Raw genomic sequence first — 69987 nt, forward strand, 5'->3', positions numbered from 1 at the left:
TGTTTTTTAATTTTTTGAAATAGCTCGAAAAATAGGGGAGATACGACTTTTTAAATTATTTTTTTAGCCTGCATTTTTGGCTGGACTTCACCATAGCAAAATGTTAGAATTTAGGGTTCATTTGTAAAGATTTTGGTAAAGAAATACACATTAACTCTAAACCACTGGCCCAATTTTATTAAAATTTGGAATACTTGGGTTTTAAGGATCAACAAATCACAAGAGCATGTCAAAAACAATGGAAGGTATCTCCATCATACCATATTTGCCTTTTCATGGCAACCATGAAGTTGTCAATTTTCAGATTATCATCAATAAAATCCAAACCCCTGGCCCAACTGACATGCAACTTGGCCTGTCAAGGTTTTATGGGTCAATAAAACACTGAGCACGTCAATAACATTGCAGGACCTTCTTGTGATACACATTCTTAATAACACCCATCACGTTGCCATGGCAACTGTTGTCAATTTAGAAATAATCAATAAAATCCAAACCTCTGGCCCAACTGACATGCAACTTGGCATGTCAAGGTTTTATGGGTCAATAAAACACCTGAGCATGTCAATAACATTGCAGGACCTTCTTCTGATACACATTCTTACTAACACCTATCACGTTGCCATGGAAACTGTTGTCAATTTAGAAATAATAAAATCCAAACCCCTGGCCCTACTGACATGCAACTTGGCATGTCAAGGTTTTATGGGCCAATAAAACACCTGAGCATGTCAATAACATTGCAGGACCTTCTTCTGATACCATTCTTACAAACACCTATCATGTCACCATGGCAACTGTTGTCAAATTGGAAATAATAAATAACATCCAAACCACTGGCCCAATTGACATGCAACTTGGCATGTGAAGATTTTTGGGTCATTTCTTGACCAAGTGTATATTACCCAACGATCTTGAGCTGCTCATATACGGGAGAAAATAGGTTAAAAAACAGTTTTATTACATTACAATAGATTATTAATTATGTCTTACTTTAACATATTCACTCAGAAAACTAATTTGCCGAGGTTGATAACCAAATTTGCGTTGGAATCGGTGAATATTTGTTTCCTTTGAAAGATTTGGGCATACACTTGTACAATAACAAGATAATTTGAATGTCCTGTGCATGCGCTGAACGCTCAAAACATTCAAACTAAGCAAAACAAAATCAAACGGGTCGCAAAAAATGACGTAAACAGTACCAGCGCAATGGTGACGTCACACTTGTTTTCGCGCATACCTAAGTAATGCATGGGGTTATTCCAAACATAATATATAAACTGCAATTATACAGAAAATTAAACTTACACTACAATTCATATGACCCACATTCACTATATACATAATTAGGGAAAGCACAATAAAACACAAAGGTGGACTTATCAGTTCATGACAACATACCCTTAAAAAATATATATTTTATAATTCTATAGATGCACATTTCTGGCTAAAATCAAACAATCTACTTTGATCTACCCATAGAGTTAAACAAATTATGAAAGTTACTGCCCAGTCACAATTAGGAGATAATGTTACTGTATATTGTCAGACAGGTTATTCGCTCCAAATCATTCTCCAAACAGGTTATTCGCTCCAAATCATCCAAACTTTCACTCTCAATTCCCATCTCTTCAGTACTACATAAAAACCAAAATTACTCACAAATAACAAAACAAACTATAGTATAATATACCAGCTAATCTTCTAGTTTATGGAGCCAAAATCTAAAATCTACTAATTCTGTCAGCTAATGTAAAGCATGAAGTATTGGCAACAACTTAGGCCTGGTTACCTCCACTCTGTTGTTATGAATGACATATGGGGGTAAATGGCCCTATGTGCTGAGTTTACCACGTGAAATTGTGGACAATTCTAAAACCATCTAAAGTGAAAAACAACAAGTTACAATGTCCATATCTAAAACAATTCCCTGCACGAAGGTTACAAGGTTGAAGGTAGGTAATCGTTTTTATCTACTGGGGAAGTACTAATGTAATATTTGATGCCCTCAAATACATCACATATCTTCAAATGTAAAGGCCCACGCAATTTCAGGTACGAAAAACATATGACTAAATAACTCTACCGTTGTGTCACTGTTTTATGCCCTTTCCACTAATAGTCTAATAACTAATTGATTATTTTTACACTGGAAATTACATTATTATATACTCAATACTGGGCATTTCTTCAGTTTAATGTACCACTCAAATTAATTCTCATTCAAATTTCTGTTCTTCAAAGCGCACTTAATAAATCGAATGTAATGAAATATACTTCATCAGCAAAACAAACCTATCTTTCCACAATTATTTGTTTGTTAGCTGATCTATCAGAATACTGCACTTCATCTAGCTATTGCTGCAGCCGATATTACTAAGGGTTCATTAATGTATGTTGTTTACTGTTTCATATGAAATCAGTGTTTGATATCACTTATATTGTTGTTCTTAGATAATTTTTCTGATAAGAAATATAAATAAATTAATTATAATAAAAAATACGTATCAATTCGTTTTTTAATATTTTCTGTCCCTTATAGTAGATGTAAACGGTGTCACTACTTACCTAAAAACCGAACAAACCGACAAAAACGACAATACTGAAAAAAGGACAGTTTTTGCTCAAATGCACAATTCTATATATATATGGTTGCATTATTTGACATATTTTCTTATGTGACTGTCACAACTTTGGGTTGTGACACACGGCCTATTATTTCTTCTCATTTTCTTACGTCTGCTCTCAAACCCCAGTTACCAAATACTTTCGCTCAAGGGCCTAGCCGACGTACGCTCCACATTTTTTCATCACCTTTCAGCCCTTTTCGGCTATCAATTCCCTCTACTCTTTGGAATGGGACCTTTCGCAGTGAGAGATTTGATACCAGACACCGCCAGATTTTGTAATTCTTGCCGAAAAATAATTACTTTTTGGGGCAAGTATTATAGACTTACAGAGGTATATCGTTGCACATTATTGTGTCTAAAATTCAAGTCAATTAATTTCATGATTGCAAACGGCATATAGCATTGTTTGAGCCTCTATTTATAATTACAGATGATATTCGTAAAACAGCCTATAATTGTATCAAGCCAAGCAATTTGTCATTTTCTACCGACTTCAATGGACATATACTGATATATACTTTCAATTGAATGCACCAAGCAATACTCAAATCTATGTAATGTATAGAAAATATATTTTTGTATCGAAGACTTTTTTCCGGTACGATTACTAAAGCCCCGTCCACACGTACCATCACGCATCAGCGATTTGATGCAGTAGTCGTGTTGATACCTTTAACGCTAGAGACCGGACGAACTGCATCACTGCGAATACCTTACGCGAACAACCAGATCTCAGTCATCATTTGGCTTTCACGGGAAGAGGATGTCTGCCGACGCTCTACTCATTTAATCATTAAACCACCACAGCTTTGGAGTGTATACATTTTTCGTGCCAACACCAGACTTCTTTGATGCATTGAGGGCAGTCATTTTCCTGTGAAACTGTGTTTTCAGGGTATAAAGTTTTTTGGTAATGTCTTCATTCTGCACATTACATTTTGTTAAAGAAAAGAAGTCGGCTTTCGATGTTTGTACTTTTTATATTTCTCATCTTATATTCTTTGCACTTGATATTCCAAATGGCTGGGTACTGCTTTAGTAGCTTAATGTAATGTAAGATAATAGTCTTCGTCCACTCGAAAGGCTTTGCGGAAGTTGCTTGTGCCATTGTATGAAACTAGAAGAGCGAAGCAGAGCACGTGCTTCTTTTCCTTTCAACTGTTGACACACTGCGCAGCGCTGCGACGTTCTTCAAATCATCGCTTCAATACATCGCGCATCAAATACTCGTACGTCCGCCACCACTGTTGTTATATTTTATCTCACTGATTATCTTCATATACAGGACGTGACAGTGATATCCATTATTTTTCGACACTCTTAGATAAATTCCACAAACCGAAATCGACATCCTCTAATTTTTACTGCTTACACTTACTTCAGTAAAAATAATTACCTATTTTTAGTTTTATCTTATAATAAGATTAACAAAGCCTTATCACACACCAGTAAGTAAAAATTATAACATTAAGAGTCATGTTTTAAATTTTGAATACACTTATGCAGCAATTTATGTCGTATTTTTTTCTTAATATCGGTTTCCAAATTAGCTAAGTCACCCCTTTGCCCCGTGAATTCCCACACAATTGAAAATTCTAGCGCTAATAGGAAACTACGAGCCTGACTGCGAAAGGTCCCATTGCCGGAACTCTTAAGGCCTCAATCATCTACTTATTGATATTTTGCCTTCTTATCTTCATCAACTGTTGCGCCAATTTGGCTGTCAAGTCAAGGGTTGCTATATGTCTCAGCTATGGACAGAGAACAGCCTTGATTTTGTGTACTACTAGCTTAGTGAGGGATACCTGATTCCATGAGTAATACCATCCATATCTGAGTCACTCATAACTGTTTCTGACCTCCCCTCCCCCCTTTTTTCAGAAGTTTGGTTCAGCATAACAATGATTGATGTTTACAAATTTGTTTCCACCTTTGTTTTGCCAGTCATAATATGGCATATGTCTCAGGTAGGTTCCGAGAACAGTTATGATCTGACCATTTTCCTCATTCTCCTTGTTGTTTTACTCATTCGAGTACTGGTCCCCTGTACCCTACCTCTGGTGCTTCAGGCTATAATGTACTACTCATAGTAATTGCCCACTTCGTCCTGAGATTCAGGTAAAATGTTAGATTTAATTAATAGGTGACCCTAGCTACAGTGTAGGATTCGCTATAACTACATGTTGTTACAGATGTAGAATATTGTAGTATATCATTGATGGTCCTACTCTGATATAGTACTCACTCATACATGTTGATACAGATGTAGCAAAATACACAAACGCTAAACACAAAAACGCTACTCACGCAAACGCTAAACACACAAATACAAAATACAAATGCAAAACACACCAATGCAAAACACACAAATGCAAATACGCAATTACAAATACCCAAGTGCAAAATACGCACAATGCAACATACGCACAAATGCAAAACGCACATATGAAAAACGCACAAATGCAAAACGCACAAATTCTGAGCGCAAAAATGCAGAACGCACAAACGCAAAACGCAAAACACACAAACGCAAAACACACAAACGCATAACACACAACGCATAACACACAACACAAAACCCACAAACGGAAACCCCACAAACGCAAACCCCACAAACGCAGAACCCACAAACGCAGAACCCACAAACGCAGAACCCACAAACGCAGCACCCGCAAACGCAAAACCCACAAACGCAAAACCCAGAGAAGCAAAACCCACAAACGCAAAACCCACAAATGGAAACCCACAAACGCAAAACACACAAAGTGAAACCCACAATACGCAAAACCCACAATACGCAAAACCCACAGACGCAAAACCCACAGACGCAAAACCCACAAACGCAAAACCCATACAACGCAAAACCCACAAAACGCAAAACCCACAAACGCAAAACCCACAGAAGCAAAACCCAGAGACGCAAAACCCAAAAACGCAAAACCCAGAGACGCAAACCCCACAAACGCAAATCACACAAACGCAAATCACACAAACGCAAATCACACAAACGCAAAACACACAAACGCAAAATACACAAACGCAAAACAAACAAACGCAAAACACACAAACGCAAAACACACAAACGCAAAACACACAAACGCGAAACACACAAACGCAAGACAGACAAACTCAAAACACACAAACGCTAAACACACAAGGCAAAACACACAAGGCAAAACACACAAGGCAAAACACACAAGACAAAACACACAACACAAAACACACAACGCAAAACACAACGCAAAACACACAACGCAAAACACAACACAAAACGCACAAACGCAAAACACACAAACGCACAAATACAAAATCTATATTAAAAAGAAAAAAGAAAAATACGACATTAGACATCAATTTTTTTAACGACCTCCATCCTCGTGGAACTGTGTCGTGGGAATAATCAGGATCTGACTCCCACAGACACAGTCCATTGGCCCCTCTCCCGCCAATGACTGTGGTCGACGACCAACTACTACTACGATACACACAAACGCAAACCACACAGACGCTAAACCCTAAACGCAAAACACACAAACGTAAAACACACAAACGCAAAACACACAAACGCAAAACACACAAACGCAAAACACACAAACGCAAAACACACAAACGCATAACACACAACGCATAACACACAACGCATAACACACAACACAAAACCCACAAACGCAAACCCCACAAACGTAAACCCCACAAACGCAGAACCAACAACCGCAGCACCCACAAACGCAAAACCCACAAACGCAAAACCCAGAGAAGCAAAATCCACAAACGCAAAACCCACAAACGCAAAACCTACAAAACGCAAAACCCACAAAACACAAAACGTAGAACCCACAAAACGCAAAACCCACAAACGCAAAACCCAGAGACGCAAAACCCACATACGCAAAACCCACAAACGCAAAACCCAAAAAACGCAAAACCCACAAAACGCAAAACCCACAAACTCAAAACCCACAAACGCAAAACCCACAAACGCAAAACCCACAGAAACAAAACCCACAGACGCAAAACACACAAACGCAAAACCCACAAACGCAAATCACACAAACGCAAAACACACAAACGCAAAAAACACAAACGCAAAACAAACAAACGCAGAACACCCAAACGCAAAACACCCAAACGCAAAAGACAAACACAAGACAGACAAACTCAAAACACACAAACGCTAAACACACAATGCAAAACACAAAAGCGCAAATACGTAAGTGCAAAATACTTACAATGCAAAACTCACAAATTCAAAACGCACAAATGGAAAACTCAAATGCAAAACCGCACAAATGCAAAAACACAAAAATGCAAAAACACACAAATGTAGCACGCACAAACGCACAACGCAAAACACATAACACAAAACACACAACGCAAAAACCACAACGCAAAAACCACAACGCAAAACACAACGCATAACACACAATGCACAACACACAACGCAAAACACACAACGCAAAACAAACAACGCAAAACACACAACGCAAAACATACAACGCAAAACACACAACGCAAAACACACAACGCAGAACTCACAAATGCAAATACGCAAGCGCAAAATACGAAAGTGCAAAATACGGAAGTGCAAAATACGGAAGTGCAAAATACTCAAGTGCAAAATACGCACAAACGCAAAACGCACAAAAGCAAAACACCTAAACGCAGGACACACAATTGCAAAACACCCAACGCAAAACACACAATGTGGCATGAGTAGAACGCGTGACTATTTCTATGGTAAGCGTCTCGCGTTGGGTCGCATGCTCCCGCGTTAAGTTGGCGGGGGACGCGACCTAGCGTGACCATTGTTTTCTGCGGCGCGTCATCACGTGACCCAGATGCGCGTCATCACGTGACCCAGATGCTAGCAACTGATTGGATGACGCGCTAGGCTGACCCAGCAGGGCGACTAGACCGCGACCGGACAATACTCAGATTATCTCTGACTACGCTACCAGGCGGTCGTGGTCAAGCAAGTGCTGGTTACAGGACACAAAGAGTAAGTGTGATATTCTATTCACAGTGCCGATTAGTTCTCTCCCCCATCAGCCTCCGACACACATTTCATATTCTGTGCTACATAATAAAAGAGCCAACACATTCTACGTGTTTTAGTCATTAAGCCTAACCATTCGGACACTTTACCATAGTGGTGGCAAGCGGTGGTTAGAGTTTGACTAACTCGTGTACACGTACCCATTCCTATTACTCAGTGAACATACATACAAATTACAAAGTCCACACTCTCCAAATACTCAGTGCACATACAGGAGTGCTAGCTAGAGCTAGGCCGGTTATTTCATTGCCATGTCGAGGCGTACGGGCGTACCCGTCAGCAACCAGGCGAGGGCACTGCAGGCGGCTGCAGATGTCCCAATATTTATATCATCGGGGATCAACTATCATCCCACTACCAATCTGCCTGCTTGCACGGACGCGCAATCATGGCTCGCCCTGTTAGATGAAAGGTGGTCCTCCGAGATCCCGGAGGCAGACAAAATCGCCGTCACTCAGCAGAAAACTGCCGGTGATGCCGCGATTGCCGCTCGGTTAGCCAAAAGTGGGCATCCTGATGATTGGAACGCGTTCAAACTAGCGTTCCGCACTTTTTTCTACGCGCCCGCGTCGGCTGGCGCTTTAGCTGATCGTTTGGCGGAAGCAACTATGCATCCAGCCGAAACACTCACTTCATTCGCGCTTCGTCTGGCCGACATGGTCTCGGCCTACACGGTGTATCACCCAGAGCGCGATGAGTGGGCTAATTTTACTGCGGTAACCCGCATTAAACGGGCTATGCCCTCTCAATTCGGCACCACCCTCACCTCAGACCAGCAAGCGTCCATTGTTGCCATTCTCCATGCGGCCATTGACTATGCCCATCGGCATCCTTGTTCAGTTAAGACGGTCTACGCAGGCGGTGCCGATTCCCCTATGGCTTTGTACCCAGCCGCACCTGCCGTGACCCACCAATACCCGGCCACAGACGTCTTTTCCCACTCAACTTCACAATCACATAACATTTCCACTGTACACAGAGTCCCAGGCTCTTCCTCTCCTCGCAATCTGCGAGAGTCAGAGACACCCTTTCGCTATTCGCAAGAGGTGGAGGTGCGCCCTCGCCATGAGCGAGAGATCGCAACGCGCCCTCACGAGGAAGCCATGCACTCGACTCACAGACATGGGGGACAAAGGAACACGTGGAAGCGTCCCCGGGGCCGTGGTAATCGCAATAGGTGGCGTCCATACTGCACCCATTGCAAGAAAGCAGGACACGCGACTGATGTGTGTTATTATAGAACACGCGGTCGACCTACCACGTGTTGCAAGTCTTGCGGGGATGCAGGGCGAATTCGGGAGACTGAGTTTAGTGTCGGTCATGAGGCTCAGAGGGGTCTCGCAGCAAGTGGCTCGTCAAAAAAACGGCCAGCGCAGGAGTGTCCACAATCCAGGGTGACGGTTGAACAGCAGTCGGCAGTGACAATTGTTCACGTCGATTTAGCTAGCTCCCGTACGCCGAGTGGAAGCTTAGCCATGGTCGCAGTTACCTTGTTCGAGCCACACGCAAATCGGTCGATTTGTGCTCTCTTGGACACGGGAGCGGCGGTGTCTCTTATCCATAAGAGCATTTTGTCTACCGCCATGGAAGGCTCCCAGGTCGGTACCACTAGAATCATAGTGGCCGACGGATCGGAGATGCCAAATCTTGGCAAGGTAGATGTTCCTTTTGATCTAGCTGGTTTTTCGTTCCACCATCCTTTCTTTATCATCCCTGCTGAAGGTTTGCCGGCCAAAATGATCTTAGGGTTTGATTTCCTCGCGGCGCACAAAGTGACGTTGACGTTCAGTCCTTTAACATTCTAAGTTAAGGGCAAGGATATTCCCGTAATACTTGCGGGGACGGCTCAGCACTCACCGCCATTGATCGCCGTGTGCGAGGAGCGTCATAGTTTCCAGCGGGAAAGTGAAACTCCCACTTTCCCGGTTAAGTCAATCGAACATCAGTGGGTGCCTGGGTTCTCAGGGGGAACAGTAGGATTGATGCTCGAGAGGGCAAACGAGCTCGCTCCCGCAGGTCAGGTTTTCTCGGCGCTGTTTACAGCACGCCCATATGCCGAGGGCGCCAACCTGCTCGGCCAGGGAGTAGTAGAGCTGATCAGGATGGAAGATGGCAAGGCATGGTGTAAAGTTCCATTCCTGAACTTGGGCCCGGACACCCATGAGGTTCGTAAGGACCAGGTAGTCGGAGACATTTCCCTCTTAGGGGAGATTGCGCTAATAGACGGTGGAACTAACGTCTCGGTGGGAATGGTCCAGGCGTCTAACGTAGTGGATGGCTCTCGCGTACACAAGTTACGTTTGGAAGTAGGGAAAATTTTCCCTAATAGGCATGGCAGGGAAAGTATGGCTCTGACCTCTTTAGTGGTCAAATATGCCGACGTTTTTGCCTTACCGGGGGATCCACTTACCGTGACGCCTCACTTCCTACACAAGATTCGGACATTTGGACCGCCAGTCTACCGCAAATCTTATCCCTTCCCTGAGAAGTATAGAGGTGAGATTAGAGACCTCATTGGGGATATGCTCAGTAAGGGGATCATTCGCCCATCTCGTTCTCCTTACAATGCTCCTATTGTTCCGGTTGTGAAGAAGGACAAAACCCTTCGTCTTTGTCTTGATTTTCGTGCTCTAAATAGACACGTGGTTGATGATAGGTTCCCTCTTCCCCACATTGATTCGATGCTGCGCAGTCTCGGCTTCAGCGTCATTTTCTCTCTGCTTGACTTAAAGCAGGGTTATCTCCAGATCCCATTGATGGAGAGCAGCTGCGAGAAAACGGCATTCTCGACTCCCGAAGGGCATTACGAGTTCACGTCTCTGCCCTTCGGGTTAAAGGACGCTCCATCCTGTTTTCAAAGGGTGATGAAACAGGTACTAACGGGGCTGTTAGGGGTCAGTGCGATGGTGTACATGGACGATATAATTGTTCTGGGTACGTCCTGGGTCGACCACCTCAAGAATCTTGAGGATGTCCTTAGGAGGTTGCATGAAGCAAACCTCTCATTGAGGCTGGATAAATGTCATTTCTTCCAGAAGGAGGTCGGTTACCTAGGCCATGTAATATTCCAGGAAGGGATAAAGCCCCAGCCAGAGAAAGTCCAAGCCATCAAAGCTTTCCCCCGGCCAACGCGTCGGAAAGAGTTGCTTTCCTTTTTGGGATTGGCGGGATATTACCGCAAATTTATCCCGCACTTCGCGGCCATTTCGTTGCCCCTAATAGATATGACAAAGGGTGACGTCGCAGGGAAGCACAACAATCGTGTGCTTGGTGCGTGGACACCTCCTCAGTTGCATGCGTTTGAGTCCCTCAAGCATCATTTGTCATCAACGGTGGTCCTTCCATACCCCAACTTTTCCAAACCGTTCTTACTCACCACCGATGCTAGTGCCTCGGCTATCGGGGGCGTGCTTCAGCAAGAGGGCGAAGGAGGTGCGAGACGTCCACTCTCGTACTTCAGTCGCACGCTGAACACGCATGAGAGACGGTACAGCACCGTGGAGAGAGAAGCGTTAGCGGCAGTGTACGGTCTCACGGTTAACCGCCCACTAATCATGGGCTATCCTGTCCGGTTGATGAGTGATCACAGGCCATTGGTCTGGCTCTTCACTGTTAAGGGCACAAACACTCGGATCCTCCGGTGGCAGATGGCCATCGCCGACTTCGACATCCAGGTCGAGTACATACCTGGGAGACTCAACATTGTTGCGGACGCACTCTCTCGGATACGGGGGGCTGACCACCCTATAGATGACTTCATAGTTTCGGCCGTAACCACGGGTGGCCGAGGGAACTCATGCACAAATACTGATGAGGATACCATCACCTGGAACCAGGTTGAGATCCGAAAGGATCAGGATACACACCCTGATTGGGGTCGAGTAAAACAGTACCTCAAAGGAGTGACGTCAGAAGTGCCAAAGATCCCGCGCCTAAGAGTGCCAATCGGGGAGTTCCGACTCCTCCCCGACGGACTCCTATATCATGCGCGTAGGAATGCATACCAGTTGGAAGAGCTTCGCCTGGTATGCCCTGATGGAGCAAAGGCGGCAGCGTTACGTATCGCCCATTGCCTTCCGATGGCCGGCCATGGCGGAATCCAAGTTACTCTGGAACGCCTACAGAAGTTTGCATTCTGGCCTAAGATGTCGGAGGATGTGAAGGATTTTATAAAAAAAAAAAAAAAAAAAAAATGCAAAATCTGCATTACTTGCAAACCTTCCTATGACCTCCCAGCTCCACTTAGACAGTTTCCTGACGTGAAAGCTCCATTTGAGAGAGTGCACGTTGACCTCATTGGTCCACTAACCACCACGCTAACTGGTGCGAAGTACATCCTGACCGTAGTCGATGTACTAACCCGCTTCCTGATCGCTGTACCTATTAATTCAAAGGAAGCGAGGACAGTAGCCAGTGCCTTTCTACAACACGTCCTGGCCATACATGGCGCTCCAAGGCAAGTAATCTCAGATGGCGGTGGTGAATTCATTGAACGAGACGTTCAAAGAGGTGATGGCGATGGCAAACATCAGCCACCACAAAATCACCCCTATGCATCCCTCGAGTAATGGCATAGTGGAAAGGGTAAATGGTACAATTATAAAGATATTACGGTCCCTAGTACAGGATAATCAAACCGGCTGGGACCAGATGCTTCCTCTGGCGGTGTTGGCGTACAATTCCGCGTACCATAGAGTCCTCAGAGATTCCCCTCATTTCCTCCTTTTTCACAGACACCCCGTCCTACCTATAACTGAGTTCACCAGGCCAAGTGCCCCTTGGTACAACGCCGAAAACCTTGCAGCCGAAACAATGGCGTTAGCAAATGCATGTTTCGATAGGTGCCAAAAGTTCATAGAGGCTGCCACTATTGACAGGCACACGAAACGGCCCAGGGCTAGAGTAAAGCAGCTCGCCCTTGGTGATAGAGTGTACGTAACCACAAAACCTAGACAGGGGGTGTCAAAGAAACTGCAGCCATTATACCAAGGCCCCTATAGAGTAATCAGAAGGGTGAGCGATGTCATTTATGCCATCAAGCATATCAAGTCGGGACGTGAGTTCTGTGTCCACACGGACCGGATCAAACTCGAGGGCAATCTCTCTGTGTGTGAGAATAAAAACGTACGACGAGCTTTCCCCACACATGAGCAAGAGGTTACAGACCTACTCCAGAGTAGCGAGTCTGACCCCTCCGAGTGATCACTCGTGAGAAGGATTCCAACCTACCATCATGGTAGAGACTTTCTCTTCACACCTGCCGTCATTTGGCAGCGATCAGGTGCATATTTTCCCCCTCGTTCTGAAATATTTCATGTAAATAATGTTTGTTGTATATACATATTTCTTAGGAGTGTGATCCACTCCCCCCCCCTCTTCTGTGCAAAGTTTCTGCCGCTGCTCATTTTTACAGCTCTGCAAAGCATAAGTCTGTAGCAGGCAGCTCAATGCCTTGTGGCATGGAGCGGTTGGAGCTCCGCAGCGCGTCGACAGGATGAAGCAGCATCTTTCACGCACACGCACCAGGTTGACGGGAAGATACAGCCATGTGACCTCTCCGTGTACCACATCCACGTAAGTTGGAACCTGTCATGTCCATACTTTTTTCTTTCCCTTTTCAGTTGTGCACACATTCCCCATTTGTGAAAACATCAATATACTTCCTTCGCACCCTGCCTCGGTTGCATGACAGCTAACCCCCCCCCCCCTCTGGGACAAGATTCTGCTGTTGTTGTTTTTTACAGGTTACCAGTTTCTGCTGGTCATGGGACGTCGAACACCTCTTTATTTCCCTTTTTTTCCTTTTTGTTGGCATTTTGCCGCGGAGGTTTTTTTTTTTATCGTAGTGATTGACGTAACTAGGCGACCCATTTTTGGTGGGCCACCTCTTTACGTCGTACACATAGGTTTTTTCCCTCACGCTGAATTTGTATTGTGTTCGGCGGCTGTCGCTGCCTTTTGTTGGAATGGGGGAGGGATGTGGCATGAGTAGAACGCGTGACTATTTCTATGGTAAGCGTCTCGCGTTGGGTCGCGTGCTCCCGCGTTAAGTTGGCAGGGGACGCGACCTAGTGTGACCATTGTTTTCTGCGGCGCGTCATCACGTGACCCAGATGCGCGTCATCACGTGACCCAGATGCTAGCAACTGATTGGATGACGCGCTAGGCTGACCCAGCAGGGCGACTAGCCCGCGACCGGACAATACTCAGATTATCTCTGACTACGCTACCAGGCGGTCGTGGTCAAGCAAGTGCTGGTTACAGGACACAAAGAGTAAGTGTGATATTCTATTCACAGTGCCGATTAGTTCTCTCCCCCATCAGCCTCCGACACACATTTCATATTCTGTGCTACATAATAAAAGAGCCAACACATTCTACGTGTTTTAGTCATTGAGCCTAACCATTCGGACACTTTACCATAACAACGCAAAACACACAACGCAAAACACACACAACGCAAAACACACACAACGCAAAACACACACAACGCAAAACACACACAACGCAAAACACACACAACGCAAAACACACAACGCAAAACACACAACGCAGAACACACAACGCAAAACACAACGCAAAACACAACGCAAAACACACAACACAAAACACACAACGCAAAACACACAACGCAGAACACACAACGCAGAACACACAACGCAAAAAACACAACACAAAAAAACACAACACAAAAACACAACGCAAAACACACAACGCAAAACACACAACGCAAAACACACAACTCAAAACACACAACGCAAAACACACACAACGCAAAACACACACAACGCAAAACACACACAACGCAAAACACACACAACGCAAAACACACACAACGCAAAACACACACAACGCAAAACACACACAACGCAAAACACACACAACGCAAAACACACACAACGCAAAACACACACAACGCAAAACACACACAACGCAAAACACACAAAACGCAAAACACACAACGCAAAACACACAACGCAAAACACACAACGCAAAACACACAACGCAAAACACACAACGCAAAACACACAACGCAGAACACACAACGCAGAACACACAACGCAAAAAACACAACACAAAAAAACACAACACAAAAACACAACGCAAAACACACAACACAAAAAAACACAACACAAAAACACAACGCAAAACACACAACGCAAAACACACAACGCAAAACACTCAACGCAAAACACTCAACGCAAAACACTCAACGCAAAACACTCAACGCAAAACACTCAACGCAAAACACTCAACGCAAAACACTCAACGCAAAACACTCAACGCAAAAACACACAACCTAAAACACACAACGCAAAACATACAAACGCAAAACACACAAACGCAAAACACACAAACGCTAACCACACAAACGCTAACCACACAAACGCTAACCACACAAAAGGCAAAACACAAAGGACAAAACATAAAAGACAAAACAAAAAAGGCAAAATATAAAAGGCACAAGACAGAAGGCAAAAGACAAAAGGCAAAAGACAAAAGGTAAAAGACTAAAGGCAAAAGACTAAAAGCAAAAGACTAAAGGCAAAAGACAAAAGGCAAAAAACAAGACAAAATGACAAAAGACAAAAGGACAAAAGACAAAAGACAAGGCAAAACACACAAACGCAACACAACACAAAACCCACAACGCAAAACCTACAAACGCAGAACCCAAAAACGCAAAACCCACAAACGCAAAACCCAAAACCCATAAACGCAAAACCCACAAAACGCACACACAAAACTCAAAACCCACAAACGCAAAACCCACAAACGCAAAACCCACAAACGCAAAACCCACAAACGCAAAACTCACAAACGCAAAACTCACAAACGCAAAACTCACAAACGCAAAACTCACAAACGCAAAACTCACAAACGCAAAACTCACAAAACGCAAAACCTACACAACGCAAAACCCACATAACGCAAAACCCACACAAGCAAAACCCACAAACGCAAAACACACAGAAGCAAAACCCACAAACACAAATCAGACAAATGCAAAACACACAAACGCAAAACACACAAACACAAAACACACAAACGCAAGACACAGAAACGCAAAAAAACACAAACGCAAATTACACACACGCAAAACACAAACGCAAGACACACAAACGCAAAATTAACAAACGCAAAACACACAATAATCAGGATCGGACTCCCACAGACACATTTGGCCTCTCTCCCGCCAATGACTGTGGTCGACGGCCAACTACTACTACGATACACAGACGCAAAACACACAAATGCAAAACTCACAAACGCAAAACTCACAAACGCAAAACACACAAACGCAAAGCACACAAACTTAAAACACACAAAAAGTCAAATAGCCGCACAAAGTCAAATAACCGCACAAAGTCAAATAGCCGCACTAAATCAAACAGCCGAACAAATCAAATATACAAAAAAAAAAAAAAACTACTTTTAACGACCTTCATCCTCGTGGAAATGATCAGGATCTGCCTTCCACAGGCCACTATATATTTGACGTCTCGCATAGCAGTGCTTTATCAGAACTACAACAGTCGAGAAGCATTTTACTCCTTATATAGCCCAAGCTTGCGGGGGTAAACAAACATAAAAACAGTGTACACACAATTTGCGTGAATTGCTTCATACTTGGTTATTAAAATTGTCAGTGGTTTATCTAATGCAAAAGATCCACTGTTCTGATTTATATTATCAATGAGGGATATAAACGCAGATTCAAATCATTTACGTTTCATAGTATGGTTTTCATATTTAATAATCTTAGAATTTTTCCAGTCAGCATTGTGGCCTTTATCGAATCTATGTCTAACAATGGCATTATTCATATTGTAAATTTTCATATCATATTTATGTTCCAATATTCTTTTATCAATAGCACGGAAAGTTTCACCAATGTAGACCATTTTATAAGATTGCCAACTGTTACCGAGCTGGTTTTAACAACATACACCAGCCTTGTTTAATAATGAGGAAATATTGTCTGCAACTGAGGTATTAGGTAATATGATCCTCTTTGTACATTCTTCTTTTATTTTTCCTATTCTTTTATGAATAATTCCAGTTTTCTTCTTGTCTTTTAGGATAAAATAAGGAGGGTATTTTAGTTCAGTAAAAGGGTTAATTTTTTTTTATTATTAAATTCTTCATCCAAATGCTCCTCTGAACATATTCTGTTATTCTTAAGCCTCAAAGATAAAAACCTATGACAATGGGACCTTTCTCAGTGAGCAATTTGATACCAGACACCGCCAGATTTTGTAATTCTTGCCGGAAAATAAATACTTTTTTGGGCAAGTTTTATAAGCTTACAGAGGTGTATCGTTGTACATTATTGTGTCTGAAATTTAAGTCAATTAATTTCATGATTGCAAACGGCATATGGCATTGTTTGGGCCTCTATAATTACAGATGATATTCGTAAAACAGCCTATAAATGTATCAAGCCAAGCAATTTGTCATTTTCTACCGACTTCAATGGACGTATACTGATATATACTTTCATTTGAATGCACCAAGCAATAGACAAATCCATGTAATGTATCGAAAATATAATTTTGCATCGAAGATCTAATTTTTTCGGTACGATTAACATTTGTCTTTCTCTTACTTTTTCTTGAATCTGACGTGCAGTCTGCCACGGCACATGTAAAATTAGTCATGCTTGTTTGAAAATAGCTCCCAGCAGATCTAAGAGGCTATTCTTTACACAAAAGTCGTTCACTTCGTACGTCCTCTACCACTGTTGTTATTTTTTTTATCTCATTTATTATCTTCATATACAGGACGTGACAGTGATATCCATTATTTTTCAACACTCTCAGATAAAATGCACAAACCGAAATCAACATCCTCTTTTTTACTGCTCATACTTACTTCAGTAAAAATAATTACCCATTTTTAGTTTTACCTTATAATTAAATTAACATAGCCTTATCACACACCAGTAAGTAAAATTTATAACATTAAGAGTCATGTTTTTAATTTTAAATACATTTATGCAGCAATTTATTTCGTATCTTTTTTTAAATATCGGTTTCCAAATTAGCTAAGTCACCCCTTTGCCTCGTGAAATCCGAGACAATTGAAAATTCTAGCGCTAAGCCGCTAATAAGAATCTACGAGCCTGACTCAGCGTTGCCGTTTCGTGGAAATATCGCTCATGGTGACGGAATCTAGCGAGGGTTGGCAACTGGCGTGGATAATGTGGACGGATTTCTACACAGTGTGGAAAAATATTTCCACATTTTCTATCTGCTTTGGGGCCTCTAGCTTATTGTGTGCAAAGTTATGTTTAGTTAATGTTATACGTAAAATGGATTGCTGATAACCCAATTTTCCATTAAATACCTATATCTATAAACTAACAGTCGTAAAATTGCAATGATACAAGAGAAGGGTGTTATACGTAAAATGGATTGCTGATAACCCAACTTTCCATTAAATACCTATATCTATAAACTAAGTCGTAAAATTGCAATGATACAAGAGAAGGGTGTTATACGTAAAATGGATTGCTGATAACCAAATTTTCCATTAAATTCCTATTTACACTAACAGTCGTAAAATTGCAGTGATACAAGAGAAGGATGTTATACGTAAGATGGATTGCTGATAACCAAAATTTTCATTAAAAACCTATTTACACTAACAGTCGTAAAATTGTAATGATACAAGAGAAGGGTGCTTAGCAGAGGAATGTAACATGGTCAAGGTGTAAGTTTGTGAGGTCCGGTTATTCAGCTGAAAAGGAGCAGTGTAACAACACGATGTCCAGCAGGGGGATCCCCCCCGTCCTCGTCGAGGGGTGGTATTAGCGACCATTCTACTCGCATGCTTCATCGCCGAGCATAACCTTCCATTCAGTACAGCTGACCACTTAGTTGAATTAATGAAGATGAACTTTGCCGCCTATGTTCATTTCTATCACCAAAAAATGTTTTAGATATAAACACAAGAACAGCCCTACCTTCTCTCACAAATTTAGTTCAAGCAGTACCTCGCATTTACGATTTTGATGTCCAAATTCTAGACAATGAATGGAGGAACCTAGATTCCGTAACTTTGCCGCAAGACTTGGTACCCGACTGTAATATTTTAGAGTTCTATGAAAAACTAGGGAAAGTAACAGACGACGATGGTACACATCATTTTCAGTATCTGTGTTCCTTTATAATGCAGGTCTTGTCTCTACCAACTTCAAATGCTGATGCTGAGAGACTATTCTCAAAGTTGTCATTAATGAAAACAAAGACTAGGAACAGGATGCAGCTACCATACATTAACCATGTAATTGCATTCTCTCTCTCTCTCTCTCTATGAGAAAGTATATGTTCTTGTGTATTAGGTTGGACTAGTAATTGGTTGAAAGGTCGAAAACAGAGAGTTGTTTTAAATGGAAAAACTTCTGGATGGAAAAATGTTGCAAGTGGAGTTCCTCAGGGTTCCGTTCTTGGGCCACTTCTATTCATAGTATATATAAATGATATAGACACTGGACTAAAATCTACTGTTTCCAAATTTGCTGATGATACAAAACTGTGCGGAGTGGCAAATGATCACTCAAACCAATTAGATATTCAAGAAGATTTAGATCAATTACAGCAATGGTCTGAAAAGTGGCTAATGAAATTTAACACAAGTAAATGCAAGGTAATGCACATAGGTAAAAATAACAGCAAGTACGATTACAAGTTATTTGGAAATTCGTTAACAAAAGTGGATAGTGAAAAAGATCTCGGCGTAATTATCAGTAACGACCTCAAATCATCCAAGCAGTGTATTTCAGCCTCTGAGAAAGCAAATAAGATTCTGGGATTGATTGCGCGATCTTTTGATTTCAAAAGTCCATCACTCATTAACAAGCTATATAAATCGTTAGTTCGTCCACATTTGGAATATGCTGTTTCCGTATGGTCACCGAATCTCATTAAAGACATTGACAAACTGGAAAAAGTACAACGGTGAGCCACAAAACTGATTCCAAATATCAAAAATAAATCATACGAAAATCGACTTAAGCACATGAATCTGTTTTCCCTAAAAAGGCGTAGACTCAGAGGTGACTTGATACAGGTCTTTAAGATTTTAAAGGGAATTGACAACATCAAAAGTGACCAAATTTTCACATTGAATGAGAATCAGACAAGAAACAATGGTCTCAAACTGTCCGGAAATAGATTCAATTTGGAAGTAGGTAGAAACAACTTTGCCAACCGTGTAGTTAATGAATGGAATAAACTTCCTGCACAGGTAGTGCAATGTAGTTCAGTTCGATAAATACCTAAGTAAGATGCTGTAATGATTATAATTTATGTTATATTATTTGTTTTTGTTTTGTTATCATTTGTCTGTCTGATTTTCATTTATTATTAGTTATATGTCAATTTATAATCATTTACTATTTACCTTTTTGTTTGTTATTCAACTATACCTATGCATTTATTTATGTATTTTATTTGTTATTTTTACATTATTATAGTTTTAATTTATTATTAATATTATTATTATTATTATTATTATTATTTTTTTTTTTTTTTGCATCCGACCTAGATATGGATCAAAAGGTCTCCTGTCGGCATGCTCCGCCTTTGTAATCCTTTGTACTTTATAGTATAGATATATGCGTACATTTTCATCCCTCAAAAAGTATGTTCTAATACTTTGAGTATAGATATGTTGTGTGTATAATGTTTGTTGATTTGTGACTCGTGTATGTCCACTTGTGATTCCACCATCAGAAATTAAGTGTGTATTGTTTCATGTATTATTACGTCACCTGCTTATAATATAAAGTCTATATTTATAGCTTTCCCTGCGAATTTCTTTAAATCATTGGAGGCATAGTGTTGGAGCTACTTTGTGGTGATATTGCAGAAAACTTTCCTTTGTGTGTGTCACCGATCCCTCTATGTATTATCTATGTGTTTTCTTTCTCATCTAATGTTTACAGAACTCTGTTGGTGGCAATACTCCTATTCCACATTGTTGTGTGTGCCCGTTAAGCCGATAGAAATTCCGTCAATCACAAACATAGAATAGCTTAGTCATTGTTCAGTTTTCGATCAAAGAAAACGTGTGGAAAAGACAGGCGTGGTATTCCGGCAACGCTGGCCTGACTGCGAAAAGTCCCATTTCCATTTTGGTTTTCTTATCCGTAGCAGAGTAAAAATGTACATGATCATTATTATTTGTATTTTTCCTAAAACCTTTAAACTTTATATTGTTTCCGTCTCTTATTAAAAGGGTATCAAGACAAGGCAACATGTTGTTAGTTTCATATTCTGGTGTAGTAAACTGCCTACACCATATTCATTAGTCATCATCGTAGTCATTGTCATCGTATTCATCGTCACCGTATTCATCTTCATCTTATTAAGGGGGTGCCAACCGTCCGTCCACGTCCGCGCCACATACATTCACACTCACACCACACCAAGCCTCAGAGGAAAAGGAAAATTCGTTAACCAGTGTAAAATTCTGAAATAATAGCAAGTATCTGGGATTATACTGAGAGGCATAGTCAGACTCTGCCATTCTATTCTGCGCCAGGACAAACACACCGAAACTAAATTGGAGAAACCGACACACAAACGAAGACACAAAAAAGCAAAAAAAAAAAAAAAAAAAAAAAATAGAATATCGTGTCAATATAAAATTCTCACAAAGGAAGTAAAAAAAGTAAACTCGGAAAGGGACCTAGGAATAACTATCTCAAATGACAAACATGCCGATGTAAACAAAATGTTCCACGAAGGTGGGAAAGCTAAAGAAAAGGTACAAAAGCAGTTCGAAATAAAGTTAATTTTTCTTTATTAACGGGAGAGCGGTGAAATGTTTGGTCATCATCTTTTGGGAGGAAGGCTGTAAGATGAAGAAAGAAAAGGAAGGAAGGCAGAGATGTGCTGGAGTTAGTTGTTAATAGGTGAATCTTGGGGAAAATGGATTGGATAGAAGTTTCAGCTGAGATCCACCACACACACCAATGTCAGAAATCGACGTTTATATAGTGTGATTAATGCAAATCTGATATTTAATTATCCCGTATATCATTCATTTATGCTTTCTTGCCCTGCCTCCTGGATTTGACAATAAAGTGAGTGAAGTTCGGTAGAAATTACCGAAATGACACTTAATGAAGTTAGTAATTCATTTTGCCATGTTAAATAAATGTAAATTTTTTAGCAGGGTGAGTACTGAGGGACCAATTTTTGTTGCCATACCATGTAACTACTTTGTAAATGTAAATGGGGAACTAGATGAGGACCCAGGAAAAATTGCGAACATACTAGAAGTTAGGAAAAAGAATACAAAAGTGTACAAACTACAGTGAACAATTAGTAAAATCAATACTGAACATTGGAGAATTCTTCCAAGTACATGGTGATGGTATAAATTTGGATACTATCAGTGATGTTAGTTTCAGGCCTAGTGATTATAGTGTAAGCCATTGATGAAATAGAAATGAACTTATCAGGGGGGGCCAGGTGACATACCAGCAGTGTTTTAAAAACTAAAAAGTAAATGCATTAGTTGGTAAAACTGCACTTCCATTCAAGTAGCAGTATAACTCATGACCTCCAGGAATATTTTTTCCTTTTGAATTTGATAAAATGCAGTTAATCTAACCTATTTTTGTTAAATGCTATTTTGATAAACTGCTATTAACCTAACAATGAAAATCTGCTGTTGCATATTGTACAGAAATGCATTGAAACCCATTAGTCTTCCCAATCTACCTACTTCAGAGAAAATCACTAGATAAGGGGGCATCACTAAGAAAACTGAGTAAATCTTCAGAAGTGCATACCTACATGATATAGCAATAGAAAATTGAATATCAATTTTTTAAATTATAATACATCAGTGTGATGCACATTTTTCTTGGAAAATCAATAACGGAAAAAGTTGCTAAAAGCATTATGCTAATGAATGGAGTCATGATGACTACATGAGGTGCTATCTTTTTTGTGACAGATGTGGAGGTTGAAGAAATTAAAGTATGATAAATTTATGTAACCTAACCTAACCTGCATTTAGTAATGTGGTACCTATAATTCTAGAGGTCATCAGGGTCATCATAGTTAGCAAGCATGTTGACAGCCAGTTTTGGCATACAATCAGATTGTGGGGTGTAGAGGAGTTTCATAGCTTGAAGATTAGGCTAAATTATGTTGGGTCAAATTAGGTTAGGTTAAAAAAGGATAGGTTTGGTTAATTTTGTTAGGTTTTTAGGTTAAGGTTTTATTAAATTTGTGCAGTGGTTCCCTAGTCCATTATAAAAATTCTAGTTTAGAAATTATATACTATGTCATCAAGTAGGGTACATAACAAAGTCCATAAAACATTGGGTTAATCTTGTCTTTAACATCACCCAGTGATTGAAAACATTTGCATGGTAGCTTCTATGATAGACTACAGAAACTGAATGAATGTTGGAAGGCTTTGTGCCTTAAGTGTGTCTAGGATTTTGAGGGATTCTCTCATTAGGATCTGGTGATGGAGGCAGTGAAATTGATGGTGGCATTGGTGAGACTTGATGGTGGTGAGGGCTTTGACAACATTGAAGATGCAGAGGTGAGGGCAACATGGCATGCTCCTCAGCCCTTGTGAGGCTGCTAAGAAGTGCATTGCCATACAGTTGAAGGTGTTTTTGTATGACATGGTGAGTGTAATGAAAGTGATAGGTAAGGTCAACAAAGTCATAGATAGATAGACTTTATTTGGCTATGAATCAATGTACATGAAGTGCAAATAATGACAAGAACACATAGTTTGGAATAATAATTTCAAATTGCCAGGGATAACACAAAAAAGATGTACGCTTATTTCCATTGTGGTCCTCATCAGATTGTTATTCTACACTAAGTCACACATACAACATATGTAGGGGGTTAAGGGGACCAGAGACAATCATGAGTAATACCAGTCAGTACACATATGACACATAATCATTGTTATAGTTTTGTTAATATTACTAAAATGTTCATACACAGGATATTGAGACCAAGAATTGAGCACCATCACAAAAGGAACATTGCATTAAGCAAAGGAACAACAAAATAATGTTGAATTGTAACAAAACAGTATGAGTGAGTACTATATTAGAGTAGTACCATTAATGATATACTACATTATTCTACAGCTGTATCTACATGTTGTTATAGTGAATGCTACACTGCAGTTAGGGTCACCTATTAATTAATTCTAACATTTTACCTGAATCTCAGGACGGAGTGGGCAATTAGTATGAGCACTAGGGAGTAGTACATTATAACCTGAAGCACCAGAAGTAGGGTACAGGGGACCAGTACTCGTATGAGTAAAACAACAAGGAGAAGGAAGAAAAAGGTCAGATCATAACTGTTCTTGGACCCTACCTGAGACATATACCATACTATGACTAGCAAAACAAAGGTGGAAACCAATTTGTAACATCAAACATTGTTGTACTAAACTAAACTTCTGAAGGACAAAAAAGGGAGGGGGAGGTCAGAACAGTTATGAGTGAACGCAGATTTGGATGGTATTACTCATGGAGTCAGGTATCCCTCACTAAGCTAGTAGTACATAAAATCAAGGCTGTTCTCTGTCCATAGCTGAGACATATAGTAACCCTTGACTTTTTTCTTGAAGGTAACCTTGCTATTTGACTTCTTAATGGACACAGGTAGTGAGTTCCATAGTTGAGCACCTGTGAAGTGAAAGCTGTTTTTGGTGAAGGGACCTGCATGAGATACAATAAAAGACCCTTGACTGTTCTGGGTTCGGTTCTCAGCCGATAACGTAAAATTACAGCTCACATATGAGGGAGCAGAATTATGAACGACATTGTAAACCTGGTTTAGTTTCAGCTGCTGGACACGATATTTTACAGGTAACATTCCTACCTTGCTAAATTCTTCTATACCAATATGACTACGTTGAGGTAAATTTAGCATGAATCTAATGATCTTATTTTGTGCAACCTGTAGCCGAGACTGGTTTTTTCTCCTCAGACTACTGTACCAAGAGCTACAAGCATAATCAAAGTGATGTTGTAACAAGACTGAGACCAGAAGCTTCTTTGTTTCCAAATCAAATTTCTGGTTTTTCTGTACAAAAATTTGACTTTATGTGAACACTTGGATACAATCTCATCCGTTATGGCATTCCCTGAGAGGGACTGGTCTAAGGGTATTCCAAAATAGGTTACCTCTTGTTTTGACTCCAAGACATTAATTAACCCCACATCTGACCTGTACATTGCTGTGTTTCCTGAGGTTGGGTTTTGATGCGAAGACAATACTTTCCGTTTTACTGAGGTGTAAAGACAGCCTATTATCTATGAGTCAGTCCTGGACTGATGACAGTTCGACACCCAGTTTCTTCTCTACTTCAACTGGGTCCCTACCTGAGACAATTAGTGCGGAGTCGTCTGCAAATAGCAGTAATTTACAGTTCATCGCACCTGGCATGTCATTAATATAGACCAGGAACAGTAGCAGTCCTAGAATTGAACCTTGTGGTACACCACAAGTTATCTCTCTGTCATCTAAGCAGGCTCCATTTACCTGTACAAGTTGTTTGCGACCTGTAAGGTAGGACTTGAACCAGCCAATATTCGCCACTCCTAATGCCTGAAGTTTTTTTAATAAAATATCATGGTCCACTGTGTCAAATGCCTTTTGTAGATCCAACAAGACTAAACCCGTGTAGTTACCTCTGTCACATTCCTGTTTTATCAGATCGTAAAGGTATATAAGCTGGTGTCTGTTGAGTAATTCATTCTAAAACCAGATTGCATGCTGTATAGTAGATTACATTCCCTGAGGTAGGTATCTAACTGATTGTATATGATACGTTCGAAAAACCTTGGAAATAATACCTAGAATTGAAACAGGCCTGTAGTTACCTGCCTCAGTTTTTGCATTTTTCTTATAAAGAGGTGTTACCTGAGCCCTTTTCATGTCTCTTGGAATAAATCCTGAACTGATAGACAAATTTATTATGTGGGTTATTGGGTGAGTTATAATTGTGGCTCCATCCTTAACAAACCTCGCAGGAATGACATCTAACCCTGTATCTTTATTGGCACTTATGCTAGCCAGTAATTTAAACACTTCTTTTTGAGTGGTCTTATGTAGTTTGAAACACTTTGTGGACTTGTCTTTATTAGTACTCCTGAACGTACCCCAGCCCAAACTTCCCAGAACCCGTTGGGAGGAATTTTACTAGTTTAGTGGCTATGGTTGTGAAAAAGGTGTTGAAGTAGTTGGCTATGGTGTTCCTATCAGAGTTAAGCTCACCTTTTATCATGATTCCTATCCTGTCTACTTTCTTACTAGGCTTTGTGTGAACTTCTAGGGTCTTCAGTGTTTGCCAAAGCTTCCTTGGATCATGTTTGTTGTGGTGCACCATGTTAGTACAATAATCAGCTTTGGCTTTTTCCTTCCAATATTTCACCTGATTCCTATAGTACAGAAAGCCATTATAGTCCTCCTGATTTCCACTTTTCCTAAATCTAGCAATAAATCTGTCTCTATCTCTAATTAAACCCAGTACTTCGTTAGTCATCCATGGTTTTGTCCTCTGTTTTATTCGTATCTCTTTGAGAGGCGCTACTCTGTCTATAATAGTAAGAATTGTGTACTTAAAATTAGACCAAGCCTTATAAACATTGGTACAATTCAGTACTGGCGACCAGTCTGTCCTACCCAGTTCATCTACAAAATGTTCCCATGAGTAATGCTTCCTGGAATGAAGCTTCACTGTGTTGTGCTTGTTGAAAATCGTCTTCCTAGCTTTCCTAGTACAATATATGAGCTGTGGTCACTAAGTCCATAATCACAAGCACCAGCCTGCATTATCTTATTACAATCGGAGACCAGGATAAGATTGATGATGGACCTGGATGTGCCTGTTATTCTTGTAGGCTCGTCAATCAGTTGTGTCAGGCCATGAGATTTTAGCAAATCTCTCATTGCCTTAATAAGGTTATTATTTGTACTTGCCAGATTCATATTAAAATCACCTAGGATAATAATTTCTTGGTCATGCATATTGACCTGATTGAAACAGGTAGATTCTAATGTGCTATAGAAGGACATCTGTTTTGGTGGTCTGTAACAGACCCCACATAAGATGGGATTAGATTTAGGTAACAATATTTCTACCCACACAGCTTTGAGCCCATCGTTACTCATAGGGTCTGTACAGGGGTTGAATGCTAAATCATTGCAAATGACTGCTGCCCTGGTCCGCCGCGCTAGTAGACGGAACTCGTCTATCTTAGGTAGAAGGCTTCTGGCATTCAAGTTCACGAAGTGGAGGCCCCGCTTAATGAAGCAGTTGAAATCGTCCCTGGATGTTGACTGGGGCGAGGCACAGCGATCGGGGTTAATAGGTGAAGGGTCAACCTCACCATCGGACATGGGGGGTCCTGGTAGTTCTTTGAGTGTACACCCATTGCAAGTGAAGTGGAGAATGTCCTCATTCACCAAGGCAACATTGTAGGTTTTGAGAGAAATTCCACAACACCTCAATCTTTAGACAGCTTACACATGGGTGTTTTGGGACTCTCGTTGCATCCTACAGGATGTAAGTGAACAAGAAGAAGAGGAGGAGACAGCTTCCCATTGATATGTTTATTTCATAGAAATATGGTACAGTAAATTTGAAGAGTGCATATGTTGCATATAAACTCACAGATCTGGAGGTATGTAGGGGTGAACTGACAAGCATTAATTTGCTATTCACATAATTTTCATTTCTCATGAAAAGTGGAGTTCACCTGTACTTGGTAATTTCTTGCAGACACTTAAATACATCCATGATTACAGACAGCTCTTTATTACCTCACAGAAACACGATGCCAACTGTGATTCTTCTGGATGTGTCCCTGTCTATGTGTCGTCGAGTGTCAGAGGAAGCTAGCAATGGAGAGGAGGATGTACTCCGTAAACATTTGGCTGTACATGGGTGCAATGTACTCCTTGACCACTTTATGCAGCACTGTAAATTAGAGTTTACTGCATTAGTAAGTACATACTATAAAGTGTGAATTAATCCTAGGAATAACTTCCATGAATTTATACACTTAACTTGTGGCAACTGTTATATTTTGCAGTTTTGTTGTCACCTGCCACATTTTTGTGCTATTATATAATAATTTTTTTTTTTTTATCATAATATGATTTTGTTGTAATTCTGTATAACATTCAGTTGATTGTCTTATTTTTTGTATGAGATCAACAACATATACCTGTAGCTGTAAGTAGTGGTCGTATGAGATGGACACCAGAGAAAATAATTTCCTTGCCACTCATTTTCTAAACTCATCAACAGTCTTGTCTTCATTAGAAGGTGCAGCCCCAGAGGGCTTCACACACGGTCTCCAGACCAGACCCAGAATCTCTCAATATTGACTATATTTCTTTTTCACATAAGGAGTGGAGGCAACTGGTGATTGCTAATATTAAAAACTAGTGACAGAAGGAGTCCTACAGTAATACAACAGAGACAGTAGTCCATAGTTTCTCCCAAGGGAGATACATGGGACTCAGGGACTGTTACTAGTTGCTCTGTGGCATATATTTTATTATGAACTCTATTATCAAACAAAACTTTTACTAATATATTCGGTGTCAATAACCTAGTAGTTACGACACCAGATTGAACGCTTATAATCAATCAATTATACTAATACATATAATATAATCATTTAGGTGATCTTCTCTTCCCTGTATGAAGTTGTTGCTCCCTTCACCCGTGACTTTGAGCTAATAAAGAATGTGCTGACAACTCTTGATGAGTATGATATGACCAACCTGGAGACAGGTCTTCTTGGGGCTGCACAACATGTCTTGGACGAATGGGGCAATGGCACACCATGTCAGGTAAAATCTTTATCCATTGCTGTTAAAAGTGTTTCTCAAAGGCAATCATTATGATAATATGTGATATGAATTGAAAGGTTACTTTGCGTTGCAGAAATGTAGTTCACCAATCCCAACCACCAGAGGGTATCTGACCTCTGCAACAGGCCCAGATTCATTCACTCTTTCATTCTACTTTTCTTTCCTTTTTTTCTCCTTTGTACAATTCTACCTCTTCCTTAACTAATGTACCCACCTTCTCAAACCAACATGAATTCAAGGAGGGTCACTCCACCAATACACTTTTCACAGACATCACTCAAGTGTTGGAGGGATTTAACAAGAAAGCTCCATCACACAAAATGAAGCATCAAGATTTATAACAAGATGCACCAAAACCACTACAGCAGACTTTCAAGTGTCTAGAAGTGTGTGTATATAGATACACCAAAAGGCCTCTTTCCCCTTATAAGAGGGGTGACCCAACCAAGGCATACACCCACCTTATGTTTACTCTTATTTACTGTCAGCTTTTTCCTGTCACATGTCATCCCAAACTTTCACTATCTGGCTCACCTCCCATTTTCTTCCACTCTCCTTAACATCTCCAAACCCCCACCCATCACCCTCACATTTACCTCCTGTACCATCCCATTCATATACACTTTAAACAACCATGATGGCATTGCAAAAGCAAATCATATCCCCACCTCCATCTCAAAACATTTACCCTAACACAAGTTCTGTCACACATGTAAAAACTTTTATGACATTATAACCTCTTTCTTCTGTTTTGAATAAGATATTACTGTAAATGAGAGTATTTTAGAATTTTCAGTATTGTATCTGAGTGTCTGCAAATGTAACCCTGTTTTTCTCACAAGGCATGTTGATCATTATATGATTGGTTGCCATATGGTTGGTTTTCATGGCGTGGAACCTGATTATGTTGTGAGTCATACATATATTGTCCTATATTTTTAGTTTAGAGATTGTTTGGATGCACTGCATGTAGAATCATGTTTATATAAATCATCTGTAGAGAAAACTCTCTTATGCCTTCACTTTTTCGTTTAGGAATGTCCCTTGTGGGGCTATAAGGAGAAGGATGCCTAGTCCCACTACCCGTCACTTTCTTCTCGCCTCTTACGATCCAAGTGGAAATACTTGGTGGCAGTATTCTTTTCCCCCACCACAGGGGGGAATGTCTGTTGAGGAAGGACGGGAGAGGACAGAAGACAGGGGTGAATGGAGAATGGTTGTATATGGATGATGATGTGATGCATGAGGTGGAATGGGCGGGGGGGATGGGGGGTGAGGTAGTATGTGTGAGCAAAATTTGACGCAGCCCGAAAGGATTTCTCTCGTCTTCTCCTTTTATGCATGGGGGGATGGAGAGGAGGGTCGCCGATTTAATGAAGCGGCCCTGCTGTGGATGAGCTGTGTCTTGCGACACTGCTTCTGACCCAGGCCAGTGGACAAGGTGCAGGGATGACCCATCATCCAGGAGGTGCTAAGATAAGAGGGAGGGTGGAGGGGTGTGGAGTGTATTCAGGGATGGAATGGGTGGGAATGATTTTATGCCTTTTCCTTTTTGGCTACCTCCCTTGTAAGGGGGAAAAAGCCTCGGTATATGTATGTATGTATGTATCTGTAGAGAGAAGTGTATATATATTGGTGTTTGCAGACTTTTCCCTTTTCCCTGTGACAACTAGGGGAAGAGCCAGGTTCAAAAAACTCTGAGATCTAATTAAAGAAAAATTATTTCCTTCAAACAGAAACAAAAACAAAGAAGATAAAAAAATAGAGGTTGCCAGGCGAGCATATAATACAAGATCTGATACACAGTAGTGTTCACAATATCAAAAGAAACGTAAAAATATGTATGTACCAGACAATGGGTCCTTTAGGACATAAATAACTGAATTCACTAGGACATATGTAAATATATAAATAGTCGATCAAATATCGACATTCAATAGAAAATAGTCTTCACAAAGACAATACGTAGTAAGGTCGAGAAATATCGATGATGAAAGCAGGTAAGGCAACTGGTCTGGATGAATGCTATATAGAATGTCTAAAAAAAAGGAGGTACAGTGATGGTGGACTGGCTGCTGAGGTTATTTAATGTTTGCTGGAGAGAGGGTAGAGTGCCGGAGGACTGGAGGAGTGCCTGTATATTTCCACTTTACCAAGGGAAAAGGGGACAAGTGTGAATGTAGTAGTTTCAGAGGGATTAGCTTGTTAAGTGTAGTTGTTGTTGTTGTTGTTCCCTAGACTGTCTGTCCGAGCAGTCCCGTCTCCCCAAGGAATGCCATAGCCGAAACTGGGTTTTCCCACAAATCCTTTATAGAGCGTATGTTGTGTTGTTTGCGTGCATGATTGTGTATAATGCAGTCTTCCATTATGTGTTGTATGGTATGGGGTGAAGTGTTACATCCTGGGCAGCTGTTCACAACGCGGTCATCCAGCCTCTTCTGGTAGCTTAGAAGTGCTGGGTGGTGACCGCACCGCAGTCTGGCCAAGTGGACTCTGTCCTTTCGTGGGAGAGAAGATTCAGAAGGGTGGATATCAGGGGGTCTGGCATGCAGCAGTGTGTTGTCTTTCAGTGTGTTAATGGAGCGGTGAGTGATATGATTATGAATATGTTTCCGGAGGCTGGTATTTGGTGGTTGTGGAGGAAGAGAAGAGAGTATCTGTGTGTGATAAAGGTCTTTGGGTGTTGTTTTAATGTTTCTTGGTGTGTGTGGGTGTTCTGCTATGTAGTGTAGCGGGTGTAATGTGTTTGTGGTGGCTGCGGCAAGTGTTTGTGTGCCTCTCATGTCGAGGTGGTCCTTGACTTTGAGGACTTTTGTTTCATGGTGTAAATGGTCTGTAGGTGTTGTATTTGTGCAGCCTGTAATTGTTTTTAGGGCTTTGTTTTGTATGATTTGAAGGGTGTTGTGGTGTGTCTCACTGAGTGTAGTTGGGAAGGCTTATGGGAGGATCTTGATTGAGAGGATTAGGAGAGGAACAGAGGGAGTAATTGGTGAGGAACAGTGTGGATTTAGGATGGGTAGAGGTTGTGTAGATCAGATATTTGTGGTAAGACAGATATGTGAGAAAGCAATAGGAAAGGGGAAGGATATTTTTTGGGCTTTTATGGATCTGGAAAAGGCTTACGACAGGGTAGACAGAAAGGCACTGTGGGAGGTTATGCAGATATACGGGATAGGAGGAAAGCTTCTAGGAGCTGTCAAGGGTTTTCATGAGAGTAGTAGAGCATGTGTCAGGATTAGAAATGGAGAGAGTGAGTGGTTCGAGGTAAAGGTGGGACTTCATCAGGGATCCATTATGTCACCCTGGCTGTTCAACTTGTACATGGATAGGGTGGTGCGAGAGGTAAATGCAAGGGTAGTGGGTCAGGGATTGGAGATGGTTAAAGAAAATGGAGAAAAGTAGGAGGTGAGCCAGCTGTTGTTTGCTGACGACACTGCGCTTGTGGCAGGATCGGAGGAGGGATTGAGGAAGTTGGTGACAGAGTTTGGGAGAATGTGTGATAGAAGAAAGATAAATGTGGGTAAAAGTAAGGTGATGAGATGTACAAGGGATGAAAGTGGCAGCCAACTGGAAGTGAGCATTAAGGGAGAGCGACTGGAGGAAGTGGATAGTTCTAGATACTTGGGTGCATATGTGTCAGGAAAAGGTGGAGTGGAGGTGGAGGTAGAATGTAGATTGAGAGAAGTGAGTAAATGCCTTGGTGGATTAAAGAGTGTAATGAGGAATAGACATTTGGGAATGGATGCTAAGAGGAGACTGTATGAATGAGTGATTGTGCCAACAGCACTGTATGGGGCAAAAACATGGAACATAAGAGAGGAAGAGAGAAAGAGTTTGAATGTGTTTGAGATGAGGTGTCTGAGAAGTATGATGGGGGTTACTAGGCTAGATAGAATGATATATGAGGAGGTAAGGAGGAGAACAGGAGTGGAAAGGGAGTTGGGAGATAGGGTTGATGAAAGAGTATTAGGATGGTTTGGACACATGGAAAGAATGAGTGAAGAAGACTGGTAAAAGAGGTATGGAAGGCAAATTTGGAGGGAGTGAACATGAGGGGATGTCCTAGGATGAGGTGGATGGATGGGGTGAAGGGGGCTTTGGGGAAGAGGGGAATGTCTGTTGAGGAAGGACGGGAGAGGACAGAAGAAAGAGGTGAATGGAAAATGGTTGTATATGGGTGATGATGTGATGCATGATGTGGAATGGGTGGGGGGGATGGGGGGTGAGGTAATATGTGTGAGAAAAATTTGACGCAGCCCAAGGGGATTTCTCCCTGTCTTCTCCTTTTCTGCATGGGGGGACAGAAAGGGGGCGGTTGCCGATTTAATGAAGTGGCCTTGCTGTGGATGTGCTATGTCTTGCGACACTGCTTCTGACCCAGGGCAGTGGACAAGGTGCATGGATGACCCGTCATCCTGGAGGTGCTAAGATAAGAGGGAGGGTGGAGGGGAGTGGAGTGTATTCAGGGATGGAATGGGTTGGAATGATTTTATGCCTTTTTCTTTTTGGCTATCTCCCTTGTAAGAGGGAAAAAGCCTTGGTATATATATGTATGTATATATCTGTAGAGAGTATTGACTCAGTTTAATTTTGACTTTGAGGAATTATAATCTGTTACAGGTGGTGTTAATTACAGATGGAAGTGGTCGAAGTGGGCCTTTGTCACTCAAACATTCCTTAGCCAGTTCATCACAATCAAGAGAGTCACAGTCAGAACAGTTTCCACTCCCCTTCCCATTTCCCTCCAAGCTGAACATTGTTTGCATTGCTGGACCCAATGAGCCAGGTCTTCAGGTTTGTCTGTGAAATGCTGTATAACTTAGAAATGTTTCAAGATTAATAGGGGTGTGCAATGAATAATTCTCTTACCTGTATTTCTCGCTATGGTATAATGCCTTGAAATCCTTTGTGTGTTATTAATTGTTTCTCTGTTTCTGGTATTAATATATCCCTTGTATATTTCCTTCTCAGTTCTTTGCCTCTTTTGAATCTCCTTGTATATTTTCTTTACAATGCTTTGTCCTTTTTTAATCCAGTATGCTTTGTCAAGGGCATGGTTCATTAAAATCCATGCTACAAAGCCCTCTGTGAGGGGCACCATCCTAGCCTCCCAATAGGGGGGGGAGTGTGTGACGTTAAACCATATCATCATCATACTTTATCAAAACATCTCTTATCTATGAAATTTCTTTTCATCATCATGGTTAATCTGGAATTAAAGGACCAGTAATGAGTAGGTAGAAAGGGTGATCCTGCAAGATGGATAATAATTGTTATTTCTCTTTCCTTTCCCTCTTGATTGTTTCTTTAGTACCACTTCCTCATATTCTGTTATCATTCATGAGTGTATTTGTTGCGACCCTGGCTGGCATATAACATATTGGATTCACAAATGAGGAGAGCTGACTATATTTAAGAAAATATAAATGATTTAAATCAAGGGAAAAGCATTTAAAATTGATTGATTTTGATGTTATTATAAGTACAATATAACTTTTAAGCTATTGCTAGTAGAGTATATTTAACCCTTGTCATGTGAGTATGGAGGAGGATAGGGAATGGTGGTTGCAGTGGGAGGCACTAAAAAGTGAGTGATGGATGAGGAAAATGGGGGAGAAATAAGGAAAGGGTAGGGGCAAGCAATTGTTAAAATTATGACAGCAGGTAAGGCACCTGGGTTAGATGGGTGTCATGCAGTGTCTGAAGAAGAGAGGTACTGTGTTGGTGGATTGGCTGGTGAGGTTGTTTAATGTTTGTCTGTCACTAACTTCCTCAATCCCTCCTCCGATCCTGCCACAAGCGCAGTGTCGTCAGCAAACAACAGCTGGCTCACCTCCCACTTTTCTCCATTTTCTTTAACCATCTCCAATCCCTGACCCACTACCTTTGCATTTACCTCTCACACTACCCTATCCATGTACAAGTTGAACAGCCAGGGCGACATAACGTATCCTTGACGAAGTCCCACCTTTTCCTCGAACCACTCACTCTCTCCATTTCTAATCCTGACACAAGCTCTACTACTCTAATAAAAACTCTTGACAGCTCCTAGAAGCTTTCCTCCTATCCCGTATATCTGCATAACCTCCCACAGTGCCTTTCTGTCTACCCTATCGTAAGCCTTTTCCAGATCCATAAAAGCCCAAAAAACATCCTTCCCCTTTCCTTTAGCTTTCTCACATATCTGTCTTACCACAAAGATCTGATCTACACAACCTCTACCCATCCTAAATCCACACTGTTCCTCACCAATTACTCCCTCTGTTCCTCTCCTAATCCTCTCAATCAAGATCCTCCCATAAGCCTTCCCAACTACACTTAAGCTAATCCCTCTGAAACTACTACACTCACACTTTTCCCCTTTTCCCTTGTAAAGTGGAACTATACAGGCACTCCTCCAGTCCTCCGGTACTCTACCCTCTCTCCAGCAAACATTAAATAACCTCACCAGTGAGTCCACCATCACTGTACCTCCTTTTTTTTAGACATTTTATATAGCATCCATCCAGACCAGTTGCCTTACCTGCTTTCATCATCTTAACAACTGCCTTCACTTCATCCTTCCTTATTTCTCCTCCATTTTCCTCACTCATCACAGTCATTTTCTTAGCATTTCCCACTGCAACTATCTTTCCCTCCCTATCCTCCTTCACATTTAGCAACTCCCTAAAATATTCTACCCATCTTCCCCTTACTGCCTTCTCTTCCATTATCATCTATCCATCTGCATCTTTTACCTTTTCTTCTCTACTTGATTCGCCTCCTCTTCCTCTCTTAATTTCTTTCCAAAACATCTTGTTATTACTTTCAAAATTTTCTGTCATACTCTTACCCCATTTCACATCTACTCTCCTCTTTGCCTCCTTTACCTTGTGCTTTACTTCTCTTTTCTTTTCTTTGTACCTCTCATATGACTCCCTCATCCTATTTTGTAACCAATCTGTGAAAGCTCGCTTCTTCTCTTCTACAACCTTCTTTGTTTCCTCATCCCACCATTCACTACCCTTCCTTCTATTTCCTCCTATCCTTCTTGTTCCACATACCATCTTTGCACATTTTGTGACTCCCTCCTTGAACCATTCCCATTCCTCCTCCACACCTAGCTCTACTCTATCCTTCACTCCCTCCCACTCCTCCTTCAGCTTCTTCTTGTACTCCATCTCCTTACCAGATGAAATATGTTTGTTCCTGTACATATATGATAGTGATGGCCATAAGCACAAAATACCTTCTAATGTTCTTGTGTTGTATGATACTATTAACATAGTGGCCACTTTAGAAAAGGCATTTCTTGTTTTAGCTCCAGTGTCACTTTTCCTTGTAAGGGGGAAAAAGCCCTTGGTGTATGTATGTGTATATGTATGTATGTATGTCACTTTCCACATGAGGGGATTGAAAAAGGGGGGTTGCTGATTAAATTTTAGTGGCCTTGCTGTGGATGTACTTTGTCTTGCTGCATTACTTCTGACCAGGGCAGTGGGCAGGAGCCAGGGATGACCCTTCATCCATGAGAAGCTAAGATAAGAGGGTAATAGGATGATGGATGGCAGTGGAATGGGTGGGAATGGGTGCATGCCTTTGACTTGGCTACTCATCTTATAAAGGGGAAAAAGAACTCCTTATATAGATAGATGGATAGATGATCAATTTTTCTTTTCATTGAAATCAGGTGGCACTACCGATGTACCAGCGTTTGATTGAACTCAATGGAGAAGGGAACATCTTTGTTCCAGAAGGAAATCTTTCTTTCAAGGTAAGATTAATATATATATGTATATATATATATATATATATATATATTATCTATATATATATATATATATATATATATATTTATATATATATATGATTTTGATTTTAATGAGTAGGTTTTGATTCAGTTTGGTGTTAAGAAATAGACAAAATGCCAGGAAGTACAACCCTGCTCCTACAGAATTCATCTAGGTAAATATACAGACATAAATATGCATATTAAAAGAAACAAGTACAAATGAAGTAAGCATTTAAGGCATTAAGATATTTCTAAAAATCTTCAGAGTTTATAATGAAAGTTCATTTTTATTACAGAGTGTTGGCAGTATGTTTGAACGGTTGATTGAAAGCAACTTTTGTTCGTATCAAGGACAACTCCACTGTGGAAATCTTTCATCACCCATCACACTGTCTCCACCACCACAAGTAAGTATAAGTAGAGGAAGGGGAAGTTATTAACATATTTAAAGTAGAGTAGTAGTTATTTTGTGATAGATATGGATAATTTATTATCATCTTGTAGTGAGTTTGGAAGCCAAGGGGTGAAGGGGAAGTATAGATATAAGAATGCAGCAGGGAGGTGAAGATGTATTCTAGAAGAAAGAAAAGGCTGTAAATTGTGTAAAAAAAATTAGATTAGGAAATGAACAGAGCATAGAGAAATTTTGATGAAAACAGGAAATGTAAGTTGTGTGTATAGGAGTGTAACATGTACATATGTGCAAACTCATATTTTCAGTCTCTCTTCTCACACACTCCTCATCCACTTACTAATGTTTCACTTTTCATATCTTCACATGACCTTTATGCACATACATGTACCAAAGGCTTTTTCCCCCTTACAAGGGAGGTAGCCAAAGTCAAAGGCTTAAGTCCACTCCTACCCATTTCATCCCTACATACTCCACTCCCATTTACCACCCCTCCCTTCATCTTTTCTTGGCTCCTCCTGGATGACAGGTCACCCACTGCATGTCACCCACTGCCCGGGGTTAGAAGCAAAATAGCAAGACACAGCACATCCACAGCAAGGCTGTTTCATTTAATTGGCGACCCCTGTCTCCATCCCCTCATGCAGAAAAAAGAAGATGGGGAGAAATCCCTTCAGGCTGCATCAAAGTATCATTCATACATACTCCCAACCCCACTATCCCCCACTCAGTCCCTTCCATGCATCACATCATCCATACATAACCATTCTCCACTCTCTCCTATCTTCTGTCTTCTCCCTTCCTTCCTCAATAGACATCCCCCACTTTTCCATCGCCCCTTTTACCCCATCCATCCATACTTGGTTGCCCCCTCATGTTCACCCCTCCACCTCTGCCTTCCACACCTCTTTTAAGTAATCCTTCTTCACTCATTCTTTCCATGTGTCCAAACCATCCTAACACTCTTTCGTCAACCCTATCTCCCAACTCCCTTACCACCCCTGCTCTCCTCCTCACCTCATTTCTCACTCTATCCAGCCTAGTAACCTCTACCATATTTCTCAGGCATTTCATCTGAAACACATTTTAACTCATCCTCTCCTATGTTCCATGTTTGTGTCCGATACCGTGCTGTCAACACAATCACCCCTTCATAAAATCTCCTCTTAGCATCCATTCCCGAATGTCTATTTCACATTACACTTTTTAATCCCCCCAAGGCATTTACTTGCTTCTCTCAATCTACATTCTACTTCCACTTCCACTTCTCCCTTTCTTCCTTAACACTCACTTCCAATTTGCTGCCATCCTCCCCCCATGTACATCTCATCACCTTACTTTTACCCAGATCTTCAACTTCATTCACACACCTTTCCAAACTCTGTCGCTAACTTCCTTAATCCCTCCTCTGATCCTGCTACGAGTGCAGTGTCATCAACAAACAACAATTAGCTTATCTCTCATTTTTCTCTCTTTTCTTTAACCATCTCCAATCCCTGCCCATTACCCTTGTATTTACCTCTTGCACCACCCCATCCATGTATAAATTTAACAGCCATGGTGACACAACACATCCCTGGCAAAGTCTCACCTTTACCTCAGACCACATGCTCTCTCCATTTCTAATTCTAAAACTGGCTCTAGTACTCTTGAGTGCTTTTAACAGCCCTCCTCCTATCCCATATATTTGCAATACCTCCCACAATACCTTCCTGTACCCTGTCATAATCCTTTTCCAAATCCACAAAAGCCCAAAAAACATTCTCACTTTATCCTAAAGCTTTTTCATATATCTATCTTACCACAAAATTCTGATCCATGCAAAACCTACCTGTCCTAAACTCACACAGTTCCTCACCAATTTCTCCCTCTATTCCTTTCCTAATACTTTTAATCAAAACTCTCCCATAAACCTTCCCAACTACACTTAACAGACTGATCCTTCTGAAACTACTAAACTCACACTTGTTCCCTTTTCCTTTGTAAAGTGGAACTATACATTCACTCCTCCAGTCCTCTGGCATTCTACCGTCTTTTAGACAAACCTTAAACAACCTCAGCAGTCCATCCACCATCACTGTACCTCTTTTTTTTAGACACACTCCATGACACCGATCTAACCCAGGTGTCTCATCTGCTCTCATAATTTTAATAACTGCTTTCACCTCATCTTTTCTTATTTCTCCATTTTCCTCATTCATCGCTGGCATTTTCTTAACCACTTCCATACGATGACGCCTACGTAGGCGGCATGAGGAGCAAGTGGGTACTCAATGATGCCGACGTCGCCATCTTGATTATATTTATTGTAGTCGTACCTACGCAACTTTCATTCTCTCTAAACTGGCTTCATCATATTTTCTATGGTTATCAAAATATGCGGGTGAAAGAGAACGAACGATTGAGCACTGACTTTATTTCTTATTGTGGTGTAGTGTTATCCTGGGCCCTGGCGCTCGACACGACGAGCAGGGCACCATAGGTTTACAAGGACTCTTGGGCACAAGGCCCCCATTGATAGATATGTAGGACGTGGCATAGATTTCCCTCTGTGCAGGGAGTACGACGCACACCCAAGTCTGTCTAGAACTGTCCCTCATACGGTGAGCATGTGGCTCTCCTATTGTGACTCACCTCTGTACGCATAACCCACTTATTAATAAAGACTCCAAACATCCCCCCGCATTTCTGTTGCACACGAAGATGGCGCAGTGAGTAGGATTGCTTGCGATTGCTTGCAATTGCTTGCAGTTTGCAGCAATGAAACATGGGACGATACGTGAATCAGTGGCGCGTACTGACGGAACTAGACCATAGGCGACAGTAAACACGCTGGACCGTGAGTGCAGTGCCGATACAGTGAGCATGCACGGGACCGTGCAAAATCGTGTGATAATGATAGTGGCGTGCCTTCGTGCACGTAGTGGGGCAAACAAGGAGGCCTTTGTCCCACTGCTCCGCCCTGCTCGCCGAGGACGTCACCCTGCACGCGGCCCAGGCCAAAGTAGGCCGCGCGAACAAGGAGGCCTTTGTCCTGCTTCGCCGTGCTCACCGCGAGTGCCACCCGCCGAGCTGACTCGCACAGGCCACACCCACCCAGCTTAGGAACTGCCACACTGCCCCTGCACACCCGTGGCAATTACGTCACCGCAGGAGGAGGTGACACCACTGCCGCCCACCGGAGGCATTGAAGGGGACCGTCTCGGACGCCCAGTAGGACCTGCACGCATGCACCGTGTCACTATGCAAGGGGTCCCCCGCCAGACGCACGCACTCCCCGCCCCTTCTCCCTGGAGGACTGGCACCCGCCGTCCTAATGCCTTCCGGGCCATCGCCCTCCACCACCTGTCAGCGCCCGCAATGTGCTGACCTTTGCAGGTGTGTAAATCACGGGGATAGGCCCACGCGGTCGACGTGTCTCACGTGACCCCCCCCCAACGGGACACTTCTGGGTGACCGCCCTCCGCCACCTGTCAGTGCCCGTGCCGTATTGCCTGACAACACAGGTGCGGAATCACAGGGATAGGCACTCGGCACTTAGGCACGTTGGAGATATCCGGAGCCAGCATACAGACGCCGCTCTTGGCGCCGACGACGCGCTCGACGTATCTCACGTGAACCCCCGCAACGCACGCTTCCCGGACCCTGTTCTGGCGATGACATACGCAAACAGGTGCGCCGAGCTGACATTGCCCATGGACAGCTCCCGGCCGCCACTCGCGACTGCTTCCTACGGTACTTTAGTGACGTGCTGGTCTCCAAGGACGACCCCAGCATCACCTGCCCTTGGAAAGACCATGATTCTCCCCCCCCCTTTGTGAGAACCCACCTGCAAGCCGACGCGACGCCCTACGCCGCCCGCACGCCCAGGCCGATACCGCTCGCATTTCAGGTTCAAGCAAAGGAAGACTTGACGCAATGGTGCAGCAAGGTATCGTCACGCCCATCGTGAGGCGAGCTCTGTCGCCACCGCCCGTGCTGGTGCCCTTCGAGCACCGGGCCGACCTCTCCGCTCGGCGAAGGATTTGTCCTCCTCGTGCGCGGACCCCCTTCGGTTCCGCCACCGACGCAGTTTATATGCGTGACTGAAATACCGCGCACTTCTGCCTCGTCCAGTGTGGCTTACGGTTTCCGACGGATGCCGAAACCTGATACGCCACTACCACTGGAGACGCTTGCTGCCATCTGGGCCGCACCCAATTGCAAGCCATGCCCGTTTGGATGGCCCCACTTCTCGCGGATGACGGACCAGCGTTCGCTCATCCCCCTCTTCACGACAGAAACTCCGTCACCGGCAATACCGGCCACGACCCGTCGCCAGCCGCCGACACCGACGGAGCGCTCTGAAGACCACGCCGCGGCACGGATAAGCCCCGCCTACGGTCACCCGCTGACCTGCGTGACCTCCGGGCTCCCGTCCGACTACCGCGCCCTACCCAACTCCATCCCTCCGTATTGGAAGATCCGCACCGCCCCTTCCGCTGACGAGGCCCGGCGCTGTCCGACGGCGCGTTGACGCCCCGCCATCTCCAGGAGCGACCACAGGTCTTGAAAGAAGCCGCCCCGTCGCGTTCCTTTGGTGGAGGACATGCCGTCCTCATGCGCAGATCCCCCCACTTCCGCCTCCGCCGCTCGCCCGCGAGCGCGGAGGGTGGGGAGGTGTGGTGTAGTGTTATCCTGGGCCCTGGCGCTCGACACGACGAGCAGGGCACCATAGGTTTACAAGGACTCTTGGGCACAAGGCCCCCATTGATAGATATGTAGGACGTGGCACAGATTTCCCTCTGCGCAGGGAGTATGACGTACACCCAAGTCAGTCTAGAACTGTCCCTCATACGGTGAGCATGTGGCTCTCCTATTGTGACTCGCCTCTGTACGCATAACCCACTTATTAATAAAGACTCCAAACGTCCCCCCGCGTTTCTGTTGTACACGAAGACTTATAATGCGATTATTATGACGCAACATCGCACGTCGGGCAGCTAATGCTGCCAGACGTGCGATGTGCCCCGGAGTGAAGAGGTTAAATCAGTGTTTACAAGGGAGAACATACAACCTGGAGAGATTGAATGCCACTCAGTGGCAGTATTCTTTCTCCCCTACCACAGGGCTTGGTAAAAAAAAGGAAATATATATTCAGAGAAGTGGTACAGGGCAGTATTAAGAGTGGGGGGACAGTATAATGGAGGGATAGTTGCAGTATGTAGTAATGGTAATTGTTGGCTTAGTTTTCACTGACTGGAAACCTAACCCCTATAGTTGCTGGTAATGGTGTTGAGACTTTCTCATCATAGGCCTTTCTGGGAAGAAACTTGAGGACTAACAAATATTTTCTCTCGGTGTTTACAAAGGATAGGTTAGATGTGGTGCCTAACTGTAATCTGATTTTCATTGGGGATGAAGAAAGTAGACTTCCTAAAATCAGCATTAGTAAGGTAGAAATAGTCAAACAGATTGAAAGACTTAAAGCTACAAAATCCCCGGGTCCAGATGAAAATTTTCTGAGAGTGCTTAAAGAGTGAAAATTTGAAATCTGCAACCAGTTAACAGACATATTTAATAAGTTGGTAGACATTGGTTTTGTGCCTATTGCTTGGGGGCAGGCAACATTGTTCCTGTTTTTAAAAAGTGAGATGAATTATCTATGTAACTACAGGCTGGTCAGTTTGACATCAGTTATAGGTAAAATACTTGAATCAATAATAGGTAATAGAATCATAGATCACATTGAGAGACGTAATTTGATTTGTAACTCATAGCATGATTTCTCCAAGGGTAAGTCATGTATGACAAATCTTTTATCTTTTTACACTAAAGTATACAAGGTGTCAATTTAGCCAACTAGCCTCAATCCCCAACCTGATCATGGGTGGTGACTTCAACGCCAAGTCATCTGCCTGGTATGTCGACAACCCTGACACAGACAGAGGGCTTGATATACAGACTCAGTTTGACTCATTGACTATCATGAACAACACACATAATCATACACATATCCCACACCAAGCCCTCTACACTCCCTCCTCTCCTGATATCACCTTTTGCTCCCCCTGCCTAACCCCAACAACATCATGGAGAGTGGTCGGAACCCTTGGCTCTGACCACCTTCCAATCATCATCACCACCAAAACAAGATGCACCCCAGTTGGCCACAGACACACATACACCAATTACAAGAGAGCTAACTGGGAAGCTTTTACTGAAGAGACAGAACAACATTTTGAAACACTTAACAGTACACCAATCACAAACATAAACAATGCTGTGCACACTTTTAATACAATCATACAAAACGCAGACAAGAGATACATCCCTAGAGGCAACAGAAAATCACACAACCCCAACTTCACACCAGAAATCCAAGGCCTCATCAGACAACGTGACACACTTAAACACGATACCCCCACACCTATCCCTCAAAACATAGCAGACCAAATACAAACACTAAACACTGTGATTGGCAATAAAATACACGAACAAAGAACACAAAATTGGCAAAACTTTATCAATACACTTGATCACAAAACAAACACCAGCAAATTGTACAAAACACTCAACAGCACTACACTACCCAACAGTAACACTACACGCTCTCACACAGCAATAATCAAACAGACAACAAGCAAACACACTCATAAATCATTTTGCACAGACAAGCCATCTCACTTCTCACCCTGACGACCGACGCATCATTCGACATAAGAAAGACTTTCCCACAGACTCAGACTATACACCCTTCATAGACAGTCAGACAAAACACATAATACATAATCTCAAGCACTCATCTGCCTGTGGCCCTGATAACATAAGCAACATCCACCTAAAACACATTGGACCACTAGGTATACACGCACTCACAAACATTGCAAACTACAGCTATTCACACAACACTATACCCGACATCTGGAAACATGGTAAAATAATCACCATTCCAAAACTGAACAAAGACCCAACAGTCCCAACATCGCACCGCCCAATCACACTTCTCTGCACCCCCTCTAAAGTCATCGAACACCTAATACTTAAACTTGTCACACCACATATTCCCCTTGCTGACTCACAACACGGTTGTAGGCCACTACACTCCACAAACACTCTTCTGATAAACCTCACACAAAGAATTTTAGATGGCATCAATTCAGATAGGCCCCACCACAGAACACTTCTTATAAAATTAGACATTAGTAAAGCTTTTGATGCTATCCCCCGCCACAACCTAACAAATAAAATATATAACACAGACATGCACAATAACACCAAAAGATGGCTGGCCAATTATCTGGCAGGTAGGAATGCTTACGTGTCATATAATGGCCAATCATCGCACATCAGAAACATTAAGAATGGAGTACTGCAGGGCTCAGTTCTATCCTCCACACTCTTTAATCTATACATGCATGACTTACCCACACCAGACACCTCAGAAATACAAATCTCTTCATACGCAGATGACATAACAATCACATGCACACATCGTAACACAGACAAAGCTGCAGAAATAATCCAGCCATACCTTGATACACTCAACACATGGTTCATCACAAACAAACTCAAAATAGCTCCAACCAAATCTACACCAACACTTCTCACCAACTGGACAAAAGAACACATATACATCAACAACACTCTAATACCACACACAAACACACCGAAAATTCTTGGTGTAACATACGATACATCCATGTCTTTCAAACAACACATCACAAACATAAAAAACAAATGCACACCTAGACTTAATGCACTTAAGTCAATCACTGGAACAACATTTGGACAAAACAAAGAAACTAATATAACAATATACAAACAATGCATACGCTCAGTGATGAATTATGCGAGTCCTGCATGGGCTCCTAATCTCAGTGAGACACACCACAACATCCCTCAAATCATACAAAATAAAGCCCTAAAAACAATTACAGGCTGCACAAATACAACACCTACAGACCATTTACACCATGAAACAAAAGTCCTCAAAGTCAAGGACCACCTCGACATGAGAGGCACACAAACACTTGCCGCAGCCACCACAAACACATCACACCCGCTACACTACATAGCAGAACACCCACACACACCAAGAAACATTAAAACAACACCCAAAGACCTTTATCACACACAGATACTCTCTTCTTTTCCTCCACAACCACCAAATACCAGCCTCCGGAAACATATTCATAATCATATCACTCACCGCTCCATTAACACACTGAAAGACAGCACACTGCTGCATGCCACACCCCCTGATATCCACCCTTCTGAATCCTCTCTCCCATGAAAGGACAGAGTCCACCTGGCCAGACTGCGGTGCGGCCACCACCCAGCACTTCTAAGCTACCAGAAGAGGCTGGATGACCGCATTGTGAACAGCTGCCCAGGATGTAACACTTCACCCCATACCATACAACACATAATGGAAGACTGCATTATACACAATCATGCACGCAAACAAAACAACATATACTCTATAAAGGATTTGTGGAAAAACCCAGTTTCGGCTATGGCATTCCTTGGGGAGACGGGACTGCTCGGACAGACAGTCTAGGGAACGACGACAACAACAACAACAAAGGTGTCAGTTCACAATGATAGTTACGATGTTATTTACCTTGACTTTAGCAAAGTGTTCATTAAGGTGCCCCACCAGAGACTACTAAATAAAGTCAAAGTCCATGGCATAGGAGGAAAAGTGAATGGATTAGAGCTTGGATCAGTGACAGAAAACAGTGGGTCACTGTAAATGGTGTAAAATCCAAATGGGGGAGTGTTTCTAGTAGTTCCCCAGGGCTCTGTTTTGAGTCCCTTATTGTTCATTATGTATATAAACAACTTGGACAATGGGATTAATAGTGATGTTAGTAAGTTTGCTGATGTCACCAAAATAGGACACCTAATTAGGTCAAGAGAAGACACTGAGATTCTGCAGGAAGATCTTAACAAATTGTTTACATGGTTGGTGAAACAGCAAATGGACTTAAATATCTCAAAGTGCAGCTTGTTAAATGTAGAGCTACACAACCCAAAAGCAGATATAACTTAGATAACATGTTTTAGGGAAAATTGTGTGAGAGTTCTAGTGAGTCCTGACCATCCATGAAACAGTGCATTAGCACCAGGAATAACGCTAACAGAGTACAGTATTAGGTTTCATTGTTAGGATGCTTACGAATAGAAGTGCAGAGGTAATTAACAAACTCTATCTGGTATTAGACCCATCCTTGACTATGCGGTACAGTTTTGGTCTCTGTCCTATAGAATGGACATCAATTCACTAGAATCAGTACAGAGGAGAATGACCAAAATGATACACGGGCTCAAAAATTTACCTTACAAGGATAGGCTTAGGCACCTTAACCTACACTTTCTAGAAAGACATAGAGTGTAGGGGTGATCTAATGGAGGTGTTCAAGTGGATCAAAGACTTTAATAATGGGGATGCAAATAAGGTCATCATATTAAGACAATAGGACAGGACTTGCAGTAATTAAGAAGGAAATAGGCAAGAACTGGTTTACTAACAGCTTCAATGAATGGAATAGACTTAGTAACCATGTAGTGAGCGCTGAAACTATCAATCGTTTTAAGAAATGGTTAGACAACTTTATGGAGGAGGATGACAGATGGTAATGAACATGGAACTGTCTAGTGAAGGCCTTATGGTCTCTTGCAGTCTCCTTCATTCTTGTTCTTATGTGTTTGTCTATGTTGTATTGGTGTGGGGACAGTTTTTATGTCACTGGCTTGTAGAAGTAGAGAAGGAGGGGAAGTCACTAGTTGTCAATTCTCTATCACCTGTATTATACAATACATGCACACAAAAGCAAGAAGAAACGATGAAGATGTTTTTACTTTACAGCCATATTGTCGTCATCATGACTTTGATGCCTTGCGTGTTGCTGTGGGTGACACAATTCAAATCTGTGGCTTCTTAAATGTTGGAGATGTGTCCTCCCCTCCTGCATACTCAAAACATCTGGTTTTGCCACTTTCTGGTAAAGGTAGGTATGAGACCTGTTGTACTGTAGTTTTATTATGTAAGATTATATATATATATATATATATATATATATATATATATATATATATATATATATATAACTGAGGCAGAGATGACAAACCCTGCCCCACAGACCCCAGGTCCTTCTCCCAGATCTCCATCCCTGTTCCCATTGAAACTGATAAATCACTGGGATAGGACCTGTCTGGAACTCCCCCAGTGTGACTACTACTACTTGGAACACCCACGCAATTTTTCCAGAACTAGGAGGAGACAGAGAGATGGGGTCACTAATTAAGTGAAGCAGCCTTGCTGTTGATGTATCTTGCCACATTGCTTCTGACACAGGGCAATGGGTGGGATACAGGGATGACCCATCATCCATAAGAAGCTAAGATGAGAGGGGGGAAAGTATGGTGGGTGGGAGTAGGTACGTGCCTTTGACTTGGCTACCTCCCTTTAAGGGGGAAAAAGCTCTTGGTATATAGATAGATAGGAGGTCTGGAGGTTCTCAGATCATTATTGTGTCTACATTTGAAAACAAAAATTGAACCATGTATTCATAAAGGATTACAAAGGAGGAGCATGATGACAGTAGATCTTTTGGTTCATAGCTGGGTTGGATGTGAAAAAAATGATAATAAAGAAAAATGAATAGATAAATAAAAAATTTAATATAAATAATACATACATACATATACCAAGGCTTTTTCAAGGGAGGTAGCCAAAAAGGAAAAGGCATATAAATGAATAAATAGTTAAATAATAAACAAACAGGTAGATAGTAAATGATAATAAATTGACATAATAATAAATGATACATACATACATATACCAAGGCTTTTTCCCCCTTACAAGGGAGGTAGCCAAAATGAAAAAGTCATCAAATCATTCCCACCCATTCCATCCCTAAATACACTCCACTCCCTTCTACCCTCCCTCTTATCATAGCACCTCCTGGATGACGGGTCATCCCTACACCCTGTCCACAGGCGCGGATATAAGGGGGGGGCCCAGGGGGCCCGGGCCCCCCCTTTTGGCTTTGGCCCTTTGGCCCGATTTCATTTCAGTTCACTATTTCATTTTTATAATCCATGTTTAATCCATGTTATAATCCATTTTTATTATCATTGTATCATTTATGAAAGTTCTGGAAGGTTCGATAACATCTTGATTTCCGCTGACTGTTTTTCCGCTAATTTCCGCCTATATAAGTGACCGCTGCGTTCGACTCTCTTTCTGTTGGTATCTGCCGCATTGAATGGTTGTTTTGCTGTTTGGTTAAATATATGAAAGGTTTATCGCTGGAACTCACTACATTGGTGCCCCGTGTGAGGATTTTATTGTACGATAAACGGTAATGCTAATGCTCGTTAAACAACCGAAAATTCTGCCGTCGGGCCCCCCCCAAACTTTGTTCCTAGATCCGCGCCTGCCTGTCCACTGCCCTGGGTCAGAGGCAGTGTCACAAGGCACAGCACGTCCACAGCAAGGCCGCTTCATTAAATCGGCGACCCCCTTCTCCATCCCCCCATGCATAAAACGAGAAGACGGGGAGAAATCCCCTTGGGCTGCGTCAATTTTTTCTCACACATACTACAACACCTCCCATCCCCCCACCCATTCCACCTTATGCATCACAACATCATCCATATACAACCATTCTCCATTCACTCCTTCTGTCCTCTTCCGTCCTTCCTCAACAGACATTCCCCTCTTCCCCAAAGCCCCCTTCATCCATCTCATCCTAGGACATCCCCTCATGTTCACTCCCTCCACATCTGCCTTCCATACCTCTTTCACTTGTCTTTCTTCACTCATTCTTTCCATGTTTCCAAACCATCCTAATACTCTTTCATCAACCCTATCTCCCAACTCCCTTTCCACCCCTGTTCTCCTCCTCACCTCCTCATTTCTCACTCTCTCCAGCCTAGTAACCCCTATCATACTTCTCAGACACCTCATCTCAAACACATTCAAACTCCTTCTCTCTTCCTCTCTTATGTTCCATGTTTCTGCCCCATACAGTGCTGTTGGCACAATCACTCCTTCATACAGTCTCCTCTTAGCATCCATTCCCAAATGTCTATTCCTCATTACACTTTTTAATCCACCAAGGCATTTACTCGCTTCTCTCAATCTACATTCTACCTCCACCTCCACTCCACCTTTTCCTGCCACATTTGCACCCAAGTATGTAAAACTATCCACTTCCTCCAGTCGCTCTCCCTTAATGCTCACTTCCAGTCTGCTGCCACTTTCACCCCTTGTACATCTCATCACCTTACTTTTACCCACATTTATCTTCAGCTTTCTTCTTTCACACACTCTCCCTAACTCTGTCACCAACTTCCTCAATCCCTCCTCTGATCCTGCCACAAGCGCAGTGTCGTCTGCAAACAGCAGCTGGCTCACCTCCCACTTTTCTCCATTCCTGATACATACATACATATACCAAGGCTTTTTCCCCCTTACAAGGGAGGTAGCCAAAAAAGGAAAAGGCATAAAATCATTCCCACCCATTTCATCCCTGAATACACTCCACACCCCTCCACCCACCCTCCTGGATGACGGGTCATCCCTGCACCCTGTCCACTGCCCTGGGTCAGAAGCAGTGTCGCCAGACACAGCTCATCCACAGCAAGGCAGCTTCATTAAATCGGCAACTCCCCCTCTCCGTCCCCCCATGCATAAAAGGAGAAGACGGGGAGAAATCCCTTTGGGCTGTGTCAAATTTTGCTCACACATACTACCTCACCCCCCATCCCCCTGCCCATTCCACCTCATGCATCACAACATCATCCATATACAACCATTCTCCATTCATCCCTGTCTTCTGTCCTGTCCCGTCCTTCCTCAGATTATTTTTTGGTGGAAGGTAAGTCGAGAGTGGAGGATAGCTGGAAAAAGAGGAAAGGGACAAAAGGTGGGAGGTGCTTAGAGTGAACTCTTTAAATGAAAAGGAAAAGGAGAAGGAGTACAAGAATAAGCTGAAGGAGGAGTGGGAGGGTGTGTAGGATAGAGTAGAACTAGGTAGAACTAGGTGTGGAGGAGGAATGGGGATGGTTCAAGGAGGGAGTCACAAAGTGTGCAAGGATGGTGTGTGGAACAAGAAGGATAGGAGGAAATAGAAGTAAGGGTAGTGAATGGTGGGATGAGGAAACAAAGAAGGTTGTAGAAGAGAAGAAGCGAGCTTTCACAGATTGGTTACAAAATAGGATGAGGGAGTCATATGAGAGGTACAAAGAAAAGAAAAGAGAAGTAAAGCAAAAGGTAAATGAGGCAAAGAGGAGAGCAGATGTGAAGTGGGGTAAGAGTATGACAGAAAATTTTGAAAGTAATAAAAAGATGTTTTGGAAAGAAATTAAGAGAGGAAGAGGAGGCGAATCAAGTAGAGAAGAAAAGGTAAAAGGTGCAGATGGAGAGATGATAATGGAAGAGAAGGCAGTAAGGGGAAGGTGGGCAGAATATTTTAGGGAGTTGCTAAATGTGAAGGAGGATAGGGAGGGAAAGATAGTTGCAGTGGGAAATGCTAAGAAAATAAGAGTGATGAGTGAGGAAAGTGGAGGAGAAATAAGGAAGGATGAAGTGAAGGCAGTTGTTAAGATGATGAAAGCAGGTAAGGCACCTGGTCTGGATGGATGCTATATAAAATGTCTAAAAAAAAAAGGAGGTACAGTGATGGTGGACTGGCTGGTGAGGTTATTTAATGTTTGCTGGAGAGAGGGTAGAGTGCCGGAGGACTGGAGGAGTGCCTGTATAGTTCCACTTTACAAGGGAAAAGGGGACAAGTGTGAATGTAGTAGTTTCAGAGGGATTAGCTTGTTAAGTGTAGTTGGGAAGGCTTATGGGAGGATCTTGATTGAGAGGATTAGGAGAGGAACAGAGGGAGTAATTAGTGAGGAACAGTGTGGATTTAGGACGGGTAGAGGTTGTGTAGATCAGATCTTTGTGGTAAGACAAATATGTGACAAAGCTATAGGGAAGGGGAAGGATGTTTTTTGGGCTTTTATGGATCTGGAAAAGGCTTACGATAGGGTAGACAGAAAGGCACTGTGGGAGGTTATGCAGATATATGGGATAGGAGGAAACCTTCTAGGAGCTGTCAAGAGTTTTTATGAGAGTAGTAGAGCTTTGTCAGGATTAGAAATGGAGAGAGTGAGTGGTTCGAGGTAAAGGTGGGACTTCATCAAGGATGCGTTATGTCGCCCTGGCTGTTGAACTTATACATGGATGGGGTAGTGCGAGAGGTAAATGCAAGGGTAGTGGGTCAGGGATTGGAGATGGTTAAAGAAAATGGAGAAAAGTGGGAGGTGAGCCAGCTGTTGTTTGCTGACGACACTGCGCTTGTGGCAGAATCGGTGGAGGGATTGAGGAAGTTGGTGACAGAATTTGGGAGAGTATGTGATAGAAGAAAGCTAAAGATAAATGTGGGTAAAAGTAAGGTGATGAGATGTACAAGGGGTGAAAGTGGCAGTAGACTGGAAGTGAGCATTAAGGGAGAGCGACTGGAGGAAGTGGATAGTTTTAGATACTTGGGTGCAAATGTGGCAGGAAAAGGTGGAGTGAAGGTGGAGGTAGAATGTAGATTGAGAGAAGCGAGTAAATGCCTTGGTGGATTGAAGAGTGTAATGAGGAATAGACATTTGGGAATGGATGCTAAGAGGAGACTGTATGAAGGATTGATTGTGCCAACAGCATTGTATGGGGCAGAAACATGGAACATTCCTGATAATAAATGATAATCAAGCAAATAATAATAAAGACAGCAATACACAAATAAACAAATCATATAAAATCTTAAGCTTTGAACTGAACTACATTGCACTGCCTCTGCAGGAAATTTATTCCATTCATTAACTATATGGTTGACAAAGTTGTTTCTACCCACTTCCAAATTAAATCAATTTCCTGAAAGTTTGAGACCATTATTTCTTGTTGGATTCTCATTCATTGTGAAAATTTTGTCTTTTGATGTTGTCAGTTTCCTTTAGAATCTTAAAGACCTGTATCAAATCACCTCTGAGTCTATGCTTTTTTTAGAGAAAACAAATTCATATGTTTTAGTCAATTTTTGTGTGATTTATTTTTGATGTTTGGAATCAGTTTTGTGGCTCACCATTGTACTTTTTCCAATCTGTCAATGTCTTTAATGAGATTCAGTGACCATGCGGAAATGGCATATTCCAAATGTGAACAAACTAAACTAACAATTTATTTAGCTTGTTAATGAGAAATCCCTTCAGGCTGCGTCAAATTTTTCTCACACATACTACCTCACCCCCCATCCCCCCACCCATTCCACCTCATGCATCACAGTATCATCCACATACAACCATTCTCCATTGAACCATGTCTTCTGTCCTCTCCCATCCTTCCTCAACAGACATTACCCTCTTCCCCAAAGCCCCCCTCACCCCATCCATCCATCTCATCCTAGGACACCCCCTAATGTTCACTCCCGCCACATCTGCCTTCCATACCTCTTTTACTAGTCTTTCTTCACTCATTCTTTCCATGTGTCCAAACCATCCTATTACTCTTTCATCAACTCTATCTCCCAACTCCCTTACCACCCCTGTTCTCCTCCTTGCCTCCTCATTTCTCACTCTATCCAGGAGGTGGTAAGATAAGAGGGAGGGTGGAGTGTGGAGGGGGGTGGAGTGTATTTAGGGATGGAATGGGTGGGAATGGTTTTATGCCTTTTTCTTTTTGGTTACCTCCCTTGTAAGTGGGAAAAAGCCATGGTATATGTATGTATGTATGTATGTTAATGAGAAATGACTTATGAAGTCAAAAGATCATGCAATCAGTCCTAGAATCTTATTTGCTTTCTCAGAGGCTGAAATACACTGCTTAGATGATTTGAGATCATTACTGATAATTACACTGAGATCCTTTTCACTATCCATGCATCTCCCACTCTATGGAAATGTGCGGGATTTTTGCAAAGGAGGCAAATGGCAAATTTACTTTGTTTACTGTGTAAGGAAACCCCGATCCAGCTGTGGTGTTCCTCAGGGAGATGGAACTGCTTGGCCAGACAGTTTAGGGAACAATAACAACTATTTGCTCTGTATTGTCATCTGTTGCCATAACAGTCTTGTTTCACAGACTAATTTCTTTAAATAAGAACACTGCACATTTACTTAGTGGATTGGCTAGTGAAGTTGTTTGATGTGTGCTTAAAGGAGAGGAATGTGCTAGTGATGAATGGATGTATAGTTCATTTTTACAGAAGAAAAAAGGACAAATATGAATGTAGGAAGCTCACTGGCTGAGCGGGTTAGGGCATCATTACTTGCAGTGAAGATCAAGGGATGGCGGTTCAAGTCCTGCCACCTGTGAAGTTGAACCAAGGGCATGGTTCATTAAATTCCATGCTACAAAGTCCTCTGTGAGGGCACCATCCTAGCCTACTGATAGGAGGGAGTTTGTGACATTAAATCATATCATAAATGTAGTTGCTTTAAAGGTCAGATATCAACAGATATACCATTCACTAAAAATAATCGAAAAAGTACTTTTTAAAAGCATACAAATAAAGTTTTTACCTATTACAGAAGAATTTATTCAGAAAATTCACTTTTAATTGCGCCTCGCATACCACTTTTCCGAAGTCTAGATATTCAGAATAACAATATTGTTTGTTTGGCAACTGTGACGTCACGAACGTGGAATTCCCCGAACCTTTCCCGAAGCGCACGGGCGGAATGTTTCGAATAGCAGACGACGCAATGAAATGAAGACAAAACTGTTTTTTGCCAAATTTGATAAGATGTAGATGGTGGAATTATATAGAATACTGTCAGTATGTTTTTTTATGTACATTAAACTGTAAATACAAAAAATTATGGAAGTCTTGATATCTGACCTTTAAAGGTCAGATATCAAGACTTCCATAACTTTTTGTATTTACAGTTTAATGTACATAAAAAAACATACTGACAGTATTCTATATAATTCCACCATCTACATCTTATCAAATTTGGCAAAAAACAGTTTTGTCTTCATTTCATTGCGTCGTCTGCTATTCGAAACATTCCGCCCGTGCGCTTCGTGAAAGGTTCGGGGAATTCCGCGTTCGTGACGTCACAGTTGCCAAACAAACAATATTGTTATTCTGATTATCTAGACTTTGGAAAAGTGGTATGTGAGGCGCAATTAAAATTGAATTTTCTGAATAAATTCTTCTGTAATAGGTAAAAACTTTATTTGTATGCTTTTAAAAAGTACTTTTTCGAGCAATACGATGATTTTTAGCGAATGGTATATCTGTTGATATCTGACCTTTAAAGGGATCAGTCTGTTAAATGTAGTTGGAAAACTATATGGGAAGGTATAAATTGAGAGGATTAGGAGGGGAACAGAAGTAGTTGGAGAAGAACAATGTAAGTCTAGGAAAGAAAGGGGGTGTATGGATAAAATTTTACTAGCAAGGGAGATAAGAAATGAGTTTTTGGGGAAAGGAAAGGATGTCTTTTGGGCTTTCATGTATTTGGAGGAGGCATATGATAGGGTAAACAAGAAGGCATTATGGCATTACTCATTCCTAAACAGGAAATGGTTTGGAATCTTGGAAAGAATGAATGAAAAAACATTACTAAATGAGGTGTGGAAAGTAGAGGTGGATGGAGTGAACTTCAGAAGATGACCAAGGATGAGATGGATGGATGGTGTGAAAGGGCCTTTTAGCAATAGGGTAATGTCTGTTGAACAAGGAAGGGAGAAGGCAGGGGCTAAAGATTAGTGGAGGATGGTTGTATATGGATGATATTTTGGCAGCCTGAAGGGATTTCTCCCTGTCCTCTCTGTTTTCTGTGTGAGGGGATGGAGAGGATGGTTTGCCATGTAGATGAGATGGCGCTGGTGTGGATATGCTGTGTCTTGCTGCACTGACTCTGACTTGGGTAGTAGGCAGGAGACAGTGATGACCCTTCATTCACAAAAAGCTAAAATAAGAGGGAAATAAGGGTGGTGAATGGGAGTCGAATGGGTGGGAGTGGGTGTACCTTTGACTTGGATACCTCCCTGATAATGATGCTGTTTCCTAGGCTGTCTGGCTAAGCAGTCCTGTCTCCCTGAGGAATGCCATTGCTGGAATGGGGTCCAACCATAAATCCCTTATAGAATATATGTTGTGTTGTTGGTGTGCTTAATTGTATATAATGCAGTCTTCCATCATGTGTTGAATAGCATAGGGTGAAGTGTTGTATCCTGGACAGATATCCTCATATAATGAGGAAGAAGCCCTTAGTATATAGATAGGTAGACAGAAACAGGAAATGGTAAGAGAAGAAAATTACAAAGGATTACAAAGGCAGAGCATGCTGACATGAGACCTTTTGGTTCATATCTAGGTCGGATGCGGAAAAAATCATGATAATGATGAATAAATAAATGAATAAATAAAAGCTATAATAATGTAAATAATAAATAAAATACATAAATAAGTGCATAGGTATAGTAGATATTAAACAAACAAGTAAATAGCAAATAACCATATCATAGCTGAATAATATTTTCTTTTCTCATTGTCAGAGGATTTAGCAACAGTGACCAAGCTGAATGAAGGAGGAGGCAGTGATGATGAGGGCAGTGGCAATGATGAGGGCAAGATACCTTCCTTTTGTGTATTGCTTCATGGAGGACTTAAGGTGCATTAGATTATTTCCTGTGTTTTATGTTTTATGGAGTAGCTTATGCAGTACACTGAGGTACTGAGATGGGAAAGGTAGTTGAATTGAATGGGTTTTTATTTGTTTCTGATGTGGGTGTATGTTTATGAATTGGCCGCCCCCTTTACAAAGGGGAAAGGGCTTTTGATACTTGTAGTTTATACAATAGCCTTGAATCATGAGCTCTAAAGACTGGAAGACTCAAATCTTGGACTTTTCAATTGCAAATATGGAACAGTAATGAATCTTAAGTGCAAAATATCCAAAACAGAATGAAAAAAAAAATCTACTAACCCAATTCATGTACACATAGAGGATTTCCTGCATGGTAGAAAAATGAGAGTAGTGCCCAGAGTAAAGTGTTCAGGTTGGGAGGAGGTGATTAGTAGAATTTCATAGGGATCAGTATTAGCTCCAATAATGTTTGCTATTTATGTGAATCACAGGGATGAAGATGTGGAATGTTACATGAGCTTCTTTGCAGATGATGCTAAATTGTTGAGGAAAGTGAAAACTGAAACGGATTGTGAATCACTACAGAGACCTAAACAAGGTTTGGAAATGGAGTCAGAAGTGGGAAGTAGACTTCAACATTAAGAAATGTAGCATAATGGAGTTCGGAAAAAGTAAAAAAAGAATATCAGGAGAATATACAATTGGAATAAAGGAAGTGAAGAAATTGTGATCTGAAAAAGACCTGGAAGTAATTATCTCAAATGACTTGTCCCCTGATAAACAAATAAACAAAATTGTCAGAGAATCCTACAACTTGCTAAGATCAATAAAAGTGTCTTTTACCTATTTGAAAAAAAAAAAAATGGTTAAAAAATATTAGTCATACTAATAAGGCCTAGACTGGAGTATGCTGCAACAATATGGTCATCCAGTACCAAAAAGAATATAAAGAAAATTGAAAGAATCCAGAGAACAACCAAGAAAATGGCCCCAGCATTTTCAAACCTGTCATGTGAGGAGAGACTGGCAAAATTGAAATTACCGATGTTGGAATAAAGAAGAGAGAGAGGCGACCTACTGACCATCTATAGCAGTGGTTCTCAAACTGGGGTCCCCGGACCCCTGGGGGTCCCTAAGAAGGTCCTAGGGGGTCTGCGACACAATGAAAAAAAAAAAAAAAATACAGAAAAAACTATATAATTATAAAAATATACAAAACTGATTCTGTCATTATAGTGTCGGTGATATCGATATTTTGTTGTGCAATCAGCCAGCACTTCTCTATTACATTTTTATATGTCATAATATTTCATTTGTTTCTTTCTAATTAATATTTATATTCATTCAAGCTTTATTCTATGCTTACAGAAAGTGTGAACTGAAGATGGAAATGTTTTTAAACCGAAAATCGACAAAATTTTGAAAATATTTTAAATGCTTATTTTTATACTTTCTTTGTGTAGGAATATGCAAATAGTAAATTTACTGCATTATAATCATGTAATGGGTATCTTGGTATGGTAATAATAACTTTTGATTGGCTGGGGGTCCTCGGATGGGACTTAAATATCTGGGGGGGTCCTTGGCATGGTAAAGTTTGAGAACCACTGATCTATAGAATCATGAAAGGCATGGAAGTCCTTGATAGATCCATGAATTTATGAGCAAACTAGACACTGAGATATAAAGATGGGATTCCATGATCATAGCTCCCCTTCCCGTAAGATACAACTAGGTAAATACATATATACAAAAAGAGTAATGAAAAAATAGGAATGGGAATGTGACTTTCAGGACTTGTAGAGTTTGTATAATATATTGTTATGTAATGAAATTTTATTTTTACCCAGTGTTATCTCAACTATCCAATTAAGATGCTTTTACATTAGTATATTTACACCTTATCTTGTGCCATACTTGTAGAATTTAAACATTAAATTGGTCAATCTGTTGTCCAGGCCCTGTCTTGCAGGAGACCCACAGCTTCCAATTCTTTCAATTCGGTACTGTTTTCATTTTCTGTTAAGGAAAAGAGCTCACTGGTGCTTGCCCTACCCCTTCTATAATTCAGTGACATTGGACAAACTTAGGCCTCTAGATGAACAAGACCCATCTTATATGTACACACATATTTCCAAGAATTTAGCTTCTATAATGAAGAAACTCGTACATCACATTTCAAATTGTGGTGATATAACTGATGGTTTCATTTACGTATTATATGTTTATATTTTCAACTTTGCACAACAGAGAGAAAATATGGTGGCCTTATGCCAGATTGGGGACAACTGGTTTGGTATTCTCTACTCCTGGGCAGACAATAAGAAGAAATCCAATCTTATGCTCTCCCTCTTTGTTCCAGGTAGGGTGAATATTATTATTATTATTTTTCTTTTTAAATATATTTATGGGCCCTTCCCAAGGGCCTCTTCCCCCTTATGTGGAAGGTAGCCAACCAGTTGGTGGGAGTGGGTGTGTATCTTGGCAGGCTACCTTCCTCAGGGTTCGTGCTTCCTGTTTACCACTTCACCATTGGTGATTTTTATCCATGTATGGCTATCTGAAATTGGTGCCAATTCACCACGCTGGCAAAGACACTTTTCATATTGCCAGTGGTGACTGATAAATTTTGTCTGATTGTCAATCGCCACAGGCTGTAGTTGATTCAAACACTCTACCTAAGTAGATTCTTGTGTATGCATGGTTGGCAACATAGCACTGGTGGATGTAGATACTGTCATTTGGGTAAGGAAAAACAAAATCAGATGGACATTCCTGTGACAAAACAAAGTCATGGATAGAATGGTAACTCCCTCACAAGATCAACTACATGTATTTATTGATTGTTGGTTAGATGTATTTTTAAGTAGTTTCCATGTTTTGGCTGATCTCGTCAAGTTTCCCAAAAAGAAAAATAAGATTTTACTTCTGTAATCCATAATTCTTTATTTCATCAATACATGACAACAGATATAGCCAACACTTCGGCACATAACAGACAAGCAGCTTCTTAGTGTCTCACAACTTGCACTGAATATGCTAAATAAAGCATGGTAGCATATTCAGTGGGAATTAGTACCATACCATATACCAATATACCAAAGGCTTTTTCCCCCTTGTAAGGGAGTTAGTACCTTTGAAAATTATGTCTACATGCAGTGTACTGTTCCATAGTTCTAGTTTCAAAGTTCTCTAGCATTAAGATTATGAAATCTGTGGCTAAGAGGTTAAGAAATATATTATCTACATTGGCTACTCAAGATCCACTGTGGCTAAGATATTTTTTCATCAATTAACCATGATGTCTAAAAGGATTTTAGGGTCATTGCTAACCCTGCTTCCTTATAAGGGGAAAGAGGCCCTAGGTATATAGATAGATTTATGGGATAAATGATTCAGTCTTGGTTGTAGTTTTGGATGTTTATACTTTTCACAGGTGTTGATGTAATACCTTGGTTGGGTGACCTTGATTGCCTTGGACCAGCCTGTCTTCTACCAGAAAATCCATACACAATCAAGGAAAATGGCACACCTTTTCCTGTCAAGGTGAGAAAAATATTTGGTTCACTCCACAATGGGAAGTGAGCCAGTTGTTTGCTGATGACATACCTGTGGCTGGGCCAGAGGAGGGTCTAAGGCAGTCAGTAATGGAGCTTGGGAAGTTATATGGGAATAGTTTGAAAGTATATGCGGGGTAAAAGCAAGGTGATTACAACAGGTGAGGGTGGCAGTAAGTTGGAGATAAGTTTAAAGAAGAGAAGTTAGAGGAAGTGGATTGTTTTAAGAATTTGGGGCCACAGGTCTTCTGCAAGAGAGACCAGGGGTGATGGATTGATTGACTGATTACAGGTCACAAGTGGCAAGGAATGGAGGACTGGGGGTAGAGGTAAACTGCAGAATGAGGAAAGCAAATAAGTGTCTTTGGGAGAAGGAAAAGTGTCTTCAGAAATAAATGCTAGGGGATGGATGCAAAGAGATTATGTGCATTAGACAGAGAAGCCCAAAATTTTTCCCAAAGAAATCTGTGGCAAAGTCTAAAGACTTGCAGGCCACTGTGGGGATTAGTATTGATGATTGATATGGTATAACGTCACAAACACCCCCCTATTGGGAGGCTAGGACGGTGCCCCTTTACAGAGGGCCACTTGCAGGCCACTGTGGGGATTAGTATTGATGATTGATATGGTATAACGTCACAAACACCCCCCTATTGGGAGGCTAGGACGGTGCCCCTTTACAGAGGGCTTTGTAGCTTGGAATTTAATGAACCATGCCCTTGGTTCAACTTCGTCGGTGGTGGGGTTCGAATCGCCATCCCCTTGACCATCGTCGCAAGTAACGACGCCCTAACCCGCTCGGCCAGCGAGCTTGTATTGATACTATTATTATATTGCCACAGATATATTAATATAGTGTTGGCCTATTTACATGCTAATTAATGTTGGGATTTTTTTTTCCTGTAGAATTACTGGTTTTTGTTATTACTCTAGTCAGGGGAATGTGTATACATGTGAGATGTTATCTTTATGTTGGTACAATGAACTGTTTCTAAGAAAATGTTAATTCAATGGTAGGTCCACGAGAAAAGAAGCTACTCCCAAAACTGTGTGGTTTGGATAAGGCAAGAAGGACTCCAGTCAGATATACAGAAAATCCTCAGGCATGCAAGGAAACTTCCAGACAAAAGTCAGAGTTTTTACAAGGTACATTCAGCTCTGAATTACTTTATATTTATATCAGCTTAAAGCCATGTAATTGGTCACATGTGAACAGCTACTATTTTGATTTTGTATGCTTTTTTTTTATTGATATATTTTAATTGTGTTACTGGACAGGTCACCCTTATAAGGGAGGTAGGCCAAGGTATACACCCACCCTTCACCCATCCCACATCTATTCAAGACCTATTTGTAATTTTGAAATCATGTTATAATTATTGGTTCTGTTTTTGTCAGGAGCTGAATCGTGTTCGTAAAGCTGCCCTTGCATATGGATTCACAGAATTATTGGAGGGACTGGCATCTGTGCTAGATCGTGAATGTCAGTTACTTCCTGCCAGTGCTAATCCTGAATGTGCCCTGCACCTTTCTCATGCAGCACAAGCCCTTCGCACCACTGACAAACGGGACCTGCGGCATAATGTCTCCCCCTACAAATCGCGGTCATCTGATGACTAGATTGAAAGAGTACACATTCTTTATTTTACTTATTTTATTGAAGCTTGAATAAATTATGAATTAAACCAAGGATTTCTGTATCTTACTGTCTTCCTGTTTTCTTACAAAGAAGAAATAAATAAATTACAATATGTTCATTGTTTCACTGTATAAAAAGCCACAAATGTCACTCCTTCCCTTTTATATTCATAAAATTACTGTATATTATATTCATACATACATATACCAAGGCTTTTCCCCCTTACAAGGGAAGTAGTCAAAAAGAAAAAGGCATAAAATCATTCCCACCCATTCCATCCCTGAATACCCTCCACCCTCCCTCTTTTCTTAGCACCTCCTGGATGACGGGTCATTCCTGCACCTTGTCCACTGCCCTGGGTCAGAAGCAGTGTCGCAAGACACAGCACATCCACAGCAAGGCCGCTTCATCAAATCGGCGACCCCCCCCCCCCCTCTCCGTCTCCCCATGCATAAAAGGAGAAGACTGGGAGAAATCCCCTCGGGCTGTGTCAAATTTTGATCACACACATTACCTCACCCCCCATCCCCCCACCCATTCCACGTCATGCATTACATCATCATCCATATACAATATTATTATATTACCTTTGGTATATGTATGTATAAGTTTGGAGTCGGACATCTTATACCATGATAAAAGGGCTAATGAATGTGTATGTGTAAGAGTTGAGGAATTTATTCCCAGAGGTGCCTAGCTGTAGTTGGAGCAGTTAATCTTTCCTTTATTTCCATATCAAGAACATACACTCAACTAGATGACTTTTTCGGAAACAAATCAGATTCTTAACATTATATAATTTTTTGCCATAATTCAAACATAAACTGAAGTGTGTTTTGAATTTAAAATACTCAATGTTGAACATCTTTTCAGAGACTATGTATAGCAAGCCCTTCTGGTCTATGATAAAGCATATTGACAGGAGACCTTTTCATTCATAAGGTGCAGAAATAAATACATGCATACATATACCAAGGCTTTTTCCCCCTTACAAGGGAGGTAGCCAAAAAGGAAAAGGCATAAAATCATTCCCACCCATTCCATCCCTGAATACACTCCAGACCCCTCCACCCTCCCTCCTATCTTAGCACCTCCCGGATGGCGGGTCATCCCTGCACCTTGTCCACTGCCCTGGGTCAGAAGCAGTGTCGCAAGACACAGCACATCCACAGCAAGTCCGCTTCATTAAATCGGCGACCCCCCCTGTCCATCCCCCCATGCATAAAAGGAGAAGATGGGGAGAAATCCCTTCGGGCTGCATCAAATTTTGCTCACACATACTACCTCACAACCCATCCCCCTGCCCATTCCACCTCATGCATCACAACATCATCCATATACAACCATTCTCCATTCACCCGTCTTCTGTCCTCTCCCGTCCTTCCTCAACAGACATTCCCCTCTTCCCCAAAGCGCCCTTGGCACCATCCATCCACCTCATCCTAGGACGTCCCCTCATGTTCACTCCCTCCACATCTGCCTTCCATACCTCTTTTACTAGTCTTTCTTCACTCATTCTTTCCATGTGTCCAAACCATCCTAATACTCTTTCATCAACCCTATCTCCCAACTCCCTTTCCACCCCCGTTCTTCTCCTCACCTCCTCATTTGTCACTCTATCTAGCCTAGTAACCCCCATCATACTTCTCAGACACCTCATCTCAAACACATTCAAACTCCTTCTCTCTTCCTCTCTTATGTTCCATGTTTTTGCCCCATACAGTGCTGTTGGCACAATCACTCCTTCATACAGTCTCCTCTTAGCATCCATTCCCAAATGTCTATTCCTCATTACACTCTTCAATCCACCAAGGCATTTCCTCGCTTCTCTCAATCTACATTCTACCTCCACCTTCACTCCACCTATTCCTGCCACATTTGCACCCAAGTATCTAAAACTATCCACTTCCTCCAGTTGCTCTCCCTTAATGCTCACTTCCAGTCTACTGCCACTTTCACCCCTTGTACATCTCATCACCTTACTTTTACCCACATTCATCTTTAGCTTTCTTCTATCACATACTCTCCCAAACTCTGTCACCAACTTCCTCAATCCCTCCTCTGATCCTGCCACAAGCGCAGTGTCATCAGCAAACAACAGCTGGCTCACCTCCCACTTTTCTCCATTTTCTTTAACCATCTCCAATCCCTGACCCACTACCCTTGCAGAAATATATACATACATATATCAAGGGCTTTTTCCCCCTTACAAGGGAGGTAGCCAAAATCAAAGGCATAAATCTACTCCCACCTTTCTGGTCTATGATAAAGCATATTGATACGATACCTTTTCATTCGTAAGGTGCAGAAATATATACATACATATATCAAGGGCTTTTTCCCCCTTACAAATGAGGTAGCCAAAAGGCATAAATCTACTCCCACCCACTTTGTCCCCATATACTCCATTCCCATTCACCACCCCTCCCTCTTTTCTTGGCTCCTCCTGGGTGACAAGTCATCCCTGCATCTCGCCCACTGCCCTGGGTTAGAAGCAATGCGGGAAGACAGCACATTCACAGCAAGGCTGCTTCATTTAATTTGCAACTCCCCCTCTCCATTGCCTCATGCAGAAAAAGAGAAGATGGGGAGAAATCCCTTTAGGCTGCATCAAAATATCATTCACACATATCCCCCCATCCACCCACTCACTCCCTTCCATGCATCACAGCATCATCCGTACACAACCATTCTCCACTCACTCCTATCTTGTGTCTCCTCACTTCCTTCCTCAATAGACATTCCCCTCTTTCCCATGCGTCTTTTACCATGTCCATCTCATCCTTGGTTGCCCCCTAATGTTCATTCCATCCAACTCTGCCTTCCACACCTCTTTTACTAATCTATCTTCACTAATTTTTTCCATGTGTCCAAACCATCCTAATACTTTTCATCAACCCTATCTCCCAATTCCCTTTCCATTCCCGGTCTCCTCATCACCTCATTTCTCACTCTACCCAGCCTAGTTCTAGTAACCCCTACCATACTTCTCAGGCATTGCATCTCAAACACATTTAAACTCTTCCTCTCTTGTGTTCCATGTTTCTGCCCCAAAGCAGAAACAAAGCAAAGGCAGAAAAATATAATAATGAAATAGATATACCACAAATAGGGAAGTTTACTTATCTATATACCAATAGGCTTCTTCCCCTTTATAACGGAAGCATCCAGCCAAGGCATACACCCACCCCAACCTATTCCATTCCCATCCATCACCCATTTCCCTTTCATCTTAGCTCCTCATGAAACAAACAAGCAAATTAACCAAATTATAAACATAAAAATATGATTGAGGAATTCATCCAGGCATGCCAATCTGGCATACAAATAATAGTAAATATATATACATATATATATACCAAGGGCTTTTTCACCCTTACAAGGGAGATAGCCAAAGTCAAAAGGCATAATTCCACTCCCAACAATGTCATCCTCACCCATTTCACTCCCATTTACCACCTCTCCCTCTCATCTTGGCTCCTGGATGACAGGTCATCCCTGCATCTTGCCCATCGCCCTGGGTCAGAAGCAATGCAACAAGACACAGGACATCCACAGCAAGGCCACTTCATCTAATTATTGACCCCCCTTCTCTGTCCCCTCATGCATAAATATTGAAAATGGGGAAAAATCCCTCCGAGCTGCGTCAAAATATCAATCAATTATGACTACTCCCTAATCCCCCATCCCTCACCCACACTCTTCCAAGCATCACGGCATCATCCATACAAAACCATTTTCCATTCAGCCCTATCTTCTCCCTCAACAGATATCATCCTCTTGCTCAACATCCCTTTCACCCCATCCATCCATCCATCTCATCCTTGGTCACTCTTTCATATTCACTTCATCCACCTCTTGCCATCCACACTTCTTTTATTAATCTTCCTTTACTCATTCTTTCCATGTGTCTAAACCATCCCAACACTCTTTTATCAATCCTATCTCCCAGTTCTTTTTCCATCCCCACTCTCTTCCACACCACCTCGTTTCTCACTCCATCCAATCTTGTAACCCCTATCATACTTCTCAGACATTTAATTTCAAACACATTTAAACTCTTCCACTCATATGTTCCATGTCTCAGCCATGTACAGTGCTGTTGACATAATCACCCCTTCATACAGTCTCCTATTAGCATCCATTCCCAAATGCCTATTTCTCATTACACTTTTTAACCCCCCAAGGCACTTAATTACTTTTCTCAATCCACAATATCTTTACCTCCACCCCTCCCTTTCCCGCTACATGTGATCCCAAGCATCTAAAGCTAACCACTTCTACCAGCCTCTCTCCTTTAATATTCACTTTCAAATTGCTGTCATCCTCTCCCCTTATTTCATTTTTTAATTTATTATTTTATTTTATTTTCATTTATAATAATTACTGAAATGGGTGGGAGTGGATTTATGCCTTTGACTTTGGCTACCTTCCTTGTAAGGGAAAAAAGCCCTTGATATTTGTGCATAATTACTATATTGTTATAGTAATTAAAATGGCAATAATAGCAGGAATTATAATGACAGTAATATTAGTAATTATAATTAAATGTGAAATGATGTGTTTGAGAAGTATGGAGGGGGTTACAAGGATATAGTAAAGAATGAGGAGATGGGGTGAAGAGTGGGAGTGGAATAGGACCTGGCAAATTGGGTTCATCAAAGAATACTGGGATGGTATAGGCATATGGAAAGAATATGTGAAGACAAATTAGCAAATAGAGTGTAAAAGGTAGAGGTGGATGGAGTGAACTTGATCCCAAGAATGTGATGGATGAATGGCAGGGTTGCTGGTCAGTTATCACTAACCAATAAGCTACTGGCTCTGGCTCCCAGGAAGCTTGAACAATAGGAAGATTGTGCTGGGCAAGTGCAAGTGTCCAACTTATAGCTCTCCTGATGGTACAGTAGTGGGGAGTGATAAGGTTTCCTTTGTGACACTGAGCTTTGTACCATAAGCACCTATGGTCAATGTTGCTGTCTTGGACAATAACCTGGAGGAGTTGATGACATTCTAGGGTTCTGTCCTCTTTCACATAATTATGGTGTTCAGCTCTTTCTTGCATTGGAATAAATTTTCTTGGAAAGACTTGTGGTGGTCATATCAATGTATGAATGACATCCATTCACTGGGCACAGGATCTAGTATATCACAGCACATTTCTCAACAGGGTCATTGCTTTTAGAGATACTGTTCTGCATTAGGTATTGTTTTTTTTTCTTCTTTGTTCTTATAATAAATGATGGTTGATGTGGTCTTATGGCCGCATACAGATCAGTCAATCATATCATCTGCAGATTGACTTTATGTATTTGGGTGTCACCAACTCTGCACTGTTGCATTTATTATACCTTTTATATAAGTCTGTCTTGGTCAATATAGGTAGATCAATGTCTGTCATAACTGACTCTTGATTCTGTGTTCCACAAGGAGAATCATTGGGCCCACTGCTCTTTAATGTATACTTGAACAGACCGGCAACACTTCTTGAAAACCTATAAGTGGGTTTTCACATATATGCCAATGATGTGTAGTTACATTTCTGGGTGACAGATACAACTCTTGCAAAACATGGATATCAGATACCAGGAATGGATAAGGAGGACAACAGAAACTAGATCTTGTTACGTCTAATCATTTTGACAGAGCATATATGTTACGGAATATGAAGAGATCCCTCAACAAATGCACCAAACTTTGTAGCTATGGTTACACCTTTGATAACTCTGTCGGTTTTGCAATTTACAAACAAGTCTGATGGGTAGGCAAACTTTTATCTGAGGGATATCTATGCTAAGCTTACTCTCTCTTGTTCATAGTCCTGGATTTTCAAAGATAGATTTCTATAGTATCTTTATACTTATGAAAATAAAAACTACCACAGCCAACCAGTTCCTACAGATTTTGGGGTTTTATAAAATGTTACATCTCAACCGTGGGTCTGGCTGAATACAGTGGTAAACAAATAAAGCCAATCATTTTTCAAACCATGTTGTTATAAGGGGACCAGGGCCCTCACATAGGGGGAGGGCATATGCCCTGGGGCAGCACATTTAGGGGGGCGGCAATTCTAGTCTAGACATGCGGCCCACAAAGCTGACAAAATAATTATAATAAACAAGGTCAAAAGAGCCCTGAATATTTTATCGAAATGTACTAATATTGCATTAGAATCAACAGAATATGAAATATTTTCCCTTATCCTTTTTGCAATATGGGCATTAAACAACGTTTTTAAGATATGTTTAATTATTTTGCAAGCCAATAGTTATAATAGGCAGTAAGGAATGGTTGAGATGGGATGTGGTGATGGGTAAGTGGGAGCATCACTGGGAACTTTACCCCGGGGCGGCACTCAGGCATGTAAGGGCTCTGAAGGGGACCCGCAGAGGGCCGCTCTGTATTGGTCCACAAAATACTGACACTAGCCAACCTGGTATGCCTGGCTGCTCTCATAACACCGCATATGCAAGGGAAACCCCTATTAAGGGCAGACAACGACGACCTGAAGCCGGAGGAACCAGGATTGTCAGGTGCCCGTCAGACCTCTATTGGAAACTTCGATTCTGTTGACCCACATAGGTTCAATCGGTTACCCATGGAACGACGGAACAGTGTCGGCACAATGAGCTAAAACCAATGCTAGAAATAAATTTGTTTGAAAAAAAAAGTGCCTGCACAAATGAGATTCTTAGGTCCTATGAATACAAGTTGTTAAGGTTTGGCATTGTATCGTTTCTACTGGGACATAGAAATGTTTTACGCTCTTTTTATTGTAAAATGTAGGCTCTGTCACGTTCCATATGTCTAATGATTTCTCTTGTACCGGTGTCAGTGTTGTACGTGTGTCTGTGATATTTTTGGTATGACAGGCCACCTCGGTGGATGGACAGATGGATGGATGGATATATAGATGGATGGATAGCTAAATAATGAATGAATCAATAGATAGATAAGTAAATAAGTAAATATATAGATAAATAAATAGATGAATGAATAAATAAACAAAACAAATTGGTAAATAAATAAACAAGTAAATTATTGATATAGTTATATAAACAAATCATAAAAATATATATATACAAGGCCAAATCAGTATATTATGTTGACTAATGTCTATGCGTAAGCTTTATTGGCTGTCTTACTCCAGAAGTCAATCTCACCCAACTCGCTGCCGGTAATGTGCGGTAATGTTTGTCTTTTTTTTCCATCTGACTTCGTAATGTACCAAAAAGTCTCCAAGCGTCATGCTTCATTATTGCAACTGATTCTACTTAGATTCTTTCATGCTACAAAATTAGAATCCTGTGTCTGGAAATTTCTATAATCTATTCAAGAAAATGACGTAATTATAAGGTGAATACTCCATTACTGGACAAGAGATAGAACAAAAGGGGAAATGGTGCTTGGTACGTTGGGGGGGGGGGGAGGGTCGGTTGGAGAGGGACTTGACCAGAACCTCATCATACGATGACATTCGCAGTAATGGATTCTCATGACACAAATTTAGGTTTAAGAAAGAAAATAGGCAAGAACTAATTTGACAACAGAGTGGCTTACGAATGGAATAGACATTGTAACAATGTAGTGCACGCTGAAACCATTTTAATTAAGAGAAAATTAGATAACTATATGGATAGGGATGGTAAATGGTAATGGACATGGAATTACCTAGTGCTGGTCTTATGGTCTCTTACATTATCCCCTATTATAATGTTTTTATGTTCTTATGTTGTCACATAACTAATGTCGACGCGAAACCGAACCGATTCATCACAGTAGAAGGTTGAAGCGCGAAACCGTAGATTTCTTTCTTTCGTTGTTTTGGTCATTATAACCGATCTCACTTAACCCTTTACATACCTAGTAAGGGAGGAGTAGAAGAGGAAAAGAGGAGGGGGGGAAGGAGGAGAGGAAGAGGAGGGGGGAAGGGAGGAAAGGAGGAGGAAGGGAGGAGGGTGGTGAGCAAGGAACGGAGTGGAGGAGGAAATTGAAAATTGTGGGGAATGGAGAGTTGGGGAGGAGAGGGAAGGATTGAGACTAAGAGATAAATGGGGATAGGAGGAAGAGAAAGGCAAAGGTGGAGGAAGGAGAGGGAAGGCGAGAGAATGGTGGGAGATGGGGAGGGAAAGGAATGTTATGGGTTTAGAGGAGAGTGAGGAAGGGAGGAGAGGAGTGTGCTCAGAGAGGGATAAGATCGAGGAGGGAGTGGACAGAAGGAAGAGAAGGGGGAAAGAGGGGAACGAAGTCAGATAAAAAGAGGATAAGGGTTTGGGAGAGAGATGAGAGTGGATAAGAGAATGGAAAAGGGAGAGGAAAAGGGAAGGGAGAAGGAATAAGAGAAAGAAAGGAGAGAGGAGAAGAGAAGGAAGGGGAGGGAGAAAGGGAAGGGAGAGGGAGAAGGAGGGAGTGAGTAAAGGAGAACAGAATAGAAAAATAGTGAATGGAAAGATGAAGGAAGAGAGAGAAGAACATGGAGAAACAAGACATTGTAGTTTGTCACACAGATGAGATGGTAAAGAAGAGATTTAAAGATGGTTACGACAGAAAGAAGGGGTATTTGGTGCTAAAATTATTCGGCCTTCCTCTTTGAGGGAGGGGCGTAGTCTCCAACCATAAAATAATGTCGTAGTGACTCTGGTCCGAAGGGGTGTCATTAAGGTCCCTATCATATGAACTTCATAAATCTACGCAGTCAATACCTCATACGAAGGAGGAGTGGGTGTTCGTGAATGTGAAGGAAGAGGAGAGGTAATGTTTGGAAGGAACGGGAAGATGTGAAATGGAGCAAGAAAACAGAGAGGAAGTTCTCGAAAGGCGAGGAGGGGAGAGTAGGAAATAAAAGGAAGTGAGGGGAGAAGCAGAATGAAGAGGGAAGAGGGGAGAGGAGAGGCACTTGCAGGATAAAAGGAAGTCAAGGGGACAGGATGAGAGAGTAGGAATAAAGAGAAGGGGGAAAGATGGAGAGAGGGAGGGGAAAGGGGAGGAAGGCGGGGAGGAAGGCGGAGGAGGAAGGAAGGAGATGAGCTCTTGCAATGCATAATTCCAGTGAGCGGTAATGGGAAGAGGAGTGGGAGTATGTGTGTGTGTGTGATTCACCATTCACCATGGTCTTGGGCCACGTGTTGCACTCGTGATCGACAGTTATTAACCTCCCGGATGAGAGCTCAGAGCTCGTATGACCGATCTAAGGGTAATACTGTGACCAGATACGCACACGCACACACACAACTCCCAGCCCACGACAGTTAGAGTAACAACCCGCAGCACGGCGATACTGAAATTATTTCAGCCCTGGACGGGATTCGAACCCGGACCGCCATAGCGGCAGGTGAGAACTCTAACCACTGCGCCACGACGTTGTGTGTGTGTGTGTGTGTGTGTGTGTGTGTGTG

The 69987-nt window shown here is 41.7% G+C and overlaps 2 protein-coding genes across 16 annotated transcripts in view; one reads left to right on the plus strand and one right to left on the minus strand.

The window, feature by feature from the left end:
* LOC143040583 (mitochondrial outer membrane protein SLC25A46-like) overlaps positions 1-16219 on the minus strand; it is a 63075-nt gene extending 46856 nt beyond the window's left edge. For 3 of the 8 annotated variants that reach the window (XM_076211724.1, XM_076211715.1, XM_076211731.1), the window contains exon 1: positions 2299-2432. The gene's annotated coding sequence lies outside the window, so the exon portion shown is untranslated. Of the gene's footprint in view, positions 1-2298; positions 2433-2571; positions 2695-16123 lie in introns of those variants that run through there. The other 5 variants (XM_076211697.1, XM_076211680.1, XM_076211706.1 and 2 more) reach the window with 5 other exon arrangements.
* Positions 16220-21306: 5087 nt separating this feature from the next.
* On the plus strand, positions 21307-60704 carry IntS14 (integrator complex subunit 14). Of its 8 annotated transcripts, XM_076211784.1 has the most exons (13): positions 21489-21727; positions 21765-21784; positions 27532-27706; positions 28395-28565; positions 33207-33380; positions 36256-36339; positions 36654-36764; positions 46623-46764; positions 55305-55420; positions 57647-57758; positions 58833-58942; positions 59971-60099; positions 60352-60704. In XM_076211784.1, the coding sequence occupies exons 3-13, from the start codon at positions 27539-27541 to the stop codon at positions 60571-60573; spliced, it is 1539 nt and encodes a 512-aa protein (XP_076067899.1). In that variant the 5' UTR covers positions 21489-21727; positions 21765-21784; positions 27532-27538; the 3' UTR covers positions 60574-60704. The 8 variants fall into 8 exon arrangements, with proteins under 8 accessions (XP_076067888.1, XP_076067908.1, XP_076067899.1 ...); XM_076211773.1 differs by lacking the exons at positions 21489-21727; positions 21765-21784 and adding an exon at positions 21307-21465; XM_076211793.1 differs by lacking the exon at positions 21765-21784 and having other exon boundaries at positions 21485-21613.
* The last annotated feature ends 9283 nt before the right edge of the window (positions 60705-69987 follow it).

Source organism: Oratosquilla oratoria, chromosome 2 (genome assembly GCF_046742065.1).
Source record: "Oratosquilla oratoria isolate Oo_2021 chromosome 2, ASM4674206v1, whole genome shotgun sequence".
Taxonomy (NCBI): Eukaryota; Metazoa; Arthropoda; class Malacostraca; order Stomatopoda; family Squillidae; genus Oratosquilla; species Oratosquilla oratoria.

Bases quoted from the DNA above. Each gene is read 5' to 3' on its own strand.
- IntS14 (XM_076211746.1), top strand. From the start codon at position 23,228: ATGGTGGTGAGGGCTTTGACAACATTGAAGATGCAGAG. The intron at 36,340-36,653 runs GTAAGATTAATA...TTTTTATTACAG, and splicing joins AAGGAAATCTTTCTTTCAAG to AGTGTTGGCAGTATGTTTGA. The intron at 55,421-57,646 runs GTGCATTAGATT...TTTGCACAACAG, and splicing joins TGCTTCATGGAGGACTTAAG to AGAGAAAATATGGTGGCCTT.